The sequence below is a fragment of the Bubalus bubalis genome, chromosome 20 (genome assembly GCF_019923935.1).
Source record: "Bubalus bubalis isolate 160015118507 breed Murrah chromosome 20, NDDB_SH_1, whole genome shotgun sequence".
NCBI classification, from domain to species: domain Eukaryota; kingdom Metazoa; phylum Chordata; class Mammalia; order Artiodactyla; family Bovidae; genus Bubalus; species Bubalus bubalis.
In genome coordinates, this window is record NC_059176.1 from 46,203,863 (window position 1) to 46,267,934 (window position 64,072).

The 64,072-nt window shown below is 43.0% G+C and overlaps 1 protein-coding gene and 1 long non-coding RNA gene across 2 annotated transcripts in view; both read left to right on the plus strand.

The window, feature by feature from the left end:
* Positions 1-4,093, plus strand: part of MEX3B (mex-3 RNA binding family member B) — a 5,373-nt gene extending 1,280 nt beyond the window's left edge. The window contains exons 1-2 of the mRNA XM_006075617.4: positions 1-355; positions 1,179-4,093. The exon at positions 1-355 is cut by the window's left edge and continues 1,280 nt beyond it. Of these exons, the coding sequence (XP_006075679.4) occupies positions 85-355; positions 1,179-2,671 (1,764 nt within the window). The 5' untranslated portion in view covers positions 1-84 and the 3' untranslated portion in view covers positions 2,672-4,093. The remainder of the gene's footprint in view (positions 356-1,178) is intronic.
* A 14,864-nt stretch (positions 4,094-18,957) lies between these two features.
* LOC123330721 lies at positions 18,958-35,486 on the plus strand. Its single transcript, XR_006546799.2, has 2 exons — positions 18,958-19,155; positions 35,094-35,486. It is a non-coding gene; the product is annotated as an uncharacterized LOC123330721 (long non-coding RNA).
* The last annotated feature ends 28,586 nt before the right edge of the window (positions 35,487-64,072 follow it).

The window sequence follows — 64,072 nt, forward strand, 5'->3', positions numbered from 1 at the left end:
ACTCGCTTCCCGGCTGCCTTTGTGGCCGAAGCTTCTCGCCGCCGAGCCCAGGGCCGGCGGGGGCGCGGCGCGCACGGCCGAGAGATGCCCAGCTCGCTGTTTGCAGACCTGGAGCGCAACGGCAGCGGCGGCGGAGGGGGCGGCGGCGGCGGAGGAGGAGGAGGAGGCGGCGGAGAGACCCTGGATGACCAAAGAGCCCTGCAGCTCGCACTCGACCAGCTTTCCCTGCTAGGGCTGGACAGTGACGAGGGCGCGTCTCTGTACGACAGCGAGCCGCGAAAGAAGAGCGTGAACATGACCGAGTGCGTGCCGGTGCCCAGTTCCGAGCATGTCGCCGAGATCGTGGGGCGGCAAGGTGGGTCCGGCCGGGGATAGGCGGATGCTGGAGAGAGGGTCTCGGGCCACCGCCCCTCGGGGAGGGCGGGAGAGGGAGGTGGGAGACCCGCGGTGCCGGGGAGCCTTGAGGAGGAAGGCAGAGCCGCGCGATGGGCCGGCGCCCCAGACAAAGAAAGTGCAGGCAGGCTGTCTCCCAGAGCTGCGCCGCGGCCACGGCGGGAGACACTCTCTCTTGAGAAAATCACCGCCTTCTCCCCTGGCGCCCCCCACCCAACCCACTCCGGGGAAACAAAATTTAAATAGATGCTTGGGGGAGGGGGCCTCCGAGCGGTCCTTGGGGAGGGGGGAGGAGGAGGAGTGAGCATCGGATGGGAGGAGGGTTCTGGATTTCTGCAAAGCGAAATGGAGCCCCGAGGAGGAACAATGGGTCCCGGGACTGCTCCCCCCCCCCCCCCGACTTCCCACCAAGGCCCCCGCGCCGGAGGATCCCGGCTTTTGGTCGTCTTCCCCGAACCCCTCTGCCTTGTCTTCGGGGCGGACGGCGCGTCCCGCTGGGTCCCAGCGGCATCTCCCCAGCTGACTTTTTTCTGGGATTCTCGGATTTGACTGCAGTCACTGGGGGAGGGCTAGGCAGCCAGTGGGCTGGTCCTCTAGCGCCTCGCGGGTGGAACCGGCTTCCCAGCCCGGTGGCGCGGCCCGGGGGTCTCTGAGGGAGCCGCCCCCTTTCCGCCCATCGCGCGTTCTGTCTTCCAGCTGCCCGGTGCGGGCAGTCCCTGGTCTCCGCGGTTAATGGGCGTGTCTGTCTCTCTCTCCCACTCCCTCCCCTGCACCCGGACTCCCAGGTTGTAAAATCAAAGCTCTGCGGGCAAAGACCAACACTTATATCAAGACCCCGGTTCGCGGGGAGGAGCCTGTCTTTGTTGTGACGGGCAGGAAGGAGGATGTGGCCATGGCCCGGAGGGAGATCATCTCCGCCGCCGAGCACTTCTCCATGATCCGCGCCTCGCGCAATAAGAACACGGCGCTGAACGGCGCAGTGCCTGGGCCGCCTAACCTGCCAGGGCAGACCACCATCCAGGTGCGCGTGCCCTATCGCGTGGTGGGGCTCGTGGTGGGGCCCAAAGGCGCCACGATCAAGCGCATCCAGCAGCAGACGCACACATACATCGTGACGCCCAGCCGCGACAAGGAGCCGGTGTTCGAGGTGACGGGCATGCCGGAGAACGTGGACCGCGCCCGCGAGGAGATCGAGGCCCACATCGCCCTGCGCACCGGCGGCATCATTGAGCTCACCGACGAGAACGATTTCCATGCCAACGGCACGGATGTGGGCTTCGATCTGCATCATGGGTCCGGCGGGTCCGGCCCAGGCAGCCTCTGGAGCAAGCCCACCCCCAGCATCACGCCCACTCCGGGCCGCAAGCCCTTCTCCAGCTACCGCAACGACAGCTCCAGCTCGCTCGGCAGCGCCTCCACAGACTCTTACTTCGGCGCGGGCACCAGCGGCAGCGCAGCCGCCACCCCGCGCCTGGCGGACTACAGCCCCCCAAGCCCAGCGCTCAGCTTTGCTCACAACGGAAACAACAACAACGGCAATGGATACACCTACGCGGCGGCGGCGGCGGCGGCGGCGGCGGCGGGGGAGGCTTCGGTGCCTTCCCCTGACGGCTGCCCCGAGCTTCCGCCCGCCTTTGACCCGGCTCCCGCTCCACCGCCCGGGGCGCCCCTTCTCTGGGCCCAGTTCGAGCGGTCCCCGGGAGGCGGACCTGCAGCTCCCGCGTCCTCTTCCTGCTCCTCCTCGGCATCTTCGTCCGCTGCTTCGTCCTCCTCGGTGGTCTTTCCCGGGGGCGGAGCCAGCGCGCCCTCCAGCGCCAACCTGGGGCTGCCGGTGCACCGCCGGCTGCATCCAGGCGCCAGTTGCCCGCGCCTGTCCCCGCCCTTGCACATGGCCCCGGGGGCGGGCGAGCACCACCTGGCTCGTCGTGTGCGCAGCGACCCAGGCGGAGGGGGCCTGGCCTACGCCGCCTATGCCAATGGGCTGGGGGCGCAGCTGCCGGCGGGCCTTCAGCCTTCGTCGTCGGACGCGTCCGGCTCCTCGTCCTCGTCCAGCTCGTCCTCCAGCTCGTCCTCGTCCTCCTCCTCCTCCTCCGGGTTGCGGCGTAAGGGCAGCCGCGATTGCTCCGTGTGCTTTGAGAGCGAAGTCATCGCCGCACTGGTGCCCTGCGGCCACAACCTCTTCTGCATGGAGTGCGCTAACCGCATCTGCGAGAAGAGCGAGCCCGAGTGCCCGGTCTGCCACACCGCGGTCACTCAGGCCATCCGCATCTTTTCCTGAAGGCAGCGCGCGCTTGCGCGCACCACAGGGCGAAGGAGGACCCCCCCCCCCCCACCCCTTTCCTTCTGGCCTCAGTCCCTGGCGACGCCTCTCTGCCTAACTCGAGGTGTCCCACCTTCTCCTCTCCGCCCTCCTGCTCACACTCTGAGATCCGAAGAGGAACTTGGAAAGCTGTAGTATCCGCTCATTTTTTTTTTTTAATTTTAATTTTTAAACAAAGGAACTTGCCAGGATATCAGCATCCGAGTACTGTAGCCTGGGAAACCTCCGAACCACCTGAAATGCATGCTCTATAAATAATAGGAACGGCGACATTCTAGTAATGATAGTTTTTACACTGTACTTAATAGGAAGCTTCCAAAAGAAGAAAACCCCACAAGTTTTCCATTTTCTTAAAAGTAGGGAAAAAAATGAACAATAATTATTATGATGAAGAGGATAATAATAGTGCTATGGGATGTGTGTGGACTGTTTCTGTGTGTTCCCCTTTGTGGCTGGGTTCCTACCATTCTTATTATAGAACACAGTGGATCCTTTTTGAATGTTCGTAGAAGGGCCAGGAGTTCCTGTAATACCAGGATACTGCAGCTTTATTAAAGTTAAAGAAACTGTAACATATCTCTTATATATTAAAAAAAAACGTTTAAAAGTTTTAAAGAGAAATTGAATTAATACAGATTGAAGTATTTTATTCTTTTTTGACTTGAAAAATTATATTTCATATTGCAAAGATGTTTACAAGTATTTTAATTTAAGTTCAGTGAACTTTTTTGTAGCTGGGTTAAATCTTTTTATTTTAGTATGGCCTTATGGCAAAGAACACTGTATTATTTTTTAATAATCACACAATTGTGACGGAATTACAAACCATAAAATGTGTAATGTTTTGAACAGTATTCTGTTGGGATGGAGATTTTATAGGTTCAGACAAATCTTCTAGAACTGCTTCACCCAGCATATTTTCTATTCAGTGATATAAAGCATATTTTATTCTATATTATTACAAAAAAATGGAAATGTATAAACATGTCAAAAGGAACTGTTGATGCTTTCTAACATTTGTATAAATAGAATTCAGTGCAAGTTACAAAAATTCTGTTGCACCACTATAGTTTTAGTATTTCTATTTTAATACATTTGTTTACCACTTGTTTATGTATATGTAGGTGACGTTACTTGAGCTTAAATGTACTTTACTGAGCAAAGTTTAAAAAAACAAAGTATATTTTATTTTATGATAAAGGGCCTTTAACCTCATGGTCAAATACTAATATTATATTTGCTGAGACAAGATTTGAAATTGTATCAAGAGTTTTATTTTTCTGACATTTAAAGTTCTACATAATAAAGGTAAAACTTAAGTAATGGTGCTACTTCATTTTTTAAGTATTTCTATATAAATAAAATATTGAAGAAAAGCTATCTTGTGTGGTGAGTTGATTTTTTTTTTTAAGCTTCTCAGCATTTCCCTTTGTAAGGAATCATTCTTAAGTGATGAATTGAAACAACTTCCAGGTGTATTATGTCGGTATTTTATCAATAGAATGGACTTTAGAAAGGCTAAGGTTGTACCTAGTTAGATGGTTAGGCTGTGGGTAACGGTATTTTTTAATTGCAAGTTATCTACTGAATCAGAGCTGACTTCATTAGACATTGTGGGCACAGTGCCAAGGATCTGAGAAACTTTTAGGGGTGCAGGAAAATGTTTAATTTCTCTTCGAAGGAAAAAAAAACGAAATGAAAATATCTAAAAGTATCTTCAGGCCCTTGAAAATCTATTCAATTTTGCCTGAAACATTAAAAAAACAGGTATCAAAGTATTCAAAGTTGTATCACAAATTTTAATATTATTATGGAGGAAGGAATCAAAGTGCCTAGAGCCCAGGAAAGTCATAATTGCACCCAGCAAGACCCCCTAAAAGTACAGGGGACCTGAGGGCTGTGTGGGCTGTGGTGGGTTTCCACTGAAGGTCACTTCCTTGAGGGAAGCCGGGAGATGACAGTTTCTGCTTGCAGGGAACCTTGGCTGGGTTGGAGTGCTGGTTTTAATAGGCTTCTGCTTGTCGGGCAGGCTAATTGGTGTTGACAGGCTGCGGGTGTTAACTGTGTGTTGTTGTTTGGGAGAAGTTTTTGTTTGTTTTTGGCAGGCTACACCTGCTCCCTGGCTGTGGGGCTTTGTCAAGGGCTGGAGCCAGCGTGCTTTCACTTGACCCACAACTCTGCCTTCTAGAGAGTACTTAGGAATGACCAGACCATGCCACTGAATTGCCAGCAAACTTCCAAGCTGAGCTGCTCCCGGAGAACCGTGTCTGCCTGGAATGTGGCAGGCTTTTATTTGAATCTTTGCTGATGAGTAACATTTAGCAGGTGAGTCCAAAGAGCAGACTATAACCTCTGTTGACGGTTCCTCTTTTCCCCTTGTATTCATCTGTATTTGTCTGGAAGTGTAGTCGCTGCCTACATCATAGCTCCTGATTTGTTTGGTTTGAATGATTCTGTACAAAGGCAGGAGACAGCCTTTGGGGTGGGAGGAGAAAAAGGAGAGGCCCTGCTTGGGAATTTTCTGGCATCATCTTCAGCTCTGGAAAGTTCCCAGGCAGTGTTTACCCCCGTTTTTCACTCCCTCAAGGACTGGAGGTTAGCTGAGGCCTGGCAAGGAGCAACATGACGGTCCAATTCCCCCTTTCTTTGAGCTGTTCCGAAGTGCCTAGAACAGAACCAAGAGTTTTTTTTTGCACTTACATCTTTAATAATGCAGCTTTGCTTTGCTGTTTTAGCAGAGTGATTCCACAGAAGGCGAGGAAAAATCAAAGCGTCCATTGGTTGAATTTCTCATGGGCTCTTGCTCACTGAGATTTTGTGTGGTCCATAAAAATGAAAAAAAAAATCAGATTTTGAAAAGCTTTAGCAAATGAGAAAGAAAAAAAATATCAGATTTGGAGGCTACTGACATGCCCTTGGATGGCTTATATTTCTTTGAGGTGAGGGGTCCCCTTGGCTGACATAAAGTTTGGGGATGTATTAGTAAAACCAGGATTCTTGAGAAGAGAGGGAGCTTTCCATCATTGGTTTCCTCTGTGGGGCAGGTCCTTGTCACGAGTGGAGGATGTGGACACATGAATCCCAACCCGGGGATTGAACCCAGGTCTCCTGCACTGCAGGTGGATTCTTTATCGTCAGAGCCACCAGGGAAGTCCTGCTAGTGCGGCTAGATAATACTGACTTCTGATCCAAGGGAGGCCCTTTGTTCCATTCCCAAGGTCCCCCCAAATGACAACTGGAGGTGGTCAGTGGCTACGGAGCTGACAGTTCACTTGGGAACATGAGAGGAGCCATCAGATATCCTCTGTTCTTCCTGCTCTCATGCTCATGCTCAGTGGCTCAGTCAAGTCTGACTCTTTGCAACCCTGTGAACTGTAGCCTGCCAGACTCCTCTGTCTGTGGAATTCTCCAGGCAAGAATACTGGAGTGGGTTGCCATTTCCTTCTCCAGGGGATCTACCCACCTGACATCTTTCTGCAGCAACAAAATATCAGCCAGCGGACATCTCTGCCCCAAATTACTAGTACACGTGTCCTTTGTTTATGTGATCTACTGGTTCTCAACTGGGGGTGATGTTGTAACCCCCACCCCACCCCTCCTCCCAATTTGGCATTCTCTGGAGACTCTTTGGGTTATAACCACGTAGGTAGTGAGTGCCACTGGTGTCTGCTGGGTAGCAGCTGGGGATGCTGCTGAACAGCCTACAAAGCCCAACAAAGAATTATCCAGCCCAGGTTGAGAAACCCTGATGTAGACAAAGAAAATGGGTCTTTCCTGTTGCCTTTTCACTGCCTTTAAATTGGTGACATTGTCCTGACATTTAAAGGCATAAAGGTTGGGGCTTCCCTGGAGGTCCAGTGGTTAAGACTCTGTGCTCCCAACGCAGGGGAGCCTGGGTTCCACCCCTAGTCAGGGAACTAGATCCAGCATGCCACAACTAAGACTCAATACAGCCAGATGAAAATAAATAATTTAAAAGTTTAGAAAATGCATAAAGGTTGACCCTTAGTAGTGTTTTGGGATTGCCCATGACCCAGGGTAGAGAAGGCAATGGCACCCCACTCCAGTACTCTTGCCTAGAAAATCCCATGGACGGAGGAGCCTGGTAGGCTGCAGTCCATGGGGTCGCTAAGAGTCGGACACGACTGAAGTGACTTAGCAGCAGCAGCAGCATGACCCAGGGTATCTGTAGTGATATGAGGAATACTCTGTGGTTTATGTTGTTTAGTGGCTCAGTTGTGTCCAATTCTTTGTGACACCATGGACTGTAGGCCTCCAGGCTCCTCTGCCCATGGGATTTCCCAGACAAGAATACTGGAGTGGATGGCCATTTCCTCCTACAGGGAATCTTCCTGACCCAGGGATCGGACCCGGGTCTCCTGTGTTGCAAGTGAATTCTTTACCAACTGAGCCACCAGGGATATTATCAGGGAATATTATAGTGAAGTGAAGTTGCTCAGTCGTGTCCGACTCTTTGCAACCCCATGGCCTGTAGCTTACCAGGCTTCTTGGTCCATGGGATTTTCCAGGCAAGAATACTGGAGTGGGTTACCATTTCCTTCTCCAAGGGAATATTACAGGGAAAGTCAAAAGCAGATGTGTGAGCACAGGGGGTCCAAAGGAAGGAGAGGTAGCTTGCACTCAGTGAATAATGATTTTTTTATTTTTTAATAAAAATTAAAATGTTTGCATGGAGTATTCAAAATGTTTTCTTTCCCATTCTCTCCAGTGGTCCTTCCTACATCCTAAGGGAAAAACCATTGATTCTCTGGTGCTTGTTTGTAGTAAAACATGAATACTCAAACGAGAGCCCTTGCAGACTCAAACCTGGGTTTTCTAGCCTCTGTTTGCACTCTTTCTGTCATATCAGGCTGCCTGAGGCAGATTTATGGGTAAACTCTAGAAGTGGGTCTGGGCCAGCCACTCTTCTTCTTCCCTTATTGCATGGGGCCCCCTTATCCTACCAACATTGGCTCTGTTATTGTCAGTGAATAACAGGCACAAAGTGATGCAGAACTTTTGTCTCTTAAGCCTTATCTTTCCAAGAAATATGAACAAATTTGCTCCATGTCAAGGGGGTTTTGAGCCTGCTGGCCAGTGCAATGCTCATAGTAATTATCCTTAAAGCTTTATAGAGCCAAGGCAACTTGGGAGGAGATGGGTTTGTATGGGAGATGCAGGTTCGATCCCTGGGTCGGTAAGATCCCCTGGAGAAGAAAGTGGCAACCCACTCCAGTATTCTTGCCTGAGAAATCCCATGGACAGAGGAGCCTGGTGGGCTATAGTCCATGGGGTCACAAAATAGTCAGGCACAACTTATGCAACAAAACAACAACAAGCAAATGAGTTCACTCACTCCTTCTCACCTGAAGGGAATCCCTCCCTCCCTGGCTTAGGCAGCAAGGGCCCTTCTAGGGCTGAATCCTGCCCTCTTTTGCCTTCCTTTCCCCTGACCCAGTCAAAACATGACCAGTGATACTTAAAGAGCTAATGTTTCTTTCCTGCCTCTGTTAAGAACCATCTGTTTTCCAGGGAGCGGAATGTGAGAGAGAATTACTTACACATCTCTTACTCTGGTCTAGTGGACATCAGTGATGATTGCTATAGTTCAATAAGCCCTCACTCTGAATCAGGCACTGTGCTAAGGGCTTTACATTAATCCAACCCAGTGGGGTAGGTGTGACTAAGCACATTTCAAACATAAGGAAACTAAGTTGGAGGGAAATTAAATGACTTAACCTCGGATCAAACAATCATAAGCAATAGACTTAGGATTCCTACTTGGGTACCTAAATCCAAAGCCCCTATTATTACCACTTGAGAAAAAAATTTTTTATATATTTATTTCTTTATTTGGCTGCTCCAGGTTTTATTTGCGGTAAGTGGAATCTAGTTCTCTGACCAGGAATGGAACCAGACCCCCTGCATTGCGAGCATGAAGTCTTAACCATTGGACCACCAGGGAATTCCTGAGAAAAGTGTTTTTTTAGTGAGATATTTTCAAAAAAGCCAGCACTCATTTGTTACAAAATGATCAACCATGGGAATGATGTTCTCTTCTTACTGATAAGTGTTGTTGTTCAGTCGCTAAGTCAGATGTCTGACTCTTTGCGACCCCATGGACTATAGTACGTCAGGTTCCCCTGTCCTTCACTGTCTCTTAGAGTTTGCTCAAACCCATGTCCATTGAGTCGGTGATGCCATCCAATCCATCTCATCCTCGGTCGTCCCCTTCTCCTCCTGCCTTCAATCTTTCCCTGCATCAATGTCTTTTCCAATGAGTCAGCTCTTTGCATCAGGTGGTCAAAGTACTGGAGCTTCAGCATCAGTCCTTCCGATGAATATTCAGGATTGATTTCCTTTAGGATGGACTGGTTTGATCTCCTTGCTGTCCTAGGGACTCTCAAGAGTCTTCTCCAGTACTACAGTTGGAAAGCATCAATTCTTTGGTGCTCAGTCTTCTTTATGGTCCAATTATCACATCCATACATGACTACTGGAAAAATCATTGCTTTGACTCTATGGACCTTTAACTGATCTGAAAGATGGAGCAGGACCCAGTTTCTATAATGACTTCAGGACACACAGCAATGCTGCTGAGAACGCAAAGCATGATTAATACCTTACACACACAGGGGTATTTCTTCAACATGTATTCTAAAGTGACTGTTTTGTGACCAGCTGAACAATGAACAATAAGCTAATTCTGTACTTTACTCTTTCCAGGTAGACAAAATAAATTAGCATTTAATGAGGGTAAAGTGAATACGGAATTCTCTTTCTCTAAAAAAAAAAATCCATAAAAATGTCACATGAACTAATTTAGATAGTGACTAAAAGATGCCAAAACCGTCCTGACTAAAAAGTGAAATATAGTCACTTGTTTGATTTCCAGAATGCCAAGCTGTGTGTTTTGTTTTGTTTTTTCTCTTTCACACTGACATCATTTTTCTAGAGCATTTCTTAGACCTTATAGGATCTGGACATGGTCTAGACATGGCATTATGGAGGCTAATGCAGGAGACATAAGAGACACAGTTTTGATCCCTGGGTCAGGAAGATCCCCTGGAGGAGGGCATGGGAACCCACTCCAGTATTCTTGCCTGGAGAATCGCGTGAACAGAGGAGCCTGGCGGCTACAGTCCATGGGGTCAGACACGACTGAAGTGACTTAGCACACACGCATGCATGCTGCTCACCCCAGGAGTCTGTTACGTTGTTTCCAACAAGAGCGTGTATTTTCAGGGAAGATGTGGGTGAGAAAAATGGCAGGTTTGTGATTTAGTTTGCTTATCTGTGGGAAGAGAAAGGGTTTACTTCCTCCTGGAATTATCAGACGTGCTTAGTCCCTCTTTGGGGCTTACAGGACACCTCGAACCTCCTGCCACAGTCGTGTCTGCTGGGGCCTTCACAACTGTCCATCTCTTTGTCTTTTCTCCCTACTAGGCTGAGGATGCCTTGAGGTCAGGGGTCTTATCTTTCCATCTCTGTGTTCCCCACATCCAGCACAGAGCCTTGGCCACAGGGGTGCTTAATACACACCAGGAAAACTAGTAAAAAGGGTATTTTACCTGAAAAAGCCTGCATGCCCATCAATCGCGGACTTAAGTTATGCAACTGCCACTCGGTGGAATTCTTTGTGTTACAATAAATGGGAGGATCCTCTTGATGTTTGTAAAGGCATATGCCAAGGATATTATTTTGGGAAAGAAGTTTTGTATGCGTTGGACTTCCCTGGTGGCTCAAATGGTAGAGAATCTGCCTGCAAAGCAGGAGACCCGGGTTCAATCCCTGGGTCGGGAAGATCCCCTGGAGAAGGAAATGGCAACCCACTCCAGTATTCTTGCCTGGAGAATCCCATGGACAGAGGAACCTGGTGGGCTACAGTACATGGGGTCGAAAAGACTCAGACACGGCTGAAGGACTAACACTTTCACTCTGCACGCACAAACAATTTTTAGAAAGCTATCTAAAAGATATCTAAAGCTATCTATCTATCATGATAGGCAGTCTTTAAAAAAATTTTTTTTTAATGTATTTAGTTGGCTGTGTTGGGTCTTTGTTGTAGCACGCAGTATCTTCATTGGATCGTATGAGATCCTTCATTGCTGTGCACAGGCTCTCTAGTTGTGACTGGACCGAGTGCTCAGGCTTCAGTGGATGTAGTGCACAGGCTTAGTTGCTCTGCGGCATGTGGGATCTGACCAGGGACTGAACTCACAGCCCCTGCATTGCAAGATGGACTCTTAAACACTGGATCACCAGGCAAGTCCCACGATAGACAGTCTTTAAATGGCCATTAAAGATACCCTACCCTCCTGGTGTTCACACTCTTGTATAACCTCCACCCCTCGAAAGCAGGTTGGCTTGCTTCTAGTGAACAGAATATGGCACAAGTGATGGGATATCACTTATGAAATTAGGTTATAAAGTGACCAGCTTCTTGGGTGTGATCTCAGATCTCTCACACTGGATGGAGCTAGCTGCCATGTCCTGAGGCAATCCAGTGAGGAAGTCCATGTGCTGAGAAATTAAGGGGGGCCCTTGGCCATGAGAAACTGAGATGCTCAGTCCAATAGTCTGTGAGGCACTGAGACCCACCAACCGCCATGTGAATAAACTTGGAGACACACCCTCTCCAAGTCCAGTGTTCAGTTGAGACTGCAGCTCTGGGCAACATCTTGACTGCCTCCTAAGAACCCCTAAGTCAGAGAGGCACCCAGCTAAGCCAAACCCTGATTCTAGATCCACAGAAACAGTGAGATAATAAATGTCTGTTCTTTTAAGCCACTAGGTTTTAGGGCTGTTTGTTATGTAGAAACAGAAAATGAATACAGTGGTCACCCTTGGAGAAGAAGGCTGACATTTGGGGGTGAAGACAGGGAAGTAGCACTGCCACTTCCTAGTTGTGTATCTTGGGCAAGTTACTCAACTTCTCTGTGCCTCACTTTTTTAAAATTAATTTTTATTGGAGTGTAGTTGCTTCATAATGTTGTGTTATGTGCCTCACTTATGAAATGAAGATAATAATGGTAACGTACCTCAAAGGGTTACTCTGAAAAGCATTGAGGATAATGCATGGCTTGTGATATGTACCCTCTATCTATCTATCAGTCCTTATGCTATCATTATTTTTTCATTTAATATCCTCATGACCTTTGAATTTTTTTTACTATGTGATTATATCACTTTCATAGGTTGAAAATAATTTGAAGAATTTAGACTTGGATGCATTGAGTGATGTTAGTCAATTTTGTCTGGGCCTGATCTTCTACATCTGAACATATTAGTGAAAGAAAGTGTTAGTCGTACAGTTATGTCCGACTCTTTTCAACCCCATGGACTATAGCCTGCCAGACTCCTCTGGCCATGGCATTTCCCAGGCAAGTATTCTGGAGTGGGTAGCCATTCCCTTCTCTAGGGGATCTTCCCAACCCAGGAACTGAATCTGGGTATCGTGCATTGCAGGCAGATTCTCCACCATCTGAGCCACCAGGGAAGCCCCTGAACATTTTGATGCACAACATATCTTTAAAGTGATACAATGCTATTATTTTATTTCATAGAGGAGACATTACACTTTTCAAAATGCTTTCATATGAATCAACTCATAGCCACCCTGTGAAGTAGTGAATAATATGGCTTTCATTATTATCCTCATTTTACACCCTGAGAAACTGAGCTTAAATGCGTTGCCCAACAGGGTGTCTTTGGTGAAGTGGAGACTAGAGATTTCTGGAAAGCTAGTTCTCTCTAAACATGCCCTGTGCAGATACACAGAAGACTCTTGCTTTTACAGAACAGTCCAGAGTGACTCCAATGAGTTATGAGTAAATTTAATAGACTGCTTGCTGAAAATATCCAAACCTACCACCCATGGATTTAGAGGCCAGTAAAACATACTTCTCATTAAAAGTCATGATGATATTGCCTTAATATTCCTTCGATGACTCAGAAAGCACTTCAACACCAGTGAATTGTACAGCAAGAAAATAATCACTTAAAATCTCTTGATAAAATGGACCATGATATTTGGGGTTACTTATCACAGTCACACTTTTATGGTGTACCTCCTAGATCCGATCAGTCATCCACACTTCCTATTCAGGAAATCCCGTGGTTCTCTTACCTCTCCCTTTGTTCTGAGCCTTCAGGAAAATCACTATACATCCTCCATTTCCAGTTTTCTCAGCATATTAATCCCTGTATGAAAGGAACCTAGAAAACATATATGAGATAGATATTTCAGGGTCTATCCCTTTGGAATTCTTATTCAGTACAATTGGGATGAGGTCTGGAAAACTGCAATTTAAAAAGTTCCTTCTATTCCTTCTCTTCTCTGGTGGCTCAGTGGTAAAGAATATGTTTATCGATGCAGGAGACTTAGGTTCGATCCCTGGGTCAGGTAGATCCCCTGGAGAAGGGAATGGCAACCCACTCCAGTATTCTTGCCTGGGAAATCCCATGGACAGAGGAACCTGGCAGGCTATAGTCCGTGGGGGTCACAAAAGAGTCGGACATGACTTAGCGACTAAACAATTCCTTCAATAGGGGATGGTTAGTTAAAGATAAAAATACTAGACCTTAGACAACCCTGCAGAGTGTACTATAAAGAATTAAGCAGATTGATTTGTGTTGATATTGACAATATGTAATCTTCAGAGGAAATCGTTAAGGTACATTAGAGTGTATATAGTATGCCATGCTATTCATTTGTATTAAAATTGTATATGGAGATTTACTACAAGTATAATTGTATATTCATAAAATTGACCTCTAGGGAAGGAGACTGGCGATCAGGAGTCTGGGGCTGGAGAGAGACTTGTATCTTTTTGGGGCATTTGGATCTTTTAGAAAAAAATTGTGTGTTACCTATTCAAACACATTTTCTGTAGTTGTTAATGATGTGTCCCTGTTGGTTCATTGAGTGTAACATATGTATTGTGTTGATGGTGGAGGAGGCTGTGTGTGTATGCCATGTGTGGCGGGGTGGGCGGGGGGTGTGGGGAGAGATGGGAACTCAACTTTCTTCCCTATGTTGGTGTGAACATAACAATTCTCTAAAAATAAGGTCTATTAATGAAAACAAATTTTTTAAAAGTGCTAGGCATGGTAGACCCATGTATGAATGAATGTAAGGCTAGCCTGACTGACGAATTGATGGGCTGACAGAGTAAAAGCTCCCTTTGAGATTCTGATGTGTAGCTAGGTTTGGGAATCACTGGACCGGTTAAGTATAAGGCCCCTTCCACCAATGGTTCCAGGTGAACCGGAAAGTAGAAGATAAGTTTGCAAAAGCAGGTTGGATACAAGCTGTGGAGAGCCTGGAAAGCGTGAATGGGGGTTTGGTGTGTCTTGCAGGTATTAGGGGACATGGTTTCCATAGTGTTCTCTTCCTTTTTTAAAAGTATGCATTTATTTACTTATCTATTTATTTTGGCTGTGACGCAGCGACTTTCTTAAACTGCAGGGAGCAGGAGCTGCTCTCGAGTTGTGGTGCACAGGCTTCTCAGCGTGGTGGCTTCTCTTGTTGCAGAGCACGAGCTCTAGAATCTGTGGGCTTCAGTAGCTGTGGCTCACGGGCTTTAGTTGCTCCATGGCATATGGAATCTTTCCAGCCCAGGAATTGAACCTGTGTCCCCTGCATTGGCAGGCAGATTTTTTAACCACTAGATGAGCAGGGAAATCCCATAGTATTTTCTGAGAACTGTGAGCCATATGGGCTGGGAAAACTCCAGGACAGGCTGGAGTGGGGAGTCCAGTGGGAAACCAGGAGGTAGATGGTGAGGTGCTAAGTAGCAGAACATCCGGGATGATGAGAGAAGAGGAGAGAGCCGTGAAAAAGTATTAGGCTGAGTCATGTGAAATTGCTGATATTGGACCATTATTTCACGCATTCAACCTAATAGAATCAACAGTGTGACGGGGCAGAGGACATTTCTGGTGAGGTTGGGCAGGGTGATTTGGGGATTTAAGCCTCAGTGGCTAGAAAACTGTTATTAAAAATAGAGGAATGAGGATGTTTGAGGTGATGACTAAATGGAGTGTCATGGAATTTTAGTGCAAGCTTAGAGTAAACTTTTGCTTACTATTTCCTGACTATATCTTGTGCTTTTACATATTTATGCCTTTGTCTGAACCATTTGCTCTGCCTAGGAAAGGTGCCGATATATATATATATATATATATATATATATATATATATATTCCAAGCAGCAGCCTGCTAAAAAAGAAACATGAAAGATCTAAGATCTACCTGGAGCATAGTTTATGAACTCATTGGGGTGGAGGAAGATTATGGAAAATTTGGAAGGCAGAGAGAAGCATGTACATTTGTCAGGGGTGGGAAGGAAACTTGGAATGGAGCAGCACCCGAAGGAACATGATATTTTAAGAAGATGAGGTTGCTGGTGGTAGGCAGGGTTGAGTACCCACAAAAATAAATCAGTGACCCAAGATGAGGTGGTGAGCTCCCCACTCCAGGGAGATAGCAGCTGGACTCAGAGGGAGGGAGGGAATGAAATGAGGTGATTAGAGAATCTTGGCACAAGAAGGGAGTTTAAATCATGTATATACACTATTAATGGGCTTCCCAGGTGGCTCAGTGGTAAGGAGTCCACCTGCCAATGCAGGAGACACAGGAGACTTGGGTTCGATCCCTGGGTCGGGAAGATCTCTGGAGTAGGAAATGGCAACCCACCCCAGTATTCTTGCCTGGGAAATCCCAAGGACAGGGAAGCCTGGCGGGCTATAGTCCACAGGGCTGCAAAGAGTTCGGCATGACTGAGTGACTAAACAATAGGATAGATAGCTAGTGAGAACCTCCTGTATCACACAGGGAGCTCTACTCAATGTTGGGTGGTGACCAGAATGGGAAGGGGGTTCAGAAAGAGAGGGTGTATGTGTATGTATAGCTGATCCACTTTGGTGTTCGGCAGAAACTAGCACAACATTGTAAAGCAATTATACTCCAATAAGAAAACTTTTTTAGTTGAAAAAAGGAATTAAATAAGTTAATCAATTCCACAATTTTATGCTACATGATAGTGATATAATTTTTTTTTTTTTTTGCTAAAAATATATAAATGTAATCTAATTCAAACAGCACCTCCACCAATGCTGGAGCCACCATTTTCTTGAAGAGTTTTGAGAAGTCATCATTTTTTCCCCTTCCAATTGTACTAAGATATAATTGGTCTACAGCACTGTATAAATTTAAGGTGTATGGCACAGTGATTTGACATATATATCATGAAATGATTATCACAATAGGTTTATGAACATGCATCATCTCACAGAGATACAGCCTTAAAGAAATAGACCTATTTTCCTTGTTATGCAAACTCATGATTTAGTCTCTTAACAACTTCTGTATATAGCATAGAGCAGTGTTAATTATCTTTACCATGTTGTATTTATCTCCTTAGTACTTATTTATTTTATAACTGCTTTATCCAATTTCCACTCCCCCAATCTGCCTTGTCTGGTAATCATAGGTATGATCTCTTTTTCTAGGAGTTTGTTTTTGCAGTGTAATTGACCTACAAAACCATGTTAGCTCCTGGTATACAGCATAGTGTTGCAGTATTTCTATATGTTTCAAAATGATAAGTCTAGTTTCATCTGTCACCATACAAAGATGTTACACAATTATTGACTGTATTCCCCACACTGTACATTTCATACTGTAACTCATTTATTTTGTAACTGAAAGTTGATACCTTGTTATTTTAATAATTTCATTCATTATTTATTTGACTGTGCTGGGTCTTCATGGCTGTGCGGGCTTTTTGTCTACTTGCAGTGAGCAGGGCTACTCTCCAGTTGTGGTGTGCAGGCTTCTCAGTGTGGGGCTTCTCTCTTGTTGTTGAGCATGGGCTCTAGAGCTCGTGAGCTTCAGTAATTGTTGCCCACAGGGTTAGGTGCTTTGTGGCATGTGGGATCTTCCTGGGCCGGGGATTGAACCCATGTCTCCTACATTGGCATATGGATTCTATATCACTGAGCCACCAGGAAGCCCTGAAAGTTTATACCTCTTAATCTGCCTCCCCTATTTCTCTGCTCCCCCTACCCTGTCCCCTCTGGCAACTGCCTGTTCGTTCTCTGAATCTATGACTCTGTTTTGTTATCTTCACTCTTCTTTTTTTTTAGGATACCACGTATAAGTAAAATCACACGGTATTTGTCATTCTCTGTCTGGAATCTCATCACCCTTTTGCCTTTGGGCCAGGCTAACTGTGAGAAAGCTGGTCTTTGTCCAGAATCTAAAGCTGAAACTCCACCCAGCAACCTTCATACGTTAACCTTTTTCCTGATGGCTCACTAGTGACTTGAAAGACACTATGAGACTCAAATCTTCTCTCTTCCATGCTGTGTAGCTCCAGGGCTTTCACTTTTCTGTAAATGATGTGCTTTTGTTCACCCTGAGGTCTGGTAGCGCCTGACTGGGCGCTCGTACTCAGGCGTGCTCACACAGCAGCAGAGCTGGGGCACCTGTCTCCATTCATGTCGGTGTGGGAAGCGTTCACCTTCTTGGTGGCTTAGTCACACTGGCCCATGCCGAGTGGTCCTGACACAAACCATGGAGGGTGCACCACACTTGCTGCCAGGTGTGTGACAAGATTTGGTGAGTGACTGGATGTGGAGGTTAGTGAGGACTGGATCTGCTCTCCAAGCAGGGGCTCTGCCATGAACGCTGGTTGTGGGCCAGCTGAAGAAGTCATCTGTAGGGTCCACATCTTTTTCCAAATTCCTAAGGGGACTCATTGGAGAGAAGTAGTAAAGGGTTTCCCAGGTGGCATTAGTGGTAAAGAACCTGCCTCCCAATGCAGGAGACATAAGAGATGCAGGTTCAATCCCTGGGTCAGGAAGATCCCCTGGAGGAGGGCATGGCAACCCACTCCAGTATTCTTGCCTGGAGAATCCCATGGACAGAGGAGCCTGGTGGGCTACAGCCCATGGTGTCTCAAAGAGTCAGACATGACAAGTCTAGATGTTGTTTGACCAACATGCCCTTCTTTGTTTATATTTAACTTTAAAAAGATGGAGCAGGAAATGGCAACCCACTCCAGTATTCTTGCCTAGAGAATTCCATGGACAGAGGAACCTGATGGGCTACAGTCCAGGGAGTCACAGAGTCGGACACGACTGAGTGACTAACGCACTTTAAAAAGAAACAGTGGTGAAAATATACTTAACACAAACTTATCATTTTAACCACTTTTTTTTTTTTTTAATAGCAGCATAGCCCCAAATTTGACAACCCAAAATATGTCCGAACATTGCCCAGTACCACTGGGGGAAATATCATCTGTGCTGGAGAAGCCCTGTCTTCACCTTATCCTTTAGATCATACTCTAAAGGTAGAGAAAATTAACTCCATCTGGGAGTTTAAGCTGACTGCCTTGGGCTTCTATTTGCCTGATAGGGTCTTTCTCAAAGTTTACTGTGTGTAAGAATCACCTGGGGGAATGTCTAAAATACAGATGCTTGATGTTTTCTCCAACAAATACGTGGTGCAATAGGTCTGGGTTAGAAGAAGCTAAGAATCTGACTTTTAAAATGACAACATATTTTTGTATCGATAGCTTATTTATTTTATCTATAGTAAATTGTACCTCAATCCCCTCCCCCATCTTGCCTCTCCCTACTCCTCCCTCCACTGGTAACCATGAGTTTGTTCTTAGTATCTGTGAGTCTGTCTCTGCTTTGTTATATGTATTTCTCTCTTTTTATTTTTATTTTTTAATTGCAAGTTTAAGTGATAACATCCTTGTCATTCTCTATCTGACTTACTTCACTAAACATAATACCCTCTCGGTCCATATGTTGTTGCAAATGGCAAAATTTCAGTCTTTTTTATGGAGGAATAATATTCCATTGTGTATGTATATAAACATACACACACATATCATATCTTCTTTTGAAGTGCACAATTCAGTGGCATTAAGTACATTTACTTCATTGTGCTAGCCCCTCAGGCTCCTCTGTCCTTGGGATTCTCCAGGCAAGAAGACTGGAGTGGGGAGCCAATTCCTTCTCCAGGGGATCTTCCTGACCCAGAGATTGAACCCAGGTCTCCTGCTCAGCAGGCAGATTATTTACTGCTGAGGCACTAGGGAAGCCCCCAGAACCTTTCCATCATCTCAAACTGAAACTCTGTACTCAAGAAACAATAAATGACTCCCCATTACTTCCCTTTCCCCAGGTCCTGGCAACCACCATTCTACCTTCTGCCTCTGTGAATTGGACCGGGTATTCTAAGTCACTGCCCTCTTTTTATATTCCTGTTTATCACAGACTTCCTTCCCACCAGGGAAGATGGATAGGAAAAAAGCTGGTCCAGGGAAAAGGAGGCTGTATACATGAGTCTAGTAATATTCTGACAGTGTTAAGAAGTCAGACCTTCCTCACCTCTACCCACAGGCTCACCTGAGAGTCAGGTAAGGACTTGGTGTGGTCTCCACCTGTTGAGGATGATTTCAAATAAGAAAAAAACTGCTCTTCAATAGGAAGATTGGGGACCAGGGTTTGTGTACAACTTGGAACAATTTGTGCTAGGTTTATCTTGATTATGTATATTAAAGAGACTGTTTCCATATCCTTAGGCAAATGATGCATTTGGAAGCAAAGACATGACAGACATATAAAGGAGAAGTGAATATCTAGAGAGAGCTCAGTGTGCTTGTTTATTTCAAAATGATGGGGGTGTGTGTGTGTGTGTGTGTGTGTGTGTAGCTTAAGAAAGTTTTCCAGCCTTCTCATGGGTGTGTTTTTTTTTAAATATTTAATTTATTTTAAAAATATTTATTTTAGTTTCAAGAGGGAGGGGACATATGTCTACCTATGGCTGATTCATGTTGTTGTAAGGTAGAAACTAACACAACAATATAAAGCAATTATCCTCCAATTAAAAATAAATTTAAAAAATACCTATTTTAATGAGATCATACTACACATGATAAAATTGAAATCTACCTTTTTCCTTAAAAATATGCCATAGACATTATTCTATACCAATTAATGTGATATGCATCATCATTTTAGTGCCTTCATAATACTTTTTAAAGTTAAACTTTTTATTTTATGTTGAAGTATAGCTGATTAACAATGTTGTGATAGTTTCAGGTACACAGCAAAGGGACCCAGCCATACATGCACCCATTCTCTCATGGCTGTGGTTTTTATGTAATTGTTTTAACCAATGAATATACCATTTTCAGAGATTATCTGAAAATCCCCACTGCTGCTTTATACACACATTGATACTAATAGGTGACAGGGATATGATTTCTGTTTATAGGGTTGATTACATTTCTGAGAGTTCATTTATTTAATCTTTTTTGAAATTGTTTAGAAATTCTACAACAATTAAAGTTAAATATCTGTCATTGGTTTTGAATTTACTGCAGTAACTAAAAGGGTTTTTAGAAGAATCTTGTGTATCCAAGGCTTCATGACACAAAAGTTGAAGATTTTTAAGAAGTAGAAAAATATAGCTTTTAAAACTTGGGCTCTGTCTGAGGCACTTTATTGTAAGAATCACAGTGTAATCTGTAAGCAGGTTTACAAACAATACTACATATATGATAGCAAAGTAAGCAGTAAGGCACATAAAGGGAATATATTTGACCCCCAGACTCACTAAATGTTCAGTCTGAGAAGAAGAAACAAAATGCTAACTGTATTTAAAATGACATGTCGAAATAAAGAATCACAATAGTTTAGCAGCAATGGCACCCCACTCCAGTACTCTTGCCTGGAGAATCCCATGGATGGAGGAGCCTGGTGGGCTGCAGTCCATGGGGTCGTGAAGAGTCGGACACGACTGAGCGACTTCACTTTCCCTTTTCACTTTCATGCACTGGAGAAGGAAATGGCAACCCACTCCAGTGTTCTTGCCTGGAGAATCCCAGGGACGGGGAGCCTGGTGGGCTGCCGTCTGTGGGGTCGCACAGAGTCGGACACGACTGAAGCGACTTAGCAGCAGCAGCAGCAGCAGTCACCATTAGGATTTGCTGAACAGTGTATCTTACACAGGATTCAGCTTATGTGTAATTAAATATCTAAGACCAACATTTGTTCCTAGGAAGCTTTTAAGAACCATTTGTCATTAGTAGCAGTGTTTCAAATCTTTTGTTTGTATGAGCGTGTACATCAATGTGTTATTGTCATTAAAGTTTAATTTCAAGAGCTCAGTCTTCATTCATATACATTTAGAACTAAGTGCCAGCTAGATTCCAGCACTTTCACTCCAAAGAAGAGATCAAAATGAATGAAAGCCTCCAATCTATATTTTCCATTTGGGGGAGAAAGAACACCTCGAATTTCACTCAAGCATTTATGAAAAGTTTGGGACTGAGTACCTCATGGACGGGGTGGGAATTTGAATTTACTGTCTAAGTATCTTGCCCCTTGCTTCATAAAGTTGGGGCTGCCAGGTAACTCACTATAAGAGAGTGAAGAATAATCCAGGCCTTCACATTCTTGGTGGAACCAGGCTATATATTAAATTTGGAAACCTGAATGAAGTCCTTTCTGGGGCAAACCATTTGCTGCTGCTGCTGCTAAGTCGCTTCAGCCGTGTCCGACTCTGTGCAACTCCATAGAAGGCAGCCACCAGGCTCCCCCATCCCTGGGATTCTCCAGGCAAGAACACTGGAGTGGGTTGCCATTTCCTTCTCCAATGCATGAAAGTGAAAAGCGAAAGTGAAGTCGCTCAGTCGTGTCCGACTCTCAGCGACCCCATGGACTGCAGCCTACCAGGCTCCTCCGTCCATGGGATTTTCCAGGCAAGAGTACTGGAGTGGGGTGCCATTGCCTTCTCCGGCAAACCATTTAATCCTCCCTTAATGGTTAGATGGAGAAGGCGATGGCACCCCACTCCAGTACTCTTGCCTAGAAAATCCCATGGACGGAGGAGCCTGGTAGGCTGCAGTCCATGGGGTCGCTGAGAGTCAGACACGACTGAGGGACTTCACTTTCACTTTTCACTTTCATGCATTGGAGAAGGAAATGGCAACCCACTCCAGTGTTCTTGCCTGGAGAATCCCAGGGATGGGGAGCCTGGTGGCTGCCGTCTATGGGGTCGCACAGATTTGGACACGACTGAAGGGACTTAGCAGTAGCAGTAATGGTTAAAAGGACTGATGCTGAAGCTGAAGCTCTAAAACTTTGGCCACCTGATGCAAACAGCTGACTTGTTAGAAAAGACCCTGATGCTGATGCTGGGAAAAATTGAGGACAGGAGGAGAAGGGGATGACAGAGGATGAAATGGTTGGATGGCATCACCGACTCAATGGACATGAGTTTGGGTGAACTCTGGGAGTTGGTGATGGACAGGGAGGCCTGGCGTGCTGCAGTTCATGGGGTCGCAAGGAGTTGGACACAACTGAGTGAGTGAACTGAACTGAACTGAAGAGGAAAAGTGGGCGCCATAGGATGAGATGGTTGCTTGGCATCATCGACTCAATGGACATGAGTTTGAGCAAACTCAGGGAGGTGGTGAAGGACAGGGAAGCCTGGCGTGTTGCAGTTCATAGGGTCACAAAGAGTCGGGCACGACTTAGTAACTGAACAGCTACAAATGGTTAGAATATTGAAACTCCTGCTTCCAAACGAATCTCCAAAATGAATCCATCAATCTTAGAAAGCTTCTCAAGATAGAGACAGACACAGGCAGGATTTAGAGCCCAGGACAGTCAGAACGCGAAACCATGTTATTGTCTGGCTCTATCTTATTGACTCAAGACTGTGATAGGACTGTGGCCACAGGCAGTCTGTACACAAGTTGGTGCTTTTCCAAAAGCAATGGGCTCCCCCATGAGTGGGAGGAACTCAACTCTTGGCTTTTGTTAAGAGCTCTGAAAAATCTCTCTGGTGGTTCAGTTCTTAATGGCTCATTAAGTTTAAATACAATTTACTGATTATCCCCACAGCTCACTGAACAGTCATCTTATGTCAGAGAGGTTTTTTTTTTTTTTTTTTTTCCAAATGTTGGATTAGATCAGATGATGGTTGAGGTCATAGGTAGGGTGAGTGTGGGGGAGGCAGCGGAGATGGGGGGTTGTGTGGCCGTATCATACAGGCAGGCATCCTGTTTCAAATAACAGAAAACCCTCCTGTAGTTATTTGCGGGGGCTGACTAAACACCACATTGAGGGGCTGAAGCAACAGGAATTTATTGTCTTACAGTTCTGGGAGGTGTGAAGTCAGAGAGCAAGGTGTCAGAGGAGTCGGTTTCTTCTGAGGACTCTGAGCAAAGCCTCTCTTGTTGGTCCCTTTGATTTGTAGACAGCAGGGAGAAATATCAACAACTTTAGAGATGCAGATGATGCCACCCTAATGACAGATAGTGAATCGGAACTAAAGAGCCTCTTGATGGAGGTGAAAGAGGAGAGTGAAAAGGCTGGCTTAAAACTCAATATTCAAAAAATTAAGATCATGGCATCCAGCCCCATCACTTCATGGCAAATTGTTGTTGTTCAGTCCCTCAGTTGTGTCGAACTCTTTTCGACCCCATGTACTGCAACACGCCAGGCTTCCCTCTCCTTTACCATCTCCCGGACTTTGCTCAAACTCATGTCTATTAAGTCAGTGATGCCGTCCAACCATCTAATCCTCTTTTGCCCCCTTCTACTCCTGCCCTTGATCCTTTCCAGCATCAGGGTCTTTCCCAATGAATCAGTTATTTGCATTAGGTGGCCAAAGTACTGGAGTTTCAGCTTCAGCATCAGTCCTTCCAATGAATAGTCAGGGTTGATTTCCTTTAGGATTGACTGGTTTGATGAAACCAGTATCTGTATACACTCTATGTATCTGTATCTATTTCCAAATCTCGTTTGAAAATGAGGACCTCAGTCATGCTGGATTCAGGTCCACCTTCATGACCTCGTTTTTACTTGATTACTTCTGTAAGGACCCTATCTCCACATTAGGTCACATTCTGAGCTCCTGGAGACCAGGACCACAACATATTGTTTTCCAGGGGATATAAATCAATCCATAACACTTTCTTATAGTGGCTTAAGCGGGATTTGAGTGGGTTTACATATAGGCAGTCCCAGAGTAAGCAGTTCAGCACTCATTTGGTGGCTCAGAGCCACAACCAGAATCACAGCTCTTTCTATCTTTCTGCTTTGTCATCTGTTATGCGCTCAATGCCTCAGGGTCAAAAAATGGCTGCTCCAGCCCCAGGTCTCTTATCTGTGCTTCCAACATGAAAAAGCTGGGTGAAAGAGCAAAGGAGACCATAAAGAAGCATGTTCCTGCTACACCTTGGCCTTTTCATTCAGGGTCTACCTCTCACTGGCCAGAACTGTTCATGTGGTTGGGAAATCAAATATTTTAACTGGACATAACGTTACCTTGAATGGAATCTACATTTGTCTGATAAAGATAAAGGATAAAATTGAGGGCATGCGTGCTCAGTTGTGTTCAACTCTTTGTGACCACGTGGACTCCTCTGTCCTCTTCTACCAGACTCTGTCCCTGGGACTCTCCAGGCAAGAATACTGGAATGGTTTACCATTTCTTCCTCCAGGAGATCTTCCCGACTCAGGGATCGAACCTGAGTCTCCTGCTTGGTATGCAGATTCTTTACGACTGAGCCACCTGTGAAGCCCACATCTCAGCTTACCAGCTGTGAAATCTATAGCAATTAGGTAGCCACGTTGTGCCAGGGGATGTGCCCACACTCCAGTGGAGATGAGTTCCTCCTTGCTGATCTCACAGTGAGTCATCCAGTTCCAAGAGGAATTCCAGGATAAAGGAAGTCATCAGGGATGACTGAACTGCCTGGGGTTTACTGCGGTTTAGGACTCTCTTCTTGGGCTTCACAGGTGGCATTAGTTGTTAAAAAAAAATCTGCCAATGCAGGAGACATAAGAGACCCACATTCGATTCCTGGGTCAGGAAGATCCCCTGGAGGAGGGCATGGCAACCCACTCCAGTATTCTTGCCTGGAGAATTCCATGGACAGAGGAGTCTGGCAGGCTATGGTCCATGGGTCACAAAGAGTCAGACACAACTGAAACAACTTAGGAACCTCTTTGGAGGGGTTCACTCTGACATGAGTCCTGTGGCTCACAAGGAATCCTCAAAAGGTGATGTGACAAGAAGAATCAGAAATTTATCAGTGAGTAAAGGCCTTGTGGACCTTATTTCTCACCATTCTAAGAGGGAAAGGGAGCTCTTGATGGGCAGTGTTTAGGGAAGCAGAGATGGAGCATCTCAGAGAAAGTGATTGGACTAAGCAAAAGAAGTGTTGAGAGTCAGTGTATACATTGAGGGGTGGGCAAGATGGCAGCATCGGATCCCTGTATTAAGAAATGCTCAAGGACTGAATGGTCTTCCCAGGTGGCGCAGTGGTAAAGAATCCTTCTGCCAATGTAGGAGACACAGGAAACATTTGATTTGATCCCTGGGTCAGGATGATCGCCTGGAGGAGGGCATGGCAACCCACTCCAGTATTCTTGCCTGGGAAATCCCATGGTCAGAGGAGCTTGGTGGGCTACAGTCTATGGGGTCACAAAGAGTCAGACATGGCTAAAGCAACTTCACATGTATGCATGTCAATCCCAATCTCCCAATTCATCCCACCCCTCCTTCCCTTCTTGGTATCCATACATTTGTTCTCTATGTCTGTGTTTCTATTCCTGTTTTGCAAAGATCATTTGTACCATTTTTCTAGATTCCACCTATGTGCAATACACAACATTGTTATTCTGACTTATTTGACTCTGTATGACAATCTCTAGGTCCATCCTTGTCTCTGCAAATGACACAATTTCATTCCTTTTCTATGGTTGAGTAATATAGTATGTACGTACCACATCTTCTTTATCCAGTCACATTTTTCTTATTGAAAAAAGTTTGCCTAATTTGAGAACATGGAGTTTCTTGTTCCACGCTGGAATCCTGCCATGGTTCACTCTTTGTACATCTTTCCTGGCCCCACATCCCTGTTGCCCTGTGTTGTCCCCCTTCCCTTTCTCCATCCTCTCCTTTTTCCGTGGCTTCTCCCAACATTCCTCTTTGACCCTTGTTTTTCTCTTTTCCTTTCAGTCTTCTGGTTGCTTCCCTTCCCTCTTCCTTTGCCCTTCCTGACAGATACCCCGCACTTCCTGCAGCAGCCCTGCCATCCTAACATACCACAGTCACACACACAAACTTTCACAAACTCGTCTTCCCTTTGAGTTCCCTGAGCCCTGCTTTGGACTGAGGAATTGGCTTCTGACTTAAAAGATTTCAGACCCAGCAGATGTCAATTATTTGACTCCCTTCTAGGGGTTAATCTGGATGCAAGAACTTTGACTTGAGAGGCAAATATGTGGAGAAAGGCAATTTCATCACTTTCAAGTCTATAGATAACCTACTGGAACATGATCAAGAGGGAAAAGCGAAAACCTCTGTATCAGGAAATCTTGTGAAAGACTTAACAGAAAGAAAAGATCCATCCTCCTTCCTTAAATATATTTGCTGATGTAAAATGTCTTACCTTCAAAGAGGTCAATATTTCTTCTACTTAAACTAGAACGTGACTAAGGAAAATCACATTCTCCTCTATTGAGATAAAACTGCATTTTGAAAGTTTAGTTAAAAAAAAAAATTCCAGGTCCCAGTGGGTAGCTTTATCCAACAGTCAACAAACAAATATTGGGGTTGGGATGAACTAGGAGATTGGGATTGACATATATACTCTATTTGATGTGTGTGTGTGTGTGTGTGTGTGTGAAGTCACTGAGTCGAGTCCGACTCTTTGCAACGCTATTGACTGTAGCCAGCCAGGCTCTTCTGTCCATGGGATTCTCCAAGCAAGAATACTGAAGTGGGTTGCCATGCCCTCCTCCAAGAGATCTTCCTAACCCAGGGATCAAACCCACGTCTCTTACATCTCCTGCATTGGCAGGCAGGTTCTTTACCACTAGTGCCCCCTAAGTGTGTTAGTCACTCAGTCGTGCTGGACTCTTTGCGACCCCATGGACTGTAGCCCACCAGGCTCCTCTGTTCATGGGATTTTCCAGACAAGGACACTGGAGTGGGTTGCCATTTCCTTCTCCTTACCCCTGGGAAGCCCATATACTATTAATACTATGTATAAAACAGGTAACTAATGAGAACCTAATGTATGGTACAGGGAACTCTACCCCAAACTGTGTGTGACCTAAATGGGAAGGAAACCCAGAAAAGAGGGGATATATGTAAATGTATAGCTGGTTCACTTTACTGTACAGCAGAAACTAACAGAACATTGTAACGCAGCTATATGCCAATAGAAACTAATTTTAAAAAAGAAGGGAATGACAAATATTTGCACTTCTGCTTGATTAAAAAAGCCAAATGTTGGAATTAAAAACAAACTGATAAGTACTCTACAAACACAAAATGCACAAAATGGGCTACAACATCTACAAACAAGGTATGTTTTAAGTTGAATACAATTTTGTCATTAGGTATTACTATTATTAGTCTGTTTGAAATCACACACTAACTGAATATTCCCCAAGTAATATGCCCTCAGAACTTGAAATGAAGAAAGAGTTAGCCCCTGGGGTGGGAGTGGGACAAAGTTGTTGGGATTTCATAGACTGCCAGGCTGGAGAGAACCTCACAGATCCCTTGAGACCAAAACCCATAGGGCAAAGTTTCTCAACCTCCCCACCACTGACATTTTAGTGCAGGTAACCTTTGTTGAGGGAGCAGCCTTGTGTTTCTTAGCTGTTTACTGGAGTGCTTGACCTCTGCCCTTCACCACCTCTACCAGCAGCATCCCTCCACTGTCATGTGACAATCAAGCATGTCTTCAGGGCTTCCCTTGTGGCTCAGTAGTAAAGCATCTGCCCGCCAATGAAGGAGACTTGTGCTCAATCCCTGGTCTGGGAAGATCCCACATGCCACAGAACAGCCAAGCCCATGCATCACAACTGTGGAAACTGTGCTCTAGAGCTGGGGAACCACAACTACTGAGTCCATTTGCTGCAGCTACTGAAGCCTAGGCACCCTAGAGTGTGTGCCCTGCGACAGTGAGAAACCCAGGCACCGCAACTAGAGAAGCCTGTGCAGCAATGAAGACCCAGCACAGCCAAAAATAAAAAAATAAAATTGTAAAAAAAAGAATGTCTTCAGGTTATTACCAAATATTCCTTGGCAGGAGTGTCAAATTGCCTCTGCTTGAGAATTTGCCCTATGTTATAGACAAACAGGAGTTCATGATCTGAGCCACAGTCAGCTCCCGGTCTTGTCTTTATTGACTATATAGAGCTTCTCCATTTTTGGCTGCAAAGAACATAATCAGTCTGATTTCAGTGTTGACCATCTGGTGATGTCCATGTGTAGAGTCTTCTCTTGTGTTGTTGGAAGAGAGTGTTTGCTATGACCAGTGCATTCTCTTGGCAGAACTCTATTAGCCTTTGCCCTGCTTCATTCCATATTCCAAGGCCAAATTTGCCTGTTACTCCAGGTGTTTCTTGACTTCCTACTTTTGCATTCCAATCCCCTATAATGAAAAGGACATCTTTTTGGGGTATTAGTTCTAAAAGGTCTTGAAGGTCTTCATAGAACCATTCAACTTCAGCTTCTTCAGCGTTACTGGTTGGGGCATAGACTTGGATTACTGTGATATTGAATAGTTTGCCTTGGAAACGAACAGAGATCGTTCTGTCATTTTTGAGATTGCATCCAAGTACTGCATTACGGACTCTTTTGTTGACCGTGATGGCTATTCCATTTTTTCTGAGGGATTCCTGCCTGCAGTAGTAGATATAATGGTCATCTGAGTTAAATTCACCCATTCCAGTCCATTTCAGTTCGATGATTCCTAGAATGTCGACATTCACTCTTGCCATCTCTTGTTTGACCACTTCCAATTTGCCTTGATATGGACCTGACATTCCAGGTTCCTATGCAATATTGCTCTTTACATCATCGGACCTTGCTTCTATCACCTGTCACATCCACAACTGGGTATTGTTTTTGCTTTGGCTCCATCCCTTCATTCTTTCTGGAGTTACTTCTCCACTGATCTCCAGTAACATATTGGGCACCACTGACCTGGGAAGTTCCTCTTTCAGTATCCTATCATTTTGCCTTTTCATACTGTTCATGGGGTTCTCAAGGCAAGAATACTGAAGTGGTTTGCCATTCCCTTCTCCAGTGGACCACATTCTTTCAAACATCTCCACCATGACCCGCCCATCTTGGGTTGCCCCATGGGCATGGCTTAGTTTCATTGAGTTAGACAAGGCTGTGGTCCTAGTGTGATTAGATTGACTAGTTTCCTGTGAGTATGGTTTCAGTGTGTCTGCCCTCTGATGCCCTCTTGCAACACCTACCATCTTACTTGGGTTTCTCTTACCGTAGGCATGGGGTATCTCTTCACGGCTGCTCCAGCAAAGTACAGCCACTACTCCTTACCTTGGACAAGGGGTATCTCCTCACTGCCACCCTTCCTGACTTTAAATGTGGGATAGCTCTTCTAGGCCCTCCTGCACCCGCGCAGCCACCGCTCCTTGGATGTGGGGTTGGTCCTCCCGGCCACCACCCCGACCTCGGACTTGGGTAGCTCTTCTCAGCTGTTCCTGCGCCGTTGCAGCCTGGCACTCTTGGCTGCTGCCCCTGACCTCGGACGTGGGGTAACTCCTCTTGGCTGCCGCCCTTCGGGCATGGGGTCCTCCCAGCTTCAAGAGAGTTCCATAAAAACATCTATATCTGCTTTATTGACTATGCCAAAGCCTTTGACTGTGTGGATCACAATCAACTGTGGAAAATTCTGAAAGAGATGGGAATACCAGACCAGCTGACCTGGCTCTTGAGAAATCTGTATGCAGGTCAGGAAGCAACAGTTAGAACTGGACATGGAACAACAGACTGGTTCCAAATAGGAAAAGGAGTTCATCAAGGCTGTATATTGTCACCCTGCTTATTTAACTTCTATGCAAAGTACATCATGAGAAACGCTGGACTGGAAGAAACACAAGCTGGAATCAAGATTGCCGGGAGAAATATCAGTAACCTCAGATATGCAGATGATACCACCCTTATGGCAGAAAGTGAAGAGGAATGAAAAAGCCTCTTGATAAAAGTGAAAGTGGAGAGTGAAAAAGTTGGCTTAAAGCTCAACATTCAGAAAACGAAGATCATGGCATCCAGTCCCATCACTTCATGGGAAATAGATGAGGAAACAGTGGAAACAGTGCCAGACTTTATTTTTTTGGGCTCCAAAATCACTGCAGATGGTGACTGCAGCCATGAAATTAAAAGACACTTACTCCTTGGAAGGAAAGTTATGACCAACCTAGATAGCATATTCAAAAGCAAAGACATTACTTTGCCAACAAAGGTCTGTCTAGTCAAGGCTATGGTTTTTCCTGTGGTCATGTATGGATGTGAGAGTTGGACTGTGAAGAAGGCTGAGCACCAAAGAATTGGTGCTTTTAAACTGTGGTGTTGGAGAAGACTCTTGAGAGTCCCTTGGACTGCAAGGAGATCCAACCAGTCCATTCTGAAGGAGATCAGCCCTGGGATTTCTTTGGAAGGAATGATGCTGAGGCTGAAACTCCAGAACTTTGGCCACCTCATGCGAAGAGTTGACTCATTGGAAAAGACTCTGATGCTGGGAGGGATTGGGGGCAGGAGGAGAAGGGGACGACAGAGGATGAGATGGCTGGATGGCATCACTGACTCCATGGACGTGAGTCTGAGTGAACTCCGGGAGTTGGTGATGGACAGGGAGGCCTGGCGTGCTGCGATTCATGGGGTCGCAAAGAGTCGGACACGACTGAGTGACTGAACTGAACGGATAGACAAGCAAGGGGGTCCAGAGACCTCACGGGGATTTCCACTATGGAAGAGAAAGAATATTCTTGGCTGGATCCTCCAAATGAAGAACCTACCCAGGAAAAGAGCAGTGGGCAGCGAAGGAGAAGTCTTTCCCGAGGTTAACAAACTGGATTGTGGGGCATCAGAGAATCAGTGGAGGACCCTAAAGAAGGGGGCATTGAATGGGAGGCAGGGACCATGTCTTTAACCCCTTGAGGGTCCCCTTCCTCCATGCCGAGTCTTTGAGCTTACAGGAGAAGGCAGTGTCCTCCAATAGGCAAAACTAACTCCGGACCCCTGGACAGTTCCATGGTGATCCTTGGAGACAAGATAGAATCTGAACTAGCAGAGCTTGTTCCTGAGATGGAGGAGAAAGAAAGGCCCCAGGCGGTGACCTCGGCTGGAGTAGCTGGTTACTATTAGTGGCTTCTGCTGCTTGGCTTGCTGCCAAGAGATAAGAGAAGGCAAAGAAAGAAACATGTCCAGTCCTGTAAGAGCAGTTGGGTGAGCACAGACAGCAGCTGCACAGGCTGGAAAAACAGCTGGACAGGCTGCAAAAAAACAGGAGCCTTGGCAGAAGGACAAGGAACCCCCTGCTCCTAAGATGAGACTGAGGATAAAAAGACCTTCAACTTAGGAAGAGAAATCAACCAAGTGGGATGTTTTGGCCTCTTTTTCCAAGGCTCCGCAGCAGGGACCTTTGAATTGGCCATACATCCCCCCTCCCACTCCGGGTGGCCCAGCAGGACCAGCCCCGGGAGCAGGTGTTCTGGGAAGAGTCTCAGAATAGCTGACCTTAGAGAGACACCCAAGCCCAAGAGAAGAGGGTGGAAGCAGGCCCTAATCAGGAAAGGGGAGTTCAGCACCCAAGCAGGATCCTCACTATTAATGTGAGAGAAATTTCTGTGGGTAATGGGTGGATGGAAGAGGTTCTAGGAATGTCAGCTGTTGAGTGTAGGGGGCTGACCTTTGACCCAGGGAAACAGTTCTTCGAAATGTGAAGAAACCAGAGCAGCTGCCAGGCTGTGAGGAAATTTCATGGGCAGGAGATATGAGTTTACTTCTCTTCTTCTAAGGTAACACCATCATTCCCCACCAGAGCAGAGAGAAAACGTGTATCCTGAGATCCTCGGAAAGAACTGAGGAGAGCCCGTGATTCAGGAAGACATGCATATTCAGAATCCAAGGCTATTTGGCCTGAAGGGGACTGTTTTTTGTTTTTTTTTTTTTTAATTAAAATCCCTCACCCATACCTCCGGGGGGGAAAATCCATTACCTTTCTAATCTCTGAAAGGGACCCTCCCTGACTCTGTTTTCGCAAGGGATTGTGCTAGAAGGGACCAAGACGCTCCTGGGAGGAAAATCCCCCGGGATGAAGTCTGGGCAGAGAGGCTGTGTGAGTCATCGTGTCCTCACGGCCCAGCAGCAGGCCTGGCAGAGAGAAGGCATCAGCATATGTCTGTAGATTGATCAGATGAATTAGATAATGAATGGGAGGAGGTGAATGCCTCTTGGCTGGGCTGTGTCCATGTACTCTCTGCTGGCCTCCAGCGGCTGTGGGCTCCTCTCTCACAGGGAAACCAGAGGCCGGGAGGTAGGCTGACTGCCATAATGCTTTGCTACTAGCTCCAATTCTGATCCTTCTGTGGACACCGAGGCAAAGATAGACCCAGGGTGTGCTGTGCTCTTAGTCACTCAGTCGTGTCTGACTCTGGGGAGGAGCATAAAGACGAATGCCAGGACCAGAAGCATGTGGGTGTTGGGCTCAGTCTGTCTTTGGAAAAATCAGGGGAAAGGGTGCTGAGCAGAAGCAAAGCAGGAGTCTCTTCATGAGGACGTTGGCTATATGACATCATCCCTTCTGGGTTCTGCTCTCAGGGGTCTTCCCTGGATTGCCCCACTGGGAATCCCCAGGAGCTCTATGGACTGAGAGCACTTCTATTGGCTTGGGGCCTTGAATCAGTCATATTCAGGCTTCTGTTTTCATTTGGGATGGCTTGATCAGTTTTGAGATGTGATGTCTAGAACAAAACAAGCAGACTTGTTTCCAAGGTGGGGAAGTCGCTCAGTTGAGTCCTACTCTTAGTGACCATCGCAGATTATAGCCCACCAGGCTCCTCTTTTCATGGAATTCTCCAGGCAAGAATACTGGAGTGGGTTGCCATTCCCTTCTCTAGAGGATCTTCCCAGAGATCAAACTTGGGTCTTCCGCATTGCAGGCAGATTCTTTACCATCTGAGCCACCAGGAAAGCCCAAGGTGGGGGTGAGGGAGGAACATACATTAGGAATTTGGGAGTAACTATATAGATAAATACACCACCCTTATGGCAGAAAGTGAAGAGGAACTAAAAAGCCTCTTGATGAAAGTGAAAGTGGAGAGTGAAAAAGTTGGCTTAAAGCTCAACATTCAGAAAACGAAGATCATGGCATCCTGTCCCATCACTTCATGGGAAATAGATGGGGAAACACTGGAAACAGCGTCAGACTTTATATTTCTGGGCTCCAAAATCACTGCAGATGGTGACTGCAGCCATGAAATTAAAAGACGCTTACTCCTTGGAAGGAAAGTTATGACCAACCTAGATAGCATATTGAAAAGCAGAGACATTACTTTGCCAACAAAGGTTCGTCTAGTCAAGGCTATGGTTTTTCCTGTGGTCATGTATGGATGTGAGAGTTGGACTGTGAAGAAGGCTGAGCGCCGAAGAATTGATGCTTTTGAACTGTGGTGTTGGAGAAGACTCTTGAGAGTCCCTTGGACTGCAAGGAGATCCAAGCAGTCCATTCTGAAGGAGATCAGCCCTGGGATTTCTTTGGAAGGAATGATGCTAAAGCTGAAACTCCAGTACTTTGGCCACCTCATGCGAAGAGTTGACTCATTGGAAAAGACTCTGATGCTGGGAGGGATTGGGGGCAAGAGGAGAAGGGGACGACAGAGGATGAGATGGCTGGATGGCATCACTGACTCGATGGATGTGAGTCTGGGTGAACTCCAGGAGTTGGTGATGGACAGGGAGGCCTGGCGTGCTGTGATTCATGGGGTCACAAAGAGTCGGACACGACTGAGCAACTGATCTGATCTCATCTGATCTGATATAGATAAACAAAGACTTGCTGTATAGTACAGGGAACAATACTCAATATTTTGGAATAATCTATATGGGAAAAGAATCTGAAAAAGAATATAAATATATATGACATGTGTGCTAAGTCACTTCAGTCATGTCTGACTCTTTGCAACTCTATGGACTGTAGCCCACCAGGCTCCTCTGTCCAGATGTAGGCAACTGAATCAGTTATACTTTTCTGTATACCTGAAACTAACACACAATGTAAATAAACTATACTTCAATTAAAAAATATTTTTAAAAAGAGAGACTAAAAAAAAAAAAGCAAAAACCCCACCTCTTCCCTCACATACACCCCCCAAACAAGCTGTCTGTGAAGGACCAGGGGAGAGGGGAGGTTGGTGGGTCCTGGGGCATGGGGACCTTCAGAAAACTTAGAGGAAGGAAGAAGGACATGTGTCCCTTTCAGGAAGCTCCAGCCTAGGGGTGTGGGCAAAGGATGCCCAGGTTACAGTTGGCAGATGTGCTAGGATGCTCTGGAGCTTGCAGTATCCATTGTCCGTGACACAGCCCTGGGGAATTGAATCTGTAGAGGCTCAGGAAAACCATCTTGGATGATACAGGGTTTCTAATGAGGTTGGAAGGGGTGTGAGGAGGGAAACTGTCGTCCAGTTATCTGCCTGTAGCCGAGTCTGAACCTGTCATGACAGTGCTGCCCGTGTGAGAGAAGAGAGCTGGGAGACACCTGGATATCCCTGAGGATCAGTCAGGAGCATCCTGATACCCAGAAGTACAGGGAGGGTTCCTGGTGTTTCTAGGATGGGCAGAGGTTGGAGACCAGAACCCTCTGGTGAGCATTTAGCCAGAGCATCATTTTCTCCCAGTGAAAACTGGCCCCCATCAAAACGATTGCTTCCATCTTCCCTCCTGGTAAAAGGCCTAGGACATAGCACGTTTTTCCTTCCTTCTTTTGGAAAGAAGGCGGTTAGCAAATAACACAATGGATATTACAGAGAAGCTTCCACTGACATCCATGGTTCCAAGCAGATTTCATATCCTGTCTAGTCCACTCATTTCCATACAGTATACGCTCAGTATATATTTGAGGCAAAAGTACTTTGAACAGTCCATCATTATTTTGGCTCTTTCTATATCTGGAAACCAGAAAAGTGAAAGTGAAAGTGAAGTAGCTCAGTCGTGTCCGACTCTTTGCGACCCTGTGGACTGTATAGCCCACCAGGCTCCTAGGTCCCTGGGATTCTCCAGGCAAGAATACTGGAGTGGGTTGCCATTTCCTTCTCCAGGGGATCTTCCCGACCCAGGGATTGAATCCAGGTCTCCCACATTGCAGGCAGATGCTTTAACCTCTGACCCACCAGAGAACCAGAAGAGAATGCCAAATTAAAATTTGGGAACTGGGTGTATGTGGCAGGGGTAGCCGATAACCGTATATTAATAGATTTTCTCTTCTTTCTGGATTTCTCTTCTTTCTAGATTATAATTCCCAGCCTCCTTCGCAATGAATGTGGTCATGTGTTTGAGTTCTAGCCAACGAAATGTGAGCTCAGGAGACTTGCCCAATACTCAGGCCTCCCACACATTCTTCTTGACCTTCTGCATCAACCTTGGAGATGGTAGCTGTTGATACAAGATGGAAAGATCCTGGGTTTCTGCATTTTCGCTGAGAGAGCAGAGCTTGCTAATCATAAATGCCTATTTTGGATTAATATGATTCAGAAATAAGCTAATATTCTCTTATGCCCTGAGATTTTGTGGTTTATCTGCTGTGTTGCAGCTGGGTGACTTATTTAGTTCAGAAATTGGTATCCAGTATCTTGGAGTGAGGTGATGCTGTAACAAAAACCTAAAATATATGTCCTTGGCTTACTTTTTTTTGGTAAAATATTTCTTTCTTTCTTTTTTTTAAATTGGAGTATATTTCTAGTTCCTTTACACTGCAGTGTCAGTTTCTGCTCCACAGCAAACTGAATCAGTTACACATATATCCCATCTTTTTTGGATTTCCTTCCCATGTAGATTACCACAGAGCACCAAGTAGAATTCCCTGTGCTATACAGTAGGTTCTCATTAGTTATGTTTTTTACACATAGTATCATATCAATAGTGTGTATATGTCAATCCTAGTCCCCGAATTCATCCCACCCCTTCTTTCCCCCTTGGTGTTCATATGTTTGTTCTCAATGTCTGTGTCTCGTTTCTGCTTTGCAAATAAGATCATCTATATCACTTTTCTTAGGTCTTAATCACATAGCAAGAAAATGGCTATCAGATGATGGAAAGACAGAGGCCCACATGATGCAGTGACAAACATTCAGTAAAGCTGTTAACACTGTTAATTTTTGTGTGATTTATTTTAGTTCTTTTAATTTTAAAAATTTTATTTATTTATTTTTGGCTACACATGTGGAATCTTAGTTCCTCCACCAGGGATCAAACCTGTGCCCCCTGCACTGGAAGCTCAGACATGCAACCTCTGGACCACCAGGGAAGTTCCACCACTGATAATTTTAAAAACAAGGTCTCTGATGAAACTGTGGCTTTAAGGACAATGTGTTTCTCTGACTTTTTGCTTTGAAAGCATGTTAGGTCTTCTTGTTCAGGATAAGGATTTTTTAAACACACACAAACATCACTCAAGGTCCAACCATGAGGAGAATTATTTAACTCCCTTCAGATTAATTTCCCCTACCCTTAACAAGAGGATAAACACTCTATCACAGGCTACTTATGAGGATTAAATGAAATAACAATATGCAATGTGCCTGGGTGGAGGGCAAGACCCATAACAGCTGCTCAATAAATACTAGTTTCAGAATCATCTGTCCTAGATAAGACATGCACGGTGCTTGCTACATGAATGAAAATGGACACAATCCCATCAAGAACACTCTGGAACCAGAAACAGAAAGTTGAGAGTTCGTTCACTTCCCCCATACATCCTCCTCCGTCTGTCCCTTTGTTCTGACCCAGGCATGGAGGGGAAATCCCACTGCAGTGTCCCTTTGGCCAGATCCATTCCCCATACACTTCTCACTCATGTTTTCTGTTGCTTTCCCCTCTTGCTCTTACTTTCCTTTCTCTTTCTCTGAGGTGCCACCTCTCCTTTCCCCTACGTGGTTCCCATCCTCTTTTGACACACTGTCATCCTGCATGTGTCCCCTTCTGTACTTCCTGCCTGTGCTTCCCTGCCACCCTCCCATCTCCCAAGTGCTCTGTATGCTACGTGGACCCCTGTTGGCTTTTGTGACACAGCATTGCTTTGCCTAGATAGAACAAGTCAGTCTGAAATAGGGGCAGCCGACTATGTTTACAGACATGCAGTTTTCTTTTTCACACACATATAAAAAGTGCTATAAAGTAGCTATAAAGCATCACTGACTCTATGGACTTGAGTTTAAGCAAACTCTGGGAGATAGTGAAGGACAGGGAAGCCTGGTGTGCTGTAGTCCATGGGATTTAGCGACTTAACAACAACAACAATAAGGTGCTGACTGTGCAGTTGATAAAAAAGGAGAAATTGGTTTTGAATGATTAACTCTTCTAAGAGCTTAACAAAAATCTGATTGCAGCATTTAGTTATCATCCATCCTGCTGTAGGAAGCCACCTTTTACCAAGAGGTCTGTGGTCTTTTAGTTGACCCATAGTGGAGCTTAGAAAAATCTTATAATCATCAATAAAAGTAAAATCTCATTTTGATCATTCTCCAAAGCGACTATTTCTAAATTCTGTTATACATGATAATTAAATAGCAGCTAGACAATAGTAATTATAGCCAGCATGGACAGAAGAGGAAGGTGAATGACACAGAGTCCTTGTCCTCCACAGCTCATGGCCGTTTTATATATCTGGTTCCAATTAAGTTTAATTAGCAGAGCATCTTAATGTCACACTTTATAGTCTATCTAGATAAAATACTGTTTTATCCTGTTTATTTTGTAATTCAGGGAGGACAAATAATAAGTAAAGCAGGCCATTCTCAGTTCCTTATTCTGCTATTAAGTAGCAATTCGTTTCCAATCTTCTTCTTTCTCTCTTTCATCTCTCAGCTCATTCCAATTCTGGATAAAATGGTAGCTTTATCATGTATGTATCTTTATCTTGTTGTTCAGTGGCTCAGTTGTGTCTGACTCCTTGTGACCCCACCGTCTGCAGCATGCCAGGCTTCCCTGTCCTTCACTATCTCCCAGAGTTTCCTCAAACTCACGTCCATTGAGTTGATGATGCCATTCAACCATCTCATCTGTTGCCCTCTTCTCCTGACCTCAATCTTTCCCGGCATCAGGGTCTTTTCCAATGAGTCGGCTTTTCTCATCAGGTGGCCAGAGTACATACATGTCACAAAACTGGCTTAAAGCAGCACAACATAAGTATATATACTGCAGAGATTTAATGTAATAAGATACTATTATGGGCAACTCTGTGTCCCATTTTTGATTAGGTTTTTTTTTTTTTCAACTTATTTTTTTATAGAAGGATAATTGCTTTACAGAATTTTGTTGTTTTCTGTCAAACCTCAACATGAATCAGCCATAGGTACACATATATCCCCTCCCTTTTGAACCTTCCTCCCATCTCCCACCCTATCCCACCCCTCTAGATTGATACAGAACCCCTGTTTGAGTTTCCTGAGCCATACAGCAAATTCCTGTTGGCTATCTATTTTACATATGGTAATGTAAGTTTCCATGTTACTCTTTCCATACATCTCACCTTCTCCTCCCCTTTCCCCATGTCCATAGGTCTATTCTCTATGTCTGTTTCTCCATTGCTGCCCTGTAAATAAATTCCTTCAGTACCACTTTTCTAGATTCTCTATATATGCATTACAATATGATATTTATCTTTCTCTTTCTGACTCACTTCATTCTGTATAATAGGTTCTAGTTTCATCCATCTCATCAGACCTGACTAAAATGTATCCCTTTTTATGGCTGAGTAATATTTCATTGTTTATATGTATCACAACTTCTTTATCATTCAGCTGTTGATGGACATCTAGGTTGCTTCCACATTCTAGCTATTATAAATAATGCTGCAAAGAACAATGGGATACATGTGTCTTTTTCAACCCTGATTTCCTCAAGGTATATATATATATATATTTCTATTGAGCTGCATGAGCTATTTGTATTGTTGTTTGGTCTCTAAGTCATGTCAGACTTTATTGAGACCCTATGGACTGTAACCCATCAGGCTCTTCTGTCCGTGGCATTTTCCAGGCAACAATACTGGAGTGGGTTGCCATTTCCTTCTTCAGGATATCTTCCCAACCAAGGGATCAAACCCATGTCTCCTGCATCTTCTACACTGACAGGTGGATTCTTTACCACCACCTGGAACTCTGAGATGTTTGTATATCTTAGAGGTTAATCCCTTATTGGTGGCTCACTTGCAAATATTTTCTCCCATTCTGAGGGTTGTCTTTTTGTCTTGTTTATGGTTTCCTTGGCTATGTAAAAACATTTAAGTTTAATTAGGTCCCACTTATTAATTTTTGTTTTTATTTTCATTTCATTGACTCTAGGTGAGTCAAAAAAGGATCTTGCTGTAATTTATGTCAAAGAATGTTCTGCCTATATTTTCTTCTAAGAGTTTTATAGTGTTTGGTCTTATATTTAGGTCTTTAATCTATTTTGAATTTATGTTTATGTATGGTGTGAGGAAGTATTCTAATTTCATTCTGTGCCCCATTTTAAAACATGGATAAAATGCACAATTTTCTAGAAAAATATAACTTATCAAATTGACCCAAGAAATATGGAAAATGTAAATTGTCCTATAAACCATTAAAGAAAGAAATCAATAGTTAAAAACTTTTCCCAAACCGAGTCCTTAAAGTCTAAAGACTTTAAAGTTGGGATCTAACAAACAGTTAAGTGTAAGTTAAGGAACATACTTTTATAGTCTCACAAAAATATTTCATAAAATAGGGAAAAAAGGGAATTTTCTATTACTTGCTTAATAAAGCAAGCATAACATTGATATCAAAGTCAGACAAAGACAGTAAGAAAAAGGGAAACTTCTGGCCAGTTTCAAATATGGACTTGTGAACAAAAAATTAGCAAATTGAATCCAGCCATGTGTAGAGGTAACAGTACATCATAGCCAAACTGGATTTGTCCGAGGAATATAAGAAGAGTTTAATTTAGAAAATCTATTCATGCATTCTTTTATATTCATTGATTAAAGCAGAAAACCATATGATCATTACAACAGATGCAGGGCAAACATGTAAAAAAAATTAAGCATTCATTCAGGGTATACGTTTTTTTTTAAGCTTTAAAAAAGTTTTAAAGTCTTTTACTGAGTTTGTTACAATATTGCTTCTGTTTTATATTTCTTTTTTTTTTTTGGCCCCAAGTCATGTGGGATCTTAGCTCCCAGACCAGGGTTTGAACCCATACCCTCTGCACTGGAAGGGGAGTCTTAACCACTGGACAACCAAGGAAGTTCCATTCATGGTAAATTTGTAATGAACTAGGAATAGAAGGGAACTTTCTTAACTTGTTAAAGTTTACCTACAAAAAATCTACTGCAAAGATGAATAAGACATAACCTCTGCCCTCAAGGGGTTCAAAATGAGAAGGAGATGAACACAGAAACAGTGTATGAATCATATAATCATCCTTGTAAGTCATCTTAACAGAGAAGAAAATAAGAGTCACATCAATTAAATCAGTCATTACATTCTATTTTCTTTTTATATAACAATATTGCTCAAACATTCCCTTTTCTAATACCTAACATATGATCTTCCTGTTTCATTGCACCATTTTATCTGTAAATAGATCCTACAAGAGAGTTTTAAATGCTCTGTTAAAAATCAAGCAACAGTGTGAGTAGGTCACTTACCTAGTGTACATGAAATTTTAACTCAGAGTAAAAGAAATTCTGGAGACATTTTGATATAATTTTAAAATAATATTTTAATTGGTAATCACTTTATTTTTATTTTTTAGACTTTTAATTTTATAGTGGAGTATAGCTGATTAACAATGTTATGACAGTTTTAGGTGGACAGCAAAGGAACTCAGCCATACACATACAGGTGTCCATTCTCCCCCAAACTCCCCTCCCATCCAGGCTGCCACATAACATTGAGCAGAGTTCCCTGTGCTGTACAGTAGGTCCTTGTTGGTTATCCTTTTTCAAAAAATTATTTTTAATTAATTAATTTTATTTTTTGGTTGTACTGGATTTTGCTGCTACAAGGGCTTTTCTCTAGTTGTGATGAGGAGGGGCTATCTCAGGATGCAGCACTCAGGCTTCTGGTTGTGGTGGCTTCTCTTGCTGTGGAGCAAGAGCTCTGGGTGCACAGGCTTCCATAGTTGCAGTTCCCAGGCTGTAGAGCACAAGCTCAATAGCTGCGGTGCACAGGCTCTGTTGCTCCAAGGCCTGTGGGATCTTCCTGGACCAGGGATTGAATCCATGTTTTCTGCAGGTGGAGTCTTTACCACTGAGTCTCCAGGGAAGCCCAGTTATCCATTTTGAATAGAGCAGTGTGTACATGTCCATCCCAAATGCTCTAACTATCCCATCCCCCTGTTCTTCCCTCCCAGCAGCCATAAGTTTGTTCTCTGTCTGTGAGTCTGTTTCTGTTTGGTAAATAAGTTTATTTGTATCATTTCTTTTTAGATTCCATATATAAGGGATGTCATATGATACTTCTCCTTCTCTGTCTGAATTACTTCATTCAGTATGACAATCTCTAGGTCCATCCATGTTGCTGCAAATGGCGTTATTTCATTCTTTTTAATGGCTGAGTAATACTTGATTATATATATGTGTGTGTGTACACCACAACTTCTTTACCCATTCCCCTGTAGATGATATTTATATTGCTTCCTTGTCCTGGCTGTTGTAAACAGTGCTGCAAAGTGCTGCAATGAATACCGAGGTGCATGTATCCTTTCAGACCATGTTTTTCTCCAGGTATATGCCCAGGAATGGGACTGCAGGGTCATGTGGTTTTGTTGCTAAGTATCATGTGTACACATCCATGACTTTAACCATCCCTGTGCTTCAGGGTGATTGGAGGTCATCAATGGGGAAAGAAATGGAGTGAAAGTAAAGAACAAGGTGAAAAGAAACTCAGGGGAATAAGGGCAGAGTATATTTTGTGACATTTATTCAGCAATAAAAAAAACTTGGCAGTTGAATGTTCCTTTGTTTAAGGGTTAATTGATAAGTATTAAGCTCAAAATTTCCACTGTCTCCTGAATTTCACTTCATTCTGGGTGCAATAGTTTCAGAAAATCGGTTGAGACTTAGGGAGGAGAGGGGTCTCCTGAATATACTGCTTGATAATAAAATGCTTAGTTTTTTGAATGCCTTTAAAAAATTTTCATGTTTATATTTGGTCACTTTGCTGTAGTGGGTAGCCTTTCCCTTTTCCAGGGGATCTTCCCAACCCAGGGATCAAACCCAGGTCTCCCACATTGCAGGTGGATTCTTTACCAGCTGAGCCACAGAGAAGCCCAATAATACTGGAGTGGGTAGCCTATCCCTTCTCCAGTGGATCTTCCCAAGCCAGGAATTGAACTGGAGTCTCCTGCATTGCAGGGGAATTATTTACCAAGTGAGGTATCAGGAAAGCCCTTTTAAAAATTTCATGTTTATATTCAGTGATTTAACTGTATTTTCAAAAATTTCAGTTCCCATTTGATTTGGGTGGGGGGGAATAGTGCTTCACCAAGATAGTCTGAGAAACACTGAAATAGACTCTGTGAAAATCAAGAAATGCTATTCACAAGAAGGTCCTGCAAAGATGAAATGACATCCTGCACAATGGAAGAAAATGTTTGCCACACATAGAACTGACAAAGACCTAGTCTCTAAAATGTATAAAGAACTCATTGAGATCAATTAGAAAAATGGGCAAAAACTTGAAGAGGCACTTCATATGAAAGGAAATCCTAATGCCCAATAAACATATTAAAAGGCCTCCACCTCATTAGTCATCAGGGAAATGAAAATTAAAACCACAATGAGAAATCACCCATCATCAACAGATTGGCAGACACTTAAAAACTCCACAAGCCTAAATGTTGGTGGAGATCCTGTGAGTTACAGGAAGTCTCAAATACTTTTTGCTCGTGAGGGTATAAGTTAGTTCAACTACTTTGGGAAAGTTGTTGGCAGGATCTACTTACTTTGAACATATATACACTCTATAACCCAATAATTCCCAGGGACCCAACAGAAATGTGTTACATATGTGAACAAATTATGTGTACAAGGAAATTCACAGAGCTGTTATTTATAATAGCTCCTAAATGATTACAATTGAGATGTCCATCAACAGTAGAAAGTATAAACACGTTGCAGTATCCTCACATAATGGAAAACTCTTCAGTAGTGACTCTCAAGAGTATGGACCATGGACCAGCTGCCTCAGCATCACTGGGAACTTGTCAGGGATGCAAATCCTTGGTCCCCTCTTCAGACTTAGTGAATTAGAAATTCCAGAGGTGAGGCTCAATGCTGTTTTAACAAGCCCTTCGTATGATTCTGACACGTTGAATTTTGGAAAACACTGGTTGACTGTGTTCAATATGAATAAATTATAGTTTGGGGCAACAACATGAAAGAGTTACACAAACATAAGTCAGTTTTTCTTAAGTGGAGCCTAGAATGCTTTCTAGATTTCCTCTGGTGGTTCAGTAAAGAACAGGTGATTCTTTACTGAAGGAGGTAAAGAGGCAGTAAAGAACCCACCTGTCAATTCAGGAGACACAGGTTCAGGCCCTGAGTTGGGAAGATCCCCTGGAGAAAGAAATGGCAACCCATTCCAGTATTCTTTCTTGGAAAAGCCCATGAACAGAGGAGCCTAGAGGGCTACAGTCCATGGGGTTGCAAAAAAGTCAGACACAACTTAGTGACCAAACAGCAGCCACAGCAGCAGAATGCTTTTTTGGGCAGAAGAGACACATATAGATATTACAAGATCTGGGTTTGAGTTAGTTAAAAGAGTTCAGGCATTATTGCTTTTCTCCATGACTCTGGGGCTTTGAGGTACAGGCCAGGGGTACCAGACAGAGGAGACTGAAGAAAAGTTTCAGATGTGAGTTTCAGAGTTTCAAAGTTTCAGAGTGGCCAGTGAGAACTAGGTGGAGAAAACAGAGTCCCATAGTTAGAGCCAGAGGATGGGGGAAGCAAGTGATCCCCACACACTTCCCTCTCCTCTGGCACAGTGCATCTGACACCAGCCTCAAAGTTTACCCTTCTTGCTTTTAGTTCTTGATTGCTCGACAGTGAGAAAAGCAGAAAAAGAGAAAATGAAGACTTCCCTGGTGATCCAGTGGATAAGAATCCACCTGCCAATGCAGGAGACATAGGTTCGATCCCTGATCTGGGAATATCCCACATACCTTGGAGCAGCTAAGCCCGTGCTCCACAACTACTGAGCCCAGACTCCCAGAGCCCATGCTCTGCAACAAGAGAAGCCACCACAACGAGAATCCCACATTTCACAACTAGTGAAAAGCCCTCACAGCAAGGGAGACCCAGCACAGCCAAAAATAAATTAAAAAAAGAGAGAAAATGATGTCATGCTAGGGATTGCTATGTGCAGTTTTATGATTCTTTGTTCTTTCCCACCAAACATCCCAAAAATTAGAAATAAGAGAGACTGAATTTATACATCAGGTGAGATATTTTTATTAAAATCAAATTACATTTACATTAGCAATCCTGCTTCTGAGAATACATTTCAAGGGGACAAATCTAACTATGAAAAAAATATGCAATGAGACGTTTCTCTAATACAGAAAAGTCCATCAGGTCAGTATACCATGATTATTTAATTATTCCTCTATCATTAAAACTGTAGATATCTGGTACTTTTCTCACCTGATGTATACATTCAGCAATCCCTAGAGCATAGCCCCCGCTTCCCACAACTAGAGAAAGGACTGCACGCTAACAAAGACCTAGAACGGGCAAAAATCATTAATTAGTTAACTGGTTTAAAAGTCTTTAAAAAATATATAATTCAGTTTCATTTTAGAGAATTTGAAAAGTAGACAAACGTTATCTTTTGCCCACCATCCAAATAACAACTGCATGTTGATATATTTAATCTTTTTTCTTTATATAGATTTCTTGGTTGCTTTATATAGTTTAAATTATATTTTATGTGTAAATTTGTGTCACTTAATATGAGTATTTTCAAGTTATCTGTTAAAATCATTATGAAAATTTTATAACTTGAAAATACTCATATTAAGTGACACAAATTTGTGGGGAGCGGGGGCTATGCTCTAGTTGTGGTGCTCGGGCTTCTCGTTGGCATGGCTCCTCTAGTTGCAGAGGATGGGCTCTAGGGCGCTCAGGCTCCCGTAGCTGCAGCGCGTGGGCTCAGGGCTTGTGGCTCCCAGGCGCAGAGGCTTCAGGAGTGGTGGCGCAGAGGCTTCAGGAGTGGTGGCGCACAGGCTTCAGGAGTGGTGGCGTAGAGGCTTCAGGAGTGGTGGCGCACAGGCTTCAGGAGTGGTGGTGCACAGGCTTCAGGAGTGGTGGCGCAGAGGCTTCAGGAGTGGTGGCGCACAGGCTTCAGGAGTGGTGGCGCACAGGCTTCAGGAGTGGTGGCGCAGAGGCTTCAGGAGTGGTGGCGCACAGGCTTCAGGAGTGGTGGCGCACAGGCTTCAGGAGTGGTGGCGCACAGGCTTAGTTGCTCTGAGGCATGTGGGATCTTCCTGGACCAGGGATCAAACCTGTGTCCCCTGAGTTGGAGATTCTTTACCACTGAGCCACCAGCAAAGCCCTTGAATTATCTGAAAAAAGACACACACCCAACGAACTTCAAGTTTATATAGTTTAAATGATTACTCAGACAACTTTGGTTTAATCAGGTCTCCCAAATGCAATTGAATTATTTGATACGATTACTTACATAATACTATACATTTTCTTTTAATTTGTATTTAGATTCAGGTATAATTTTCAGAATGTACATGTACATTTTATAGCAGATTAATATTCTAAGAGCTAATTTTGCAGCTATAGCTAGAATCTGAATTTTGACTAATTTACCTAATTTCTTGAGCCACATGTCATTTTGGTCAGATGAACAAATCCATTTCAACAATGATCATGGATCTCAGGGCAATTATTTCTGTTATAATGATTAGAACTGCTTTTAGACATTGCTACCTGGACCTTTATATTTAATATAAAAGATATTAATAAATTAAATGAAAAATCTCTCCCTTCTTTGCCATTCTCAGGACAATACCCAACCAAACCATGGTTGATGATATATGTCACCCTTTTGAAGCTGTGATCCAAATGCTTCAATTCTGGCGTGTAGCCTGCAGATTTAAACAGGGAAAAATTAGGGAAATTAGGGAAAAATAATTTTAATTGAATCAGATTCTTTGCTCTATTATGCATTAAGGGGTCAACATTGCACCCCCACTTTTGCATTCACTTTCTGTCCTCAGTTCTCGTTACATCCCGTGCTTTCTCTCTCTTCTAGATTTCCTACCAGCTTTTCCTCTAGCCCTGTCAAGTCTATTTCTCCTCTTTCTTTCCTCCCAAGTCTGATCACATAGACATGTGAACACATGCACAGGGGCACAAACCCATACACACTCTTCCTTGGAAGGAAGCCAGTGGGTAAAAGCTCAATAGACAAAGCCTGAACCTTTTAGTGAGCACAGGGTGTTGGAGTGTTGTTTGTCTTCATGTAATATCTAATACTTTGGCCACCTGATGTGAGGAGCTGATTCATTGGAAAAGACCCTGGTGTTGGGAAAGATGAAAGCAGGAGATGAAGGGGACAGCATAGGATAAGATGGTTGGATGGCATCACCGCCTCAATGGATGTGAGTTTGAACAAACTCTGGGAGACAGTGAAGGACAGGGAAGCCTGGTGTGCTGCACTCTAAGGGGTAGCAAAGAGTTGGACATGATTTAGCAACCGAACAACAATAACAAATACCCATCTGTGTTGTTGTGATGTACTTCCTTGCGCTCACACTGGTGCAGCTGGATACCACGTGCTGCTGATTATCCCCCATTCCTCTTCAGGGTATTTGCTTGCTCATCCTCATCCACTTTGCATCTCCATTGCTTCTCATGGGTGGTTTCCACCAGCTCTAGATGTGACTCCTACTCCTCTCGGTTAGCCTTCCTTCAGTGAACAGTCCCCCAATTAAGCTTTTTATTATACTTGTTGCTCTTCTGCCCAAAGTCTTCAGTCCTTTCCTTTTATTCTTGGAGTCAAGTCCAAGTGCCTCAGGATGGTATTCAGCATCTTCTGGGACCTGGTCCAAGTCTTGTGTTACTGAGTCCAAACTCACTCTCCTTGCGGAACAACAGGCCAATGAATCAGAGACGAGGTGTTGAGGTAAGGATTACGACTTTATTCCGAAAGCCAGCTGACCATCTTCTCTGAGTCTGGATGCCATATTCTTTTACAGATCAGAGACTGTGGAGGTGAGGAAACAAAGAAAAAAAGGTCATTAATCTTGCAAATATCTCCTAGAAGGGCAAGCCTTAGGCAGGGGTGTGTTAATTCTTCCTTCCTGCCATCTACAGGTGGACAGGGTTCTGAACAAAGACACTTTAGTTTACCAGTCAGGCAGAGGGGCAGAGTCCTCTGAGGCAGGTCATTATGCATGATTATAGTAACAAAAGCCAGTCAAAGAAACAGTTCCAACATGGAGTCAGAATTGACTTCTCCCTGCAATATTTGTGTTACCCTTCCATTCCCATCGAACAACTTCCTGAGTACATTTTTGCCTCTGCTCTTGGCACCCAAGCCCTCCCCTTGGCTTCTTAACCTTGGCTCACACTGTGCCTCCTCCTTGGCATACTCTTCCCCATTCACTCTTCCCCAGTCTTTCTCATCCTTCATTTCAGTCCCAAATATCTTTTTTTCCCCATGAAACCTCACCTGGTCCTTCTAGGTGAGGACCTTTGCTTTTCCTGTGCTCCCATGGCTCTACTGCTTTTAGGGATTTTTGTTTTGTTTTGAAAAAATATTTTAACTATTTTCTTATGATACCCAGGATTGTCATTGCATCACAAGTTGCAGAGCGGACTTAGTGGCATGTGGGCTTGGTTGCCCTGAGGCACATGGGATCTTAGTTCCCCAACCTGGGATTGAACCCATGTTCCCTGCATTGCAAGGTAAACTTAAACTCTGGACCACCAGGCAAGTCCCTGCTCTTAGTTGTAATTATTTTAACCTTTGTTGGGCTATTTGTACATTTATTTTGTCTCCTTGGAGGAAAGGGTGATGTCTGGTTCATCTTGGTACCCTCATAGGACCCACTACTTTGTCCTGCACATAGTAGGTGCTCAGCTATTCATCTTTACACAATTAAATGTAAAGAGCTGAGAAGTCTTTCTGTTTTCAAGGAGTGTTTATACGGTGGTTATTTTCCTTCAACAAGAATCTTACTCATTTGTCAGCATAAGCATACATTTCGATGCAACTATTTTAGTTTAAAAGTGAGTTTTGTGAGAATGAAAAAGAGGAAAGCCAGGGCACCAAGATATGATTAAAGTCTTACATTTGCTGTTAGTCTAGTTTTTACTTTTCATTCTAATTTATTTGTCCTTAAGAGAAGATTAAAAGACGCTTACTCCTTGGAAGGAAAGTTATGACCAACCTAGATAGCATATTCAAAAGCAGAGACATTACTTTGCCAACAAAGGTCCGTCTAGTCAAGCCTATGGTTTTTCCAGTGGTCATGTATGGATGTGAGAGTTGGACTATGAAGAAAGCTGAGCACTGAAGAATTGATGCTTTTGAACTGTGGTGTTGGAGAAGACTCTTGAGAGTCCCTTGGACTGCAAGGAGATCCAACCAGTCCATTCTGAAGGAGATCAGTCCTGGGTGTTTTTTGGAAAGAATGATGCTAAAGCTGAAGCTCCAGTACTTTGGCCACCTCATGCGAAGAGTTGACTCATTGGAAAAGACTCTGATGCTGGGAGGGATTGGGGGCAGGAGGAGAAGGGGATGACAGAGGATGGCATCACTGACTCGATGGACATGAGTTTGGGTGAACTCCGGGAGTTGGTGATGGACAGGGAGGCCTGGCGTGCTGCAGTTCATGGGGTTGCAAAGAGTCAGACACGACTGAGCGACTCAACTGACTGACTGACTGACTGAAGAGAAGATAACATGAGGTTAAGACCAGTGTCCGAGCTTCTAAATACCTGGCAAATGATTTAGTCCTCTTCAATGTGTCCATGTGTGCAATTCATTCTCTCTGAGAGACCCTAAAATTTAAACTTTTACTATAGTCCTTGGACTACAGTTAATTATCATAAAAATGTTGAAACAATGACTATATATGTTCCCCATTACTATATAATTATATATTATAATAGGAACAGAGAAGGCAATGGCACCCCACTCCAGTACTCTTGCTTGGAAAACCCCATGGATGGAGGAGCCTGTTAGGCTGCAATCCATTGGGTCGCTAAGAGTTGGACACGACTGAGTGACTTCACTTTCACTTTTCACTTTCATGCATTGGAGAAGGAAATGGCAACCCACTCCAGTGTTCTTGCCTGGAGAATTCCAGTTGGTTGACTGCCGTCTATGGGGTTGCACAGAGTCGGACACGACTGAAGTGACTTAGCATAGCATAATAGAAAAATATAATTCTTTTTTTAACAAAGTATTCATTTATTTTTTGGCTGTATCAGGTCTCAGTCGTGGCACGTGGGAACTTTGTCACACTGGACCGGCTTCTCTCTAGTCATGGTGCACCAGCTTAGTAGTTGATGCACTCCAGCTTAGTTGCCCTGCAGCATGTGGGATCCTATTTCCCTGACCAGGAATCAAACCCTTGTTCCCTGCATTGGAAGGTGGATTCTTAACCACTGGACCACCAGGGAAGTCCATATATCATTCTTTTTTTTCTTCATCTCTAATAGATCTTGAACAATTTGAGATATAATTTGAGTTCAATACAAATAAATTTGAATTTTTCAACTCCATTTCACAGAAACTAAAAATTATTTTTATTCATCACGGTGTTGGAAAAACTTTAATTGAAAACAGATTAGCAAGTATGTCCTGCGTGCCCAGCATGTGTTGATCTTGAGTATTTTAGTATGTGATTTGAGGCTGTGGTACCAGACTTTTGTGAAGAATACATAATTCATTACCACCACCATTTTCACAGAACTGTATTAATGAAGCTTTTCTTTGGGCTTGAGGCCGTCTTGGCTGTTTCAGAATTTTGGTGAGCAGATTGAGTGATAATTTTAGGCTTCTAAAATCAGCCTGTGTCCCCTCAGTCACATGATGTCATAAGCAGCTGGTGTTGCCTTGGCAACTTTACAGAATAAAAGTGCTGCTTTTGGTAAAACTTTGGGTCACGTGACCTAGCTCTGTATCTGGGGAAGACAACACGAAATTATTACTTACTTCTTCACCAAAACAAACCCAGATTTGCATAAGAGAAAAACAAAACCAGAACTCAAAGTCCCAAGTGAATTAATTACCCGCCTTGCCATCATCTGAAAGCCAAGTTTGTTTGACTTTGTAATTTCAACATGCTCCACTCCCTGTAATAACTCTCATATTTGTGTGTTGCTTTCCCTCATCCTCCCCATGACCCAGGAGGGTATGTCTGTTTCTAAAGCATTAGCAAGGCCAGGAGAAGAGTGATAAAGCCAATCAACCCAGAGGAATTTTGAGGGCCTAACCCTTAGTCCAGGGCTCTTTCTAGCGTCTAATGCTTTGTTGAATTCAATCATTGCTATCAACTTGCCATGTGATTTTGAGATCTATCCCAAAAATCTGTCTCCTGGTTAAGGCCTCCTGGCCTTAACCTTAAGGCAAATACAAGCCCTTATGGTCAAGAAATCATGGTGTCAGGGTTCCCTGCTGGGCCAATGGTTAAGAATCCACCTGCCATTGCAGGGGACACGGGTTTGATCCCTGGTCCAGGAACATTCACATGCTACAGAGCAACTAAGGCAGTGAACAGCAACTACTAAGCCCGTGTGCCCTAGACCCATGCTCTGCAACAGGAGAAACCACTGCAATGAGAAGCCTGCACACCACAACTAGAGAGAAGCCACCACTTGCCACAACCACAGAAACCCTGAGAACATCAACAAAAACCCACTGCAGCCAATAAATAAATAATAAGTTCTTAATAACAAAGAAATCATGTTAAATTAGTCATCCATAAAATACAAATAGCCCAATAGTAATTGGGTCGCAAAAGAGTTGGAAACGACTGAGCGATTAAATAACAACAATAAAATTATTCAGATGGCCACTTTGTGCCACTTAATGACAAATTTATAAACACAGGACAGTCATGAGTGTAATATCCTTTTGTAGATTTTATTAAAAATTTTATTTTCATTTTTCAGATATCTAAATAAATACATCTTCAGACTCAGAACTTAATATATCATTTTCAAGCAAATGAATTGTTTTTTTGAATCTAGATGATTGATGCATGCTATAAGATTTCCTATCATATATATCAATTATGTAAGAGCTACATTATATACTATTATTTTCATTATTATATAATTTATATTTAAGACAAAATAAGTTATATATAAAAAAATAAAAAAATTTCTTTGTATTAGTGTTGGATGTTTATAAGTCCCAGCCTTTAAAAGAATTTTTGAAAAACAGAAAAAATAGAGTAAAAATTACATAGTTTTCTATATTATATATAATATATATATTATATGTACTAATTTACAATTAATATAAGAGTAAAATTACACAATATAATTATTAAAATTACATAATCAAGAGGCCATCACTATTAATATTTTAGAAAATTTCCTCCTGTTTTAAAAGATATTTCCCTATAAACAAATTATAGCATATATTTCAGTACAGACACACACAGACACACAGTGTTATTATGCCTCAACCCATAAAAACCATTGCTCTATGGTATCCATAAATTTATGTATCTATATATTTCCCCAGCCATCTTATACAAGAAATAATTTAAGACGGCTTAAACTTTCTTTTTAATGATTTTTACTCTTTTATTTAACCATTTCCATGTTGTTTGACTTTTCTAATATTGTGCTATTGTAAATAATACAGCAAAATGTTTTGCATTTAAAAATGTGAAAATACAACATAAAAGTCTGCATAAAAAGTTCTAAGGCTGTATACATATTGAAAATTTGTTTTTCCAGAAAAATTTAATTGTATCAGTCACTCCATCTATAACGGATGAAAACATCAATTTTAATATATCCTTGACAGCACTGAATCATATGAGATTTGTTTGAAAAGAGTTTAACACCTAGTACCTAGTTCTTAGGAGAAGGCAATGACACCCCACCCCAGTACTCTCGCCTGGAAGATCCTGTGGATGGAGGAGCCTGGTGGGCTGCAGTCCATGGGGTCGCTAAGAGTTGGACACGACTGAGTGACTTCACTTTCACTTTTCCTGTCATGCATTGGAGAAGGAAATGGCAACCCACTCCAGTGTTCTTGCCTGGAGAATGCCAGGGACGGGGGAGCCTGGTGGGTTGCCGTCTGTGGGGTTGCACAGAGTTGGACACGACTGAAGCGACTTAGCAGCAGCAGCAGCCAGCAGCACCTAGTTCTTGGTTTCTAATACCATTTTCCAACTAATGCAACCAGGACTCCTTGGAAAAGAAACTGCTTCTAGGTGTGGGGTAGAAAATATACAAAATGAAACTGGGGTGTTCTGTGTTGCAAGAAAATAAGGAAGTGCTCATAAAAGAATGTGATGAAGGCTGTACATCAAAATGTCAGAACTCCCTTGGTGATCCAGTGGTTAAGACTGCCTTCCAATGCAGGGGGTGTGGGTTCAATCCCTGGTTGGAGAGCTAAGATTCCACATGCCTCATGGACAAACAAACCAAAGCATAGAACAGAAGCAATATTGTAATAAATTCAATGAGGACCTAAAAAACAACAAAATTTAGGAACCAACTAAAGAGCTCCCGATGGCTGAAGCTAGGACAGTTTGAACAATGAAATAGAGTAGTATTTAGATTAAAAGCCAAGCATAAAATAAATATCCATGACTCCAAACTGAAATAATGATTGAAGGATGAGATGGTTGGATGGCATCAGTGACTAAATGGACATGAGTTTGAGCAAACTCTGGGGGATAGTGAAGGACAGGGAAGCCTGACATGCTGTGTAGTTCATGAACTACATGCTGTAGTTCATGTTCAGCTCATGCAAAGAGCTAAACATGATTGAGAGACTGAACAATAAATAAATAAAGGGACGAAAGTGGACAAAGCTCTCAAGGAGAAGAATTTCAAATAAGTGGTATGGTAACTCTGTCCTCAAGTAGGTGGAGCAGAACTCTCTCTTCTTAACCATGGCTGCGCACAGAGGCATCCTTCTGAAGGGTGCAGTATGGAAGCAAGAAAGAGAGGTACTCAGAGTCATCATGGTAGGTTGTCTGAATGGCATGCCGTCACTCAATATGATGTAATGCCATGGCACTTTACTTCTATGGTCCTCTACAAAGAAGTTATCCCAGTCTGTTCCTGAGAGGGGGCATTGGACAAATCTAAATTTAGGGATGTTCTCCAAAACATTTAACCAGCATCCCTTAAAACTATCTTTGTTATTGTTCAGTTGCTAAGTTGTGACCGGCTCTCTTTGTGACCCTGTGGACTGTAGCTCACCAGACTGCTCTGTCCATGGGGTTCTCCAGGCAAGATTCCAGAGTGGGTTGTCATGCCTACCTCCAGGGGATCTTCCTGACCCAAGGGGTTGAACCCCAATGTCTTATGTCTTCTGCACTGGCAGATGGGTTCTTTACCACTAGCACCACCTGGAAAGCCACATCCTTGTCTTAAATTACTTCAAAACCCTAACTATTCTCTGTGCTTCATCTATGTTCTCCCTACAATCCATTCTTCACACAATAATTAGCCTAATATTTTAAAAGTATAAATTTGATCATGCAGTCTCAAGGATAACATTTATCATCCTTATCAAAATAAAATATAATTCTTACCAAGATAAAGTATTCAGTTCAGTTCAGTTCAGTCGCTCAGTTGCGTCCGACTCTTTGCGACCCCATGAATCGCAGCACGCCAGGCCTCCCTGTCCATCACCAACTCCCAGAGTTCACTCAGACTCACGTCCATCGAGTCAGTGATGCCATCCAGCCATCTCATCCTCTGTCGTCCCCTTCTCCTCCTGCCCCCAATCCCTCCCAGCATCAGAGTCTTTTCCAATGAGTCAACTCTCTGCATGAGGTGGCCAAAGTACTGGAGTTTCAGCTTTAGCATCATTCCTTCCAAAGAACACCCAGGACTGATCTCCTTTAGAATGGACTGGTTGGATCTCCTTGCAGTCCAAGGGACTCTCAAGAGTCTTCTCCAACACCACAGTTCAAAAGCATCTTCTTACCAAAATAAAATCCAAAATCTTTACTGTGGCCTACAGTTTCTTCATGATCTAACTCCTGTGTCCAGCTCTGCCATCCCCACCTCTCTGGCCAGCTTGTGCTACTCCTGTGACACAACCTCCTACTGAATCCTCAAAACCCTTCCCTATTTTCCCCACAGTTGACTTCTCACTCTTTAGTTCTTACTTCTTCTATTGTCTCCCTTCCTTTTCCTTGATGATCTTATCTTGGTGGGCTCATCCCTCTTCTGTTAGTTCCTCTTATCCTCCATAGGGTTGATTGCAATTTTCTTTCCTTCCTAGGGAACCAAAATCTGCCACCCCAAGTATGCTCCAAGCATAAAGGTTATTTTGAGCTGAAGGCAAAAGAGAAGAAACAGAAACAAGAAACTGCCCTCTTCTTATACCTCAAAGCAGGACATAGTTTGGAAAGGTGTCTCTTTCCTGTACCAGGAAGGAAAAAACTCATCAGGACTCCCAACACTTACCAGCCCAGAGCACAAAAAGAACACATAACAATCTTCACTAAAATAGCCCTTATCTTTCATTACTTTCCCACATGTGTTAAGCTTCTCATGGTCTGCTACCTTGAAAAGCCTAGACCCCTCTTCCTTTGTCTTGTCACTTCTCCACAAATTTATTGTCCTTTGTAAAAATGCTGTATAAAGCCCCAATTCTAACCATGGCTTTGAGTTATTCATCCCTGAATTCTCCCACATGTACACATGATGCATGTGTTAACTGATGCTGTTTTCCTCCTGTTCATTCATCTTTTAAAAATCTAATCTGCAGAGCTACAGCAAAAAAACAAAAAACCCAAGACAGGTAAAGGAGAACAAGTTAAACTTTTCCTTGCCTATACACTCTCTTTCCTTCTTTTCCTCCAGACTCGCTGAATGCCCCGCCTCCCAGTGGTCCATGGGGGTAGGGACCTTGTTTGTCCATCACTGTATTTTTAGCACATCTCACATAGTATAGGCTCAATACTTTTTATTGTATCAATGTTAAATGAATCGAACAATTGGCATGTCTTGATACTGGAACGTATTTTATTTATATATGTTTTAAAAAATTTTTCCTCTCTTTGCCCAGAACGTGTGGCATGTGAGATCTTAGTTCCCTAACTAGGGATAGAACCCAAACCCCTTGCATTGGGAGCTCAGAATCTTAACCACTGAACCACCAGGGAAGTCTCTAGGAGTATATTGTAGATCATTAGAACTAAAACATTAGAGCACATTTTTATTGAGTCATTTTAATACATGTACTCTTCCAAATGAATTTGTAAATTTGTTTTTTCAAGTTAAGAATATCGAATTCTGATAAGAAATACATTGTAGCTGTCTTTCTAGATTACTTTGGGGATAATTGATATGTTTACAATATCAAGCTCTTCCATTCAGGCACATGATAATTTTTTTATCCTTGAATATTTTTGACCCAGGATTGGTTGATTCCATGGATTGGAACCTGTGGATGTGGAAAGCTGACTGTATATGGCATTTTGTTTACCCATTTATCTGTTAATGGCCACTTATTGGCCTTTTTGAAAAATTGATGTACAAGTACCAATTTGACTGCTTCTTTCGATTATTTTGAGTGTATACATAGGAGTGTAATTATTTGATCATATAATCATTATATTTACTTTTACGTACATTTTTGGCTAGCTGAATTGCAATCCCTTTGCAGAGGAAATGCGTATACTTCTTTGAGGCCTCACTTTCATAGTGTTTCACCATCAATAGTGATATCTTTTCTTGCATCAAAGTAGGCATTAAAAATGTTAATAAACCACATTCCTTTTATTAATTTACTAAGTGTATATATATATATTTCTTGATATAGGAATGCATTTTTAATTTTATCAAGTTCCATTTCAGTGAGTATTTTAAAATAAAAGATTAATTTTCTTCATGAACTATTAACATTACCAACTATAATACTAGATTTTTTAATATATAAGCCATTCTTGACTTTTTATTTTAATGATACCTTGATATTAATTCTTTCTTTATGGCAGTAAATCAAATTTTCCCCTTTTTTGAAAATTAATTTTTAATTTCATGAATGCTTTATATGCAAATCTGGCTCATACAATTTCTACTATTTGAAATGTGTTAAACTTATTTTTCACTTCTAATCTTTTCTATGATCAATTTTATGTTTCATGAATTTTAGACAAGATATAGCCTAAATTTCAAATTCTCTTGTTTTTTGTTTTATTTATTCATTTAAAAATTGTATTCCTATTTTTATATCCGTATTGAGTTTTTACCTGCCTGATCTATCACACCTTGACACTTGTTATTCAGTTACATCTATTTGTATTCATTTCTTTTAGTATATCTCTAAAGGTAAGTGGATACAAGGTTACTCAACACATAAAGATTCATTATAGTTACTTTTTCATTGTAAATTATATTTATCAGGATAAAATTACCATCTTTGTGCTCTTTAATGCTTTTTTATTTGCTTGAACTTTGTGTAAAGTAAATTGATATCTTGGCTTTATTTGCTATTGCTTGATATACTTTGCCTCTTGCTTCACTCTTAATCTTTTCCACCATATTTTAAAAATGCTTTTTATAGACAGCCTGTTTACTACTCTATTAGAGAGTCCCTCCTGTTTGAAAAAAGATTTTGATTTAGTTTCAATCATCATCATAATTGATAGTATCTGATCTTCCTTTTTTTGCTCTCTGTTCTTAAATTTTTATTTTGTTTATTAAATAACTTTATTGTTTTTATCTTTTACATCATTTGAAACATACATATATATTTATAGATCTATCTATCTAACTATATCTCAACCAATTCTAAATAACAGAGCCCTTCAATCTTTTTCCTCATATACTGAAATGCCATGCTTGACACAGGGATCAAACCCAAGTCTCTGAAGTCTCTTGCATTGAAGGCCAGGTTCTTCAGCACTAGCACTGCCTGGGAAGCCCTCATATAAAGCAGTTTTTATCAAGCATGTGGTCTTGGGCTCCCCTGGTGGCTCAGACTGTAAAGTCAGAATCTCCAGTAATGTAGGAGACAGGGGTTTGATCCCCTGGTTGGGAAGATCCCCTGGAGAAGGAAATGGCAACCCACTCTAGTATTCTTGCATGACTTTCGCTATGTGGTCTTGGCTTTACAGATTTTTGAAAACGTTCCCTGAAAACTTGTCTTTGCGTGAGATATATTTATCATTCTTTGCCCTGTTAGAAATTAAAAGTGAGAATTTAAAATATTTGTTAACTCATTTAAAATAGAATAATGAACTCATTAAATCTTACAAATAATGTATTTTTATGGAAACTACCTGTATTTCCAAAAAATAAAATTCACTGAGGAGAGTGGCATTGCTTTATATAATTACAAATCTCTTTAGTAAATGTTAAATAAAAAGATAGCCAAATTCTCATACCTGCTTCTTTTAATTTACTTTGTGGCATTATGTTGTTTTGATTGAAGTGTGAAAAAAAAAATATAGCAACACAGTTATGTAATTGGAGAATAAAGGGATATTTTAAAAGTCTTTTTGGATAGTTTTGAAAAACTTTCTTTGATATTACATCAAAACTTGGCAAATGTTAGTTTCTTAAAGATGAGTTGCAATGTAAATGCTGAAACCATATCAATGAACTCTTTGTCCTCTGTTACATTAAAACCCACTGACTTACTTTGCACTTCAAATGGATCTTTTATAGCATCATGCATTGGTTATTTAGGTTTCACAGGTGGCTCAGACTTGAAAGAATCTGCCTGCAATGTGGGAGACTTGGGTTTGATCCCTGAGTTGGGAAGATCTCCCCAAGAAGGGAATTGCAATCCACTCCAGTATCCTACCCTGGAGAATCCCTGTGGACAGAGGAGCCTGGCAGGCCACAGTCCAAAGGGTCGCAAAGAGTCAGACATGACTGAGCCACTTTTACTTCACTTTCTTTGGTCATTTTAGAAGATATATTAAGTCTCTGAGTTCTATAGATTTTCCAAATACCCACACATTTCATTAAACCATATTTAAAAAATCACATTAGTTAATATCACCCTGTCTCATCAGAAAAAGACTTTACGTATTAGAAAACTGTAAAGACCCATGTGTGGCAGATACATATGAAAAAAAAAATCTAATTTCCTTTTGAAAGCCTCAGTTTTGTCGTTGGCAATACTTGCTGTCAGTTGTCCTTGAAGTGACAGGTTCACTTTGTTCATTTTTGAGACAAAACATGTCACGCATCCGCTTCTAAATAACTGTCATTTGCCAGTGTTCATTCAGTGAAGATGCAATCCCTTAAGAGAAGTGGCAGTTTCTGTTAAGAGCTCACCTGGAGCAACCGCTGGACTCTGCAGGTAGCGCAGGGCTTCATGTCTGTCTCCTGGGCCGTAATGAATTACCCCTAAATTTATCAGCTTAATGCAAAAATAAACATTTATTTTATCTCGCAGAGTTTCTGTGGGGCAGGAATTTGGAAATCAGCTTAGCTGGGTGATTCTGGCTCAGAGTTTCTCGTGAAATCATAACCACCAAGTCGGCTGTTGGCTGAAGGCATGACTGGGGCTAAGATCCACTTCCAAGAGGGCTCCTCACATGCTCAGCACATTCACACTTGTTGACATGACAGCAGATAGACCTTAGTTCCTCTCCGCAGGGCCCTCGCCACTGAGCCACCTGGGAAGATGCAAGATAAGATCCGTTATCTTCTACATATTGTTGTATCTTTTATGATTTTAGTCTATTCCTCCCATTCTTTTCAGTCTGAGGATGGTTCTCGAGCTTTTTCCCGCTTTACTGTTTCCTTCTCCTGCACCATCAATTTTGTCATTTACTCTGTCCACTGAGGATTTGTACTCTTCTTATAGTTGTTGTCATCGTTTTTCCGCTTCAGTTACTCCTTCTCTCTCCTCTTTACTTATCTGTTTTAGCTCTCCTTTGTGGAAACACAATGATCTCTGTTCTCTGATATGCTGAACTAATAGGGTATGCACGGAACATGACATCCAATATGTACTGCTGGGCCCTTCTGTCTCTCCCCAGCAAGCTGTTCTTACAGGAAATCCCTACACTGGAGCATGTGGCAGGTGTGGTCATACTCTAAAGACACCAAGAAAATGTACCTGCAGCCTTGCCCACTTAGGAGTTTGGCAATGACCCATCTCTTTGAATAAGGCAATGGGAGAAGTAAGACATCACATCCCCAAGTGGCTCAGTGGTAAAGAATCAGTCTGCTTAAGCAGGAGACACAGGAGATGTGGGTTCGATCCCTGGGCCAGGAAGATGCCCTGGAGGAGGGCATATCAACCCACTCCAGTATTCTTGCCTGAGAATCCCATGGATGGAGGAGGCTGGCAGGCTGCAATCTGTGGGGACACAAAGAGTTGGACATGACTGAAGCGACTTGTCACACATGCATAGAGGTGTTGTGAGATTTTATGTTTCTTTATAGAGGTTTCTTTGCATGAGTGCATGCCAAGTCACTTCAGTCATGTCCCACTCTTTGCAACCCCATGGACTGTAACCTGCCAGGCTCCTCTGTCCATGAAATTTTTCAGGCACGAATACTGGAATGGATTGCCATGCCATCCTCCAGGAAGATTTCTTTATATGTTTCTTTATTGAGAAAACCCTTGCACATGTCATGATAGAAATGTCCTGAGGATACTGGAGGAATGCATTTAAATATTAACTGTAGATAACACTGGGCAGTGGGATTTTAAGTAAATTTAACTCTTTTTTATGTGTTTTTGTATTTTTCACCATTTTCATAAAGTTAGTGGATTAATATTTTTATTATACAAGTGATACACATGAAAAATGTTGGTTGTATAAAAATCCAAACAATTTAGAAGAAATAGAATCCTTTGTTTTCAACTCCTTCCCTAATACTTTTGCCCTTGGCCACCATTATCCAGTTTGGTGTGAATCTTTTTTGTCTTTTTTCAGTATATTTATATTCTTATATGAATAGATGTATGTTTGGAATAAACATCTTCTCATATATGTGTTTCTGAACCTTGATTTTTTTCCCCTTTGTTGATATGTCTTGGAAAGCTGTCCGTGTGAGTATATGGACATCTCATTCTTTTTACAAGCTATGTTGTACATCATAATACAGGTACATCATAATTTGGTTAACCACTTCCATATTAATGAGTAGTTAGTTTTTTGCTTTATTACAAACCAGTGCAATAGACATCTTTGTATATTAATTATTTTGCCAAGGTACTTATATTTTTCTAAGATAAATATCTAAAATAGAAATGGTGGATCAAAGAGCATTTTAACAGATGCAAATGGTACAGTCTTGAATTTGGGTATGCAAGAACGAACCTCTAAGCTCCCATTTCAGTTCTTGGCAGAAAACCTGAATGTTCCTAAGAGTGATAGTACGCACAATGGAAACAAAATCTGGAAGAATGCGTAGCAATTTCTATAATGGGTATGTCTTCTACACCTGCTGAAGGATGGAGGCAGCTGCTATGGATGAATTTGCTGTTTTCTCTCAGCACCTGGTGTCTGCAAAGACCCAAACCAGCACTTATACCCTGATGGAGGGGGTGTGGTGCTGAACTACAGGGTCTTCCCAACCACTGTGGCGTTAGACATTTTGTTATTATTGGGCAATTGCCCCAGGTAGATTAAGAGTGTGGAAGTCAGAAAGATGGAGAAGAAGGAAGGGAGGGATCAGCAGAGAACCAGAGGGGTTCGCATTTATAGTGTTTTTCCAAAATGGAACATAGGATAGAAAACATCAAACAACAATAATCATTACTTTGGATATTCAGCATAGTAGGCTTATCCATTAGAGACAAGACAATGCTTGGCAAAGAGTTTTGCTTCTTTTCCTTCTTTAAGCGAGTGATAGAGCATTTGATAAAAGTCACTGAATTTTTTTAGTAGTGAAGACTGTTAGGCTTAATAGTTTGCCTTCTTCACCTATACTCCAGCCTGCCAGAAATACAGCCCAGGGTCTCTTCGCCCCTTTGCGCTTTTAGTTCTTTCTGTCTTTCCAGAGTGTCCTTGACTCTATAATCAGATGAGGTCAGCAAATGTTCTAGGCTTACACTGAATTTCCCCGTCACCTTAAATCCACCCACATTCATCCTTCTGTGGATGGCATTTTGTCTGTCTCTTTCCTATGCTGTGATTACACTCTTTCTTAAAGTCAGTTATTGAATTCTTATTTTTTTTTAATCTTTATTGGATTTGTTATAATATTACTTCTGTTTTGGGAGATGTGAGATCTCAGTTCCCTGACCAGGGATCCAGCCCACACCCTCTGCATTGGAAGGTGAAGTCTTAACCACTGAACAACCAGGGAAGTCCCTGAATTCTTATTTTTAATAGATATAATACCCACATGTCGTCCAAAACCCAAAAATCACAAAAAAGTGTCAAATGAAAAGTTTATTGTCGTCTCACTGCTTATCAAAAGTCTCTTTCTCTCTAGTTTTTACTCACATTGCACTGTGTATACTAGTCTTCACTTTAATTATTTCCTTTATTTTTATGTATTTATTTTATAGTATCCTAGTGTATTGATTTTTGGAGCCCAAAAAAATAAAGTCTGGCACTGTTTCCACTGTTTCCCCATCTATTTCCCATGAAGTGATGGGACCAGATGCCATGATCTTCGTTTTCTGAAGGTTGAGTTTTAAGTCAACTTTTTCACTCTCCTCTTTCACCTTCATCAAGAGGCTTTTTAGTTCCTCTTCACTTTCAGCCAGAAGGGTGGTGTCATCTGCATATCTGAGGTTATTGCTGTTTCTCCCGGCAATCTTGATTTCAGCTTGTGCTTCTTCCAGCCCAGCGTTTCTTATGATGTACTCTGCATATAAGTTAAATAAGCAGGGTGACAATATACAGCCTTGACGTACTCCTTTTCATATTTGGAACCAGTCTGTTGTTCCATGTCCAGTTCTAACTGTTGCTTCCTGACCTGCATACAAATTTCTCAAGAGGCAGGTCAGGTGGTCTGGTATTCCCATCTATTCCAGAATTTTCCACAGTTTGTTGTGATCCACACAGTCAAAGGCTTTGGCATAGTCAATAAAGCAGAAATAGATTTTTTTCTGGAACTCTCTTGCTTTTTCCATGATCCAGCGGATGTTGGCAATTTGGTCTCTGGTTCCTCTGCCTTTTCTAAAACCAGCTTGAACATCTGGAAGTCCAAAATCACTGCAGATGGTGGCTGCAGCCATGAAATTAAAAGACACTTACTCCTTGGAAGAAAAGCTATGACCAACCTAGATAACATATTGAAAAGCAGAGACATTACTTTGCCAACAAAGGTCCATCTAGTCAAGACTATGGTTTTTCCAGTGGTCATGTATGGATGTGAGAGTTGGACTGTGAAGAAAGCTGAGCGCCGAAGAATTGATGCTTTTGAACTGTGGTGCTGGAGAAGACCCCTGGACTGCAAGGAGATCCAACCAGTCCATTCTGAAGGAGATCAGCCCTGGGATTTCTTTGGAAGGAATGATGCTAAAGCTGAAACTCCAGAACTTTGGCCACCTCATGCGAAGAGTTGACTCATTGGAAAAGACTCTGATGCTGGGAGGGATTGGGGGCAGGAGGAGAAGGGGACGACAGAGAATGAGATGGCTGGATGGCATCACTGACTCGATGGACGTGAGTCTGAGTGAACTCTGGGAGTTGGTGATGGACAGGGAGGCCTGGCGTGCTGCGATTCATGGGGTTGCAAAGAGTTGGACACGACTGAGCAACTGAATTGAACTGAACTGAGTGTATTGATTTCCTAATGGGCAGATTCCAGGACATCCTGTTGAACCTCAAGTTTAGCTGGCTTGAGGGAAGACCACCTCTCTAAGAGACATACTTGTAGGCCACTCAAAGTAGATTTTATTTTTTTTAACTTTCTACTTTATACTGGAGTACAGCTGATTAACAATGTTGTGATAGTTTCAGGTGCACAGCAGAGACACTCAGTCACACACATACATGTATCCATTCTCCCCCAAACTCCCCTCCCATCCAGGCTGCCACATAACATTGAACACAGTCCCCTGTGCTGTACAGCAGGACATTGTTGGTTATCCACTTTAAATATAGCAGTGTGTTCCTGTCTATCCCAAACTCCCTAACTACGTCATCCTTCCCCCTGGCAACCATAAGTTAATTCTTTAAGTCTGTGAGTCTGTTTCTATTTTGTAAATAAGTTAATTTGTATCATTTCTTTTTAGAATCCACATAGAAGGGATGTCATGCAATTTTAGATGGGCCATGGACTCTATACTGTGCAGTTGTCTGTTCCCAGCATTCTTACTACATTTGTTGAAGTTCTGTTCAGTCTGGTGTTAAAAAGAAGGCATAGACAGATGTAAATTTTATTTTAGTTCTATAGATTAAATTAGAAACACCAATAGCATTAGAAAACAATGAAATAAAATAGTAGCTGCAGGGATCATCTGCTACACAGGGAGGGTTTCCCTGGGGACCAATTTCAAGTGAAGGCATTCATTTCAGGGTTTGGTTTTTTGCCTGGTGGCTCCCTGACACTTTCTAAAAACAAGTTACAGGGCATTCAGCAAGTCTGCTGAGTTAATGATTGAAAGCCATAAAATAGATCAAGTTGTCTGGAAGCACTCTCAACAACCAAACTTGAGATGTTCACGTGCAAATTGGGCTTCCCAGGTGGTTCTAGAGGTAAAGAATCTGCTTACCAATGCAGGAAATGCAAGAGACATGGGTTGGATCCCTGGGTCAGGAAGATCCTTTGGAGGAGGAAATGGCAACCCACTCTAGTATTCTTGCCTGGGAAATCCCATGGACAGAGGAGACTGGGAGGCTACAGTCCATGGGGTCACAAAGAGTCAGGAACGACTGAGCAACTGAAAGTGAAAGTAAAAGTCGCTCAGTCGTCTCCAACTCTTTGGGACCCCATGGACTATACAGTCCGTGAAATTCTCCAGGCCAGAATACTGAAGTGGGTAGCCTTTCCCTTCTCCAGGGGATCTTCCCAACCCAGGGATCGAACCCTGGTTTTCCACATTGCAGGTGAATTCTTTACCAGCTGAGCCACAAGGGAAGCCCAAGAATACTGGAGTGGGTAGCCTATCCCTTCTCCAGCAGATCTCCCTGAC